Source organism: Hordeum vulgare, chromosome 5H (assembly GCF_904849725.1).
Source record: "Hordeum vulgare subsp. vulgare chromosome 5H, MorexV3_pseudomolecules_assembly, whole genome shotgun sequence".
NCBI lineage: Eukaryota > Viridiplantae > Streptophyta > Magnoliopsida > Poales > Poaceae > Hordeum > Hordeum vulgare.
The window spans coordinates 510,630,161-510,702,249 of NC_058522.1; the positions used below are offsets into that span (position 1 = coordinate 510,630,161).

At 44.8% G+C, this 72,089-nt stretch overlaps 2 pseudogenes; both read left to right on the forward strand.

Annotated features, from left to right (window-relative positions):
• The first annotated feature begins 3,037 nt into the window (after nucleotides 1–3,037).
• Nucleotides 3,038–6,468, forward strand: LOC123397079 (annotated as a pseudogene).
• Nucleotides 6,469–11,703: 5,235 nt separating this feature from the next.
• LOC123400048 lies at nucleotides 11,704–57,928 on the forward strand (annotated as a pseudogene).
• The last annotated feature ends 14,161 nt before the right edge of the window (nucleotides 57,929–72,089 follow it).

The following is a 72,089-nucleotide window of genomic DNA, read 5'->3' on the forward strand; positions in this document are numbered from 1 at the left end:
GGCCTGCGCACCACCGTCGAAGATCATGTTCTGCATGTAGTCGCCGTCACCGACGGCCGGCATTCCGTCGATCAGGTTGCGCGTGCCCGGCAGCTGGTCGGCTGGCGTCTGCCTTGCACATTTCCTCGCGCCTCCGGATGAACAGCCACCGGCCACCGGTGTGGCGTTGAGGTCGATGGTCGTGGGTGCAGGCGTGGAAGGCGCGACCACGCTCACCTCGGGCGAGCACTCCCCCAAGAGGCGGGAGGCCTGCGGGTAGACGTAGAAGCCGGGCACCAGGTTGCAAGCCGACGCGGGGGGCGAGTCGGGCAGCAGCGCCCAAGGGAAGGCGGATGAGCCGGTACTGACCGCAGCGGCAACGGCGGTGTTGACGAGGCCGTGCTGGCTAGGGTTTAACCCCAACATGCAGAGCGCCTCCCTCGTTGCCGCCACGACGCGAGCGTTGGTGACCTGCTGCTGCGCTGCGGCCGCCACGATGGCTTCATCCCTCGCGCCTGCCGCGTGCCTCCGGTTCTTCCTCTTGGCCGACTCCTTTGCCCGATGTTCGGCCGTCAGCACCTTCTTCGGCTTCGGTGCGGCAGCCTTCCGGGAGGCGCGGGGCTTGCCTTTGTCGGAGGCGAGGGAGGCCAGGCCGACGGCGGCGTCGAGGTTGCCGTCCATGTCAGTCGCACGGGCGGGAGCGCGCGCGGGCGGGAGGGTTTTTGGGGGGAAATGGGGGAAATGGCGGTGGAAGTCACCGACCGACGGGCCCGAGGAGAGGAGTAGGCGCGTGCGCGTCCGTCTCATGTCCGCGCCGACGCAAATCTGGTCCAAAATTAGGTCGGGAATGGGTCGTCAGGCGAACGCCAAACGAACGCGCGTCCATTTGAGTCGGCGCGTTGGACCGACTTTTGTATCCGCACTGACCCAAACGAACGGCGACGGACGAATTGAGTCGCTCCATTAAAATTGCTCTAAGGGCCCTTAGAAATCAGGCCACAAAAGAACCCTGTGCCTTAAGGGGATTATAGCATTCCAAACATAGCTGCCGTACTGCCAATTGACGCCTCTGAATGTCAATAAGTTGTAGAAGAAGGAGGTGCTAAGGTCTGGACGTTGCATGGATGACAAACGCTTGTCTAGGTTGTCGTTATCCAATTGAATTCCAGTTAAACACGTCATTAGCTTATCAAGTTCATAGCTAGCCAACTGTGATAGATTCGGGTGCAGCTTGAATGCCCACCTGCCTTGCGTGAACTAGGTAGAAACGTTGCAAAGGGGCCTCTAGCAAAAAAGTAGAGGCTAGGAAAGTGATGTGCAATCTACCCATTGACGACCATTGATCGTGATAGAAAGAAATAAGCGAACCATTATCCAAAATGCAACAGGAGGACTATAGGATCAAATGAAAGCAAAATTTGATTGTCTTCTTTTTGAAATATATTGCCCGTCTTTCTCTATAAGTTTAGAATTTATGAGTTCGCTGGAATAGGAATTTAATGAATATCAGAGCGAGAAGGTCTGGAGTTCAAAACACTGCAAATGTAGTATTAAAACAAAAATATTCTGCGGCCTATATCGATCCCACGTATAAGGACTAAATAAGCCTAGATGCGTGGTGGGGTGTTGAAATATATTGCTCATCTTCCTTTATCGGTTCCAATTTTTGGATGAATTGGCTGAAGCAGGAATTCAATACTTTCAAATGACCATGTCACAGCTTGAGCTAGCATACTAAATACTTTGTCGGCAGTACCTTTGCGCAAAACATTAATAGCAGGGGATGTCATTGTCCTGTAAGATTCTTGCAGTGAACTTACAAATCATGACAGTGTTGTGAGCCCGGATATCCCAAATAACCAGTCCGCCACACACCTTGGGTTGATAACCTATTACCATGCCACGAGACAATGTCCCTCATGCTCAGAGTATTTTTTCCTTCCTGGAGAAAAGGTCTCAGCAGGCGTTCCAGTTTCTCCAACGATTCCTTAGGCCATACAAAACATGTCATGTACTCCATCCGTTCTTAAATATAAGACCTTTTAGAGATTTCGCTAGGAGACTACATACAGAGTAAAATAAATGAATCTACATTCTAAAATATGTCTATGTACATCTGTATGTAGTTTAAAGTGCAATCTCTAAAATGTCTTATATTTAGAAACGGAGGGAGTAGTAATTTGGAATAGAAGCTAGTACAACATTGATCAAGGTCAAACGCCCTCCCCATGAAAGCAGAGTAGCTAGCCATCCTGATAATATTTTATCAACTTGCTAAATAACCGGCATTAGAAGCCCATGAGTGATTTTGTAGATTGATAGAGGCAAGCCAAGATAGGTACAATGAAAAGTGGAAAGGGAGCAGCCCAAGGTATTAGCAACTAGTGTTGCATCTTCTTGTGTCATGCTGATAGGAACCATGGTACTCTTGTTGAAATTGATCCTTAAGCCGATGAAGTCTGAAAAAGTATTAAGAATTTCCTTGATCACATTGGCTTGGTCCAGGTTACCTTTGAAGAGCAAAAAAGTATCATCAATGTACTACAGCACCAGGAAGAAATAATCCACATTTAAAGGATGAGACAAGCAACCATCCTGATGGAAAATTCATTTTGACTCATAGGTGTAGATGCACCTATTGTCTAAAATTTCGAAATGCTAATGAATTGACATGCGAGCTATTAAATGCACTCTTCCCTCCTGATAGGCTTTGCATCAAAGTCTTTGCAGGGCACTCCCTCTCCTCCCCACTCCCTCCCCCTCCCAACCCTAGCCGCCCCACTCCCTCCCCCTCCCTTCCTCACCGCCGCGTGAGGCAGCCGCCGGGCAATCCCGGGGCGCCAAGGATCGTGGCGGCGGGGCCTTGGCTGCCCTGCCTCTGCGTGGGGAACTTCGGATCTGGAGCAGCGGCTCCATGGGCGAGGCACGACAAGCTAGCAGCCGTGCGGGCGGTGGATCTGGCGTCCAGGCCGCACGGGCGGCGGGATCCAATGGTCGTTGACGGCCGGCGGCGGCTTCTGCTGTGGTGTGCGTGCGATCTGGCGCATCCCCTCCTCCCATGTTCGACGTGCGGGCTACCCTGGTCGGGTCGCGCTTCCTTGGGTCGTCGGTTCTGTACAGGAGGCGCTGTTAGTGACGGGGATCTAGTTCGGACGAAATCTCTGGCCGGCCATGGCCGGCCGCGTCGAGGCGAAGCCTGAGGGCGCCGTTCCCCTCCTTGGAGGCGTCGCAATGGACTGATCCCCTCACTTCCCCTTCCCCTATGTCTCTCGGGCGAAAGCCCTAACTTTGTTGGGCGGCGGCGCTCACGGCGTCGTTCCCTTCTTGAAGGCGTCGCTTTCGGAACCTTTGGGCTGGGTGGCGCTTGTGGGTGGTGGGCGACGACGGTGGTGCGGCCCTATCCTAGCATGGATCTACGACCGCTACTTGGATATGGACTCGCGTAGGTGGAGGTCGTCGTTTGGCGTCATGGTGGCGTCGATGACGGAGGCACCTGCCAAGGCTGGCACCTCAATCTGCTTTGAAGATGAACCGGTGGAAGATGGTGGCGGCGACACATGTGAGTGCCTCAGACCGGTTTGTGCCCCTAACCCGGTATGTGGCTCGGTCGGGGCCTCCGGCTTTAGATGTTAGGCTTAGGTGAGAGGTCTGGGTATTTTGCTCAGCTTGCACCCCTTCATCATATGAACAGGAGTAGCGACAAATGTTGTTAAGATGGTGGATTCACGCATATTGTTGTACTACTTTGTAAGGTCCTCGGAAATAATCAATAAAATGATCGCATGCATCTCCCAGATGCAGAGACCGGGGGTCATCCTCCTTTTCTAAAAAAAGTCTTTGCAGGGCATTGTTACTAAGATGAAGAGATGGGGATAGAGGGTCCCCATGCTGTAGATCCTTCTTTGACTGAAAGGATTCACCCACTACACCATTGACTTGATAATAACTTGGGCAGAGCTAGTGGTGAGTAAAGTATAAATCCACTTGACCCATGTGGTGCAATGCCCTTGGCCTGCAAGATCTGAAACAAAGCCGGCCAACTAACATTGTCGAAGGCTTTCTGAAATCTAGTTCGAGGGCCATCATCGGCAACTTCCTCTTGTGTGCGCATTGTACCAACTCCGATGCAAGCGCAAAATTTTACACGATGGACCGTTTCGGTAGGAAACCGGATTGCAGAGGATGCACCAATTCTCCGATTATTCGTTGAACCCCGTTGGCTAGCACCTTCGTGGCAAGCATATGACGAGAGTGGACAAGGGATATTGGACTGAAATCTGATACTTCCAGCGGCGTGTATTTTTTTGGCAGCAAGGTGATCATGGCAGTATTAACCCTCTTGAGGTCAACACTGTTATCGTGGAAATCCATGAATTTAATCGTCCATTGTACCTCGAGAGTGAAGTTGAATTCTAAGTCCTCGAAATTATGATACCATTTGGTTATTTTGAAATCAACAACTAGGTGTTTAATTTTTCATGAGAATTTATTTTTAAAAAGTCAATATTGAGCTTTGAGCAAATAATAGACAGTGGCGGAGCTTCAATAGAATTAAGAGGGGGCAGAATGAATATTTGAGAGAGTTGAGGGGGCTAATTTAGGGTATTATGTCGACTTTGGCCTACAAGTGGTCAGTATGAGAGGTAGTATTCAAAGAAGAAAAATAAAATAGCTGGGGGGCCCATGGCCCATGTTGGCCCTAACTAAGTTCCGCCGCTCATAATAGATATCATAATATCAACAGTTCATGCTGCATGGATTGTCACTATACGGAGGATAAGTGTTCAAAGAGATTTCATTGTAACTTTTAGCAATAGAAGTTATTATATAATTTCTTGGGTCTATGATCCAAAGCACTGCACTTGTAATGGTTTTTGAGTTTGAATAAAATTAGGGCGACTGTAAAAAAATGGATATTATGATCTCTATACTTGATGTAGTTGTTGTCTTTATGTAGGAACATGATTAAATAAACATCCAGTTCTATGAAATGTTATTGAGATTAAGTAATTCCTATTTTTTTATCCACTTACACAAAATGCGTAGTCTTGACAGTGATGATAGAGTTCCTTGTGCATTGGAACAAAAGCCTTACTACTCAAGTGGACAAAGATGGGAGAACAGCGCTTCACTTTGCTTCATCGCTGCTTTTACGGACTGGTTCGTATCTGCAACTTGAGCCCCTCGGCAGACCCCCTTGGCGCCGTTGTGTATGGATTCCCCGGCGATCTACATCGATGCTCGAGATAGTATTCAAAGCAAACCCAGCAGCACTGTATCAAGAAGACAAGAACGGATCATTCCCCATACATTTGGCTGCCTCTGTAGGTGCCAAAGATGCCATCCTGTTTTTCCGTGACAAGTATCCAAATTGTGTTGGATTGCGTGATGCTAAAGGAAGAACATTCCTTCAGGTCGCTGTCGAGAAAGAAATACGGGGCATAGTCTTGTATGTATGTGAAACTCCATCTTTAGCTTGGATTTTGAATATGCAAGACAATGATGGAAGCACGGCACTGCACTTAGCTATCCAAGCTCGAAACTTTAGGATGTTCTGTGCTCTATTTGGGAATCCACAGGTGAATCTGAATATAACAAATTACAAGGGGGAAACTCCCTTGGATCTATCCATTAGTAAGCTTTCATACGGATTGAATTATGTAGAGGTAATACTCTGTTTTACTTTCATGTTCTCCCCCTTGAAAAAAATAATTATGACACATTGCTTCATTGGGTACTCATATAATCCTTCCAATTTTTATTTCAGAACTCTGAGAATAAAATATACCACGCTTTGAGGTCTGTTGGGGCGAACTATGGTGCCATTCGCTGGGATAAGGCTGAGGAACCATTCAGTCGGCCGCCCAAGCCAGAGGAGGAGGACAAAGAATCACGCAGGCTGAAAGATGCAACACAAACCTCTGTCGTTGCTTCAGTCCTAATAGCAACTGTCGCCTTCAGTGCAGCTTTTGCCATCCCTGGAGGTTACAGATCTGATGATCATATAAACGGAGGCACGCCAACATATGCTGGGAGTTATGTTTTTGACGCGTTCATGATGGCCACCACATTATATTAGCGTTCATATGCTCTTCACTAGCTACCGTTGGCTTCACGTTTTCTGCAAGTCCATTTGTTAAGTTGGTCACCCGCGAAGTCTACTTGGTCTTATCCGTGCTTTCCTTCTCGAGTTCATTCGTATGCATGTCTATTGCATTTGCACTGGGTGTGTATATGATGCTAGCTCAGGTTGCTCGTAATACCGCTGTTGCAGTCTGCGTCGTTACTCCTACCGTATGGCTAGGTATAAATGTGGATGGTATTTTTAAGTTGATTATTCTTGCACGACCATTATGTATTAGAAAGGGGTTATTCAAAGGAATGGTACAATTACTAAAGATGTACACGATCATAGTGGTCACTACACTTTGGCCCTTCATAGTTACCTTCGGTTGGGCTGCATTGGCAAGGCCCCACCGTCACCGCTAAATCTTTTTTTTCCTTCAAAAAGGAGGGTACCGCCACTGGTGAGTCGCAAGCATGTGGTGTTATGGAATTATTTTATGTAGGGCATTATTTCTGTAAGATATGTGCCCGCCGATAAGCTTCAGAACCTGGCTTTCTCATCTTTCTTTGTGCAAGACTGATTGAATTTGTAGACGTAATTATTGTCATATTATTTTCCTAAAAATATAGCTCCATGTGCTTTCCAGAATCATCAATCATATTTGTTTCATCTGCCTTTTTCAGAGGAAGCATTTGCATAACTTGCATAACTGTAGCAGTTAGTGCTGAACCATGGCACTTTCCACCTGACATTTGAAAATGCCACTCCTCACCATCAGGATATTCGCTCTGTCCAATATGTATAAAACTGTTCTGGGCCATTAGGGTGCTCTTCCAGCGTTGAATTGGATTTGGCAATCTTGCTGCCAGTGGAAACAAACATTCATTTTCTAGTTCATATTGGTGTTCGCTGAGAGATTACGTTTAACCATGAAAGTCCTATTCTGATCCCGAGCTCATATGCTCCCCTATGAACAGTAAAATGGTAGAAATAGCTAAATATTCAAAATATCTCAGAACTTTTTTATGATAAACTTTGACAAATATTTTGTATGCTTGAAAAAATTCAGCATAAAATGACATTCGTGGGAGACGTGGCAAGAAAAAAACCAGCACTCCAAAATGTATTCAAAAGTAGCATTTTTGGAACATCAATTTTTCTTTCTTTTGCCACGACTTTCACTAATGTCATTTCGTGCTGAAATTTTACAAGCATACAAAACATTTGTGAAAGTTTACCACAAAATAAAATTCAGGATTTTTTGAATTCTTTTACTATTTTTTAGGTGCTACTGTTCATCAGGAAGCATATATATAGTCCACGTCTGTTCAACGACGTACTACTACATAATACCTCTCCATCTAGGGTGCTTGAACACCTTCACGTACGTATTTAGCTTGTGCACCATCGTGTAACGAACGCATGCCATCTGGTGCCACTAAATACACGCTACATCTTTGGCATCACGATTTCATGGTTGCTTTCCTTCGGCATCCTTGTCCATGCGACATCCGTTACCAGTGTGCTTGCGCTCAAAGATTGGTAGTTGTGAACTTGTTCATCATCTTGGTGTAGAAGTCGAGAGAGCAATGAAATCTACCTTGGTTTTACTAAATCTGAGTTACGTAAGATAGGGACTGAGATGACTGGAGTTGGCATCATTTTGGTTATCAAACTTACTATCTTTCCAGTGTGTGACATGATGATCACGAATAGAAAACTCAACAATGTTAGTTTGAACTTGATGGTGTGTTGTTAATTGGATCTCTAGTTACTCATCAGCTTGCCATGATTGCTTTTTTTACTTGAGCAAAAATGGTACAACATCAACTCCAAGCTAACCGCGTTGTGTGCTGCCCCCCGCCCCGCTGCCGCCGAAGGCAGTGTCGACAATTGCTCGAGTTTGAAGGGGAAGGGACTAGACGGCTTCCGAATCGGTCGCTTGAGCCAGGCTAACGATGGTCCGTGGTAACTTAGGCCAGCCAAACAAGAGGGTCACTTCTAACCAAAGAACCCTTCAAGGCGTATTTGGCGGGTATTAATTTGTTGGGATATCCTCTTCACATGGGTTGTGAAGAGATGAAGTTTTAAGCCTTTAGGAAGCTCAAAGGTGTGCAAGTGAACATTACTCTTTAAGGTTATGACCAAGGTCATTTTGGACTTTGCACATGAGAGAAGGAGGATGTTTACCCTTCCATCCAGCAACCACCACCAAGACTGACAAAACTGAGTTCAACTTTCATTGGAGAAGAAAAGGAAAACAAAGAGAAGGAGGAAAATAGAGGAAGATTGAAGGAACTAGCTTGCCACCAAGCAAAGAGAGCGACTGCCGGGAGGAAGGTTGTGGCGTCATGTGTGAACCTTTGCGAAAAAAGAGTTATTCAAATCTCTCCTGACGGCCATGTTTGTATTTAAAAACGCTATATGGCTATGACCCCAGGTCACGAATAACAATTTGGAGTATAGTACGGTACTCATGTAGCCTTGCACATCTCGATGATATCGTAAAGATAAATTAATATTTCCTTCATTCAAAAAGCTTGTCTTAGATTTATCTAAATATAGATGAAATTAACATTAAACATGTCTAGATAAGGATGTATCTGGACAAATTTAAGAAAAAAATTAAGACCAAGGAAGGACAAATGTAGGTTGTGTGTGTGAGCGCGCACGCGCGCGCGCGGGGGTGCGTGAGAGAGTGAGAGAGAGAGTAACTAACTTAAACCAGCACTTAGATAAGCACACATATGAGAGTGCGCCAAGATAGATAGGAACAAGATAGGAGTTGGGAGCACAACCAACCTCATAGACTGTATACAAAAAAACGCTGACGCAAGAATTTTGCAGGGTATGATTGAGCCTTCATTGGGTTGTTACTTTTGAATAAATTATGGTATGTTCTTTTTGAAAGTGCTGTTACTTTTGAATAAATTATGGTTGTGTCTTGTGTGCCCCTTCAATATTGCAAGTGGAGAGCTTGGAGGTGTCCGGAAAAACAAATCACGGTGTGAACGTTTGTAAAAGAGAACGATAGATCTCCACCGACGGCCATGCTTCAAGTTAAAGAGGTTATATATAAACCCGGATAGACATTGAAAATTTGGAGGGTAGCAGCGTGTTCATGTGGCCTTAATTACACATCTCGAGGACATCGTGAAGATAGATTACAGGGAGTAGGTTTGGAGCCCCAATGTTCACGTCACTTTGCACGTCTCCAGGTTATCATATAGACTAATACAAGACCAGGATTAGAGCATCTTCAACAACATGTCTAAATTTAGATATCTATATATATATATATATAGACAATTATATATATAATAGTCTATAAAGATTCTTTGGTATACACGTTCAATTTTACAAGAGAACGTCTATATTATTTCTTGTTTATTTTATGATTATTTTGTAACTATCAATTCAACTACCATCTCAATAGTAATTGAAACAATTTATAATTGCACTGGTTCAGCAACACTTGTATCACTGAACACATTTAGTAGTACCAGCAGAGTAACTAAACAACATTTTCAGTTCAGTAGCACTAAACATGTTCAGTTAACCTGCACAACACGGCCACATATTCAGTTAACCTGCACTCAACATATTCAGTTCACAGCCCATCCGCTTGCTCCTGCTTCATCCCCTTGCAATCCCAGCGCCGTGAGAAATGCCCCCGTTCCTCCCCGGCGCCCCCCCCCCCCAAGCGCAGCGTCTGCGGTGTCCGCCCTCCCCTCCCACGAGTGTGGCGGCGGCAGCGGCCCTCCCTCCCCCCCCCCTTCTCCCGAGCACGGCGGCGGCGGCATCTCAATCCAGCTCGACTACAGCGGGTGGATCCACCCGGTGGTGCGGCACAACGACGTCCTCGCGATGGTGGCGCGCCTCTTCCTCCTCTTGGCGCGAAGGAGAAACTTGGCCTTCGGTTGGGCTGTGGACGACGGGTTCAATCGTCCAAGGCTGGACGTCGTCGAGTTCGATTTGGACGATGTGCAAATTTGCATGTCCGTTTAAACGAGCTGTTGGACGGCATTTTTTTGCGTCATATCGTGTAAAATGGGTATACATGTTCGTTTAGACATGCTGTTGGAGATGTTCTTAGAGCATCTCCAACAGCCGCCTCAAAAGGCGCGCAAGCGGTAAACCGAGTTTTTTACGCGTGCGGGGCGTTTCGGCGCGCTCCGGCGGTGACGGGAAACTCGCGCGCGGGAATCGTTTGCGCGCGCCGGGAAAAGGCGGCAGCTCGCGCACTATTTTTGGCGCACCGCTTCCAGCGCCTTTAAATTGCGGCGCTCGCCACACGCCTATTCCACACACTTCTCTTCCTCTGCCACGCGCGCCTCCACCGCTTCCTCATTGCTTCCGCTGCCACGCGCGCCCCGCCACCGACGCGCCACCATGCCGCCGCGCCGCCGAGGAGCGTCGGGCTACCGCGGCGTCCGCCAGCGCCCCAACGGCGGTTTCTACTCCGAGATACGGTCCGGCGAACTTCGGCTCGGCCTTAGCACCTTCAGGACGGCGCGCGAGGCCGCCCACGCGTACGACGCGGCGGCGTGGCGCCTAGGAAGGCCGCGCGCGCAGATGAACTTTCAGGACGTCTACTCGCTCCAGCAGGCGCTGGACCGTGCCCCGCCGCCTCGTCAACACGGCAGAAGACCGTGCGGAGCACGCCGAGAGGCAGCGCCGCCTCCTCGTCGCCCAGGAGGACGAGCGGGTCATGGTGGAGTGGTGCCGGTGCCACCCGAAGGACGTCACCTATGAGAAAACCTATTGGGCAAGGCGCCGCGAGGAGGAGGCGCAAAGGCGCCACGACCGGCGGTTGGACAGACGTCGGCGGAAGGCCCTGGCGATATCGCAGTGCGAAATCGTTGAGAATGGTGGGCAGTCGATCTTTACGTCGCACGATGATCGTTGGACGGACATATGGCTCGATACCTCGGACGAGACCAACGAGGATGGTGACGATGATGATGATGCCGACGACTGGGAGTAGGTTGTAGTTGCACTATCTTGTAGTTTTATCTATCTATGTATCGTTTTTTTATCTATGTAAGCTATGGAACTATGTAAAATATCTATGTATCTTTTTTTATCTATGAATTTTATTTTAGTTATTAAAAAAATGTAAGCAATGTATAGCGCGCTGCCTTTTTGCACCTCCGCTGGAGCTACGTGCGCGCTCAATTTTCACGCCGCTGCTGGAGCCAACGCTGACGGCCGCGCAAAACCAAGCGAAGCGCGCGCGGCAAACAAGTTTTTAGCGCGCGGTTGGAGATGCTCTTAGAGCCGGTATTCGTGTGGCATTGCACATCTCGATCTAGGTCATTGTAAGACAAGATTAATACAAGATTGATAATACCATAGAAGAATAGGAGACCCAGGTTATTCCTCCTTTTCAAAAGGTAAACAAGAGTAGGTTTAATTTAAAGCCCATAGACAGCTATCTGCACCGGAAGAACCTCCACCAGGTCGTTATCATGGCAGAAACAAATAAGATTAAGAATTGTGTGGGAGAAAGTACCTAATTGAAAAATACGACTTGGTTAAACGGAGAAGAGAGAAGACCTCGAACTTGCATTACGATTTAAGAGTGCACCGAGATAGGAATTGGGAACACAACCAACCTCATACACGCCATCCAACTATCAAACCACACAGCTGCCATGGACTCCAAACTGATGGTGGCTACAGACCAGTGTTTTAAATTGCCGGCTATTATCAGCTATAGCTGCCGCTATTGCTGTTTCTGCAGTGTGCAGCTATTTTGCTTTCCTTCACAATCTTACCGCTATAGCCCGCTATAGCCTCAAATAGCCCAGCTATAGCCCCAAATAGCTCAACGAAAAAGCCAGACGCTAAATTCAATAGCCGGCAATTTAAAACCTTGCTACAGACCCTGGTGATGTCAAGAAGTTGAAGGATGTTCTGAGCAGGGAGGATGCCGTGGCGATGATCGTGGTGACGGCAACGAGCAAGAAGACTTCCGATGAGGACCAATCCACCGCTGGTAACATGAACCCCCTACAGCCCTACTGCTTTCATCTGCGCGCAGGGGTTTTTTGGGGGCGTTGAATGTCCTCCTGGAGATGGAAGGTGCAGGAAGTCCACCAATCATGATTCCTACTCAAGGATTTTTTGAGCTGGCAACGAGAGGCGGTAGCGCCCAGCGAAGAATTGCAGTGTCTGCTGCTCGTGATGTAGAAAACGGCGTCGGCCACCAGCCCATTGCCTCGCTTGCACCTGGGGCACTCCTCAAAGGCGTCACTCCTGATGGGGATACTCCACTTCATGTGGTCGCTGGCAATGGGGATGATAAGAATTTCTTAGATTATGCCGGCATCATCTACGAGAGAGACAGGGGCCTCCTGTTTGCCAAGAATCTTAAGGGTAGCACACCCCTGCATTGTGCCGCCCGAGCTGGAAACTCCAAAATGGCTTCTCATCTCATTGACCTAGCTGGTCGTGAGGGTGCCGACACAAAGCTGAAGCTCTTGAGAATGCAAAATAAGCTTCACGAGACGGCCCTGCATGAGGCTGTCCGGTTTGAAGACGGCAGAATTCTGGGTCAGAAGAGAGAGCGTTGCTTACTGCTGCTGACCCCGCTGGAGAAGAAGAGAATAAGGATGATGCTGACGGCGTGCTAGAAGAAAGAAATAAGGATGCCGCTGGCCTCGCCAAAGAAGAAAAGAGTATAGTCAAGTTGCTAATGCGCGCTGATCCCGAATTGGCTAATTATCCTGCAGACGGCATTTCACCCTTGTATCTAGCCATCTTACTGGAGAAGAGCACCATCGTACTGACTCTCCATGACATGAGTGGTGGCAATCTCTCCTATTCCGGAGCAGAGGGACAAAATGTCTTGCATATTAGCGTTCTTCGAGACACAGGTACCCACTAAATGCATCTACTTTTAGGACTTGCCTGCTTATTATTTTTCATAAACTGTATTTATTTATACTCTAGACAAATAAATTGTCATGGCCCATGGCTGAGAATTCACTAAGTACACCATCACGAGCGTCTATTGTTAGAGATATATTTGGTAGTTAGAGATTGCACAGGATTAGATAGAGATTATTTTCATCTTACCACTCGGAGAGGCCTTGCGCTTCAAGTTTTATACTTCAATATATACTCGTCCTCGAGGCTCAGTAATACACACTCCGCATTAAGCTAATTCTTCCCTCTTTAATCCTCTTACATGGTACTAGAGTGGTCGACTTCTTTTAAAACTGTGAGCGGGTTGACTTCGTTTAAAACTGCTTTACGATTGATTTTGTTGTTATCTTATATATACAGCTAAGATGCATCAACTAACATGAACGCAGACACATAAATACATACCGGCAAATAACAAAATCATAAAAAGACAAAAGTTATGTCTTGGGGATAAAAAGAGAAAACCCCGAATCGATAAATCCACGATCGACAAACTACAACCATGATGATATCCGCATCAACCATCTCATAATACCATAAGGATAGTGAGATTCTTCAACATCAACGCCTTCAGGAAGGGAGAGACGCTCAACCACCATTGTCACCGGATCCAACCATCAAATATCAGATTCTATGTTTTCACCAGAAGAACCAATCCGAGTACATCCGGAAACTGCCCTCGATATTGTAATAACGCAAAAGCATCATCGTTGCTAGGTGTAACCAAGTCGGATTAGACCTAGGTTTTCACATTGGAAATCGAGACTGGGTCCACGAGTAGCACCACCCTTGAAATCAATCATGACTTGTCACCATCACTTTGTCGTGATCCCAACATCTACATGTGATGGCCTGCCGCGCTAACCAACTATACCCTCTGTGTCAAGCCGTTGACCATATATTGTATCTCACCGTCGAAGGCAAAGCAACAGATTAGGTAGATGGCCCTTTATGTTTAATACGATCATAGAGAGTCTGAATCTACGGAAGATTGAACTCTCCGGTAGGAAATATACTTGGGCCAATTCTCTACATAACCAGACTTTCGAAAAATTGGATAGAGTACTAACTAGTGTTGACTGGGAGCAGAAGTTCCCTTTAGTCACAGTTTGTGCTATGCAGAGGGCTATATCTGACCATACTCCACTATTGTTAGACTCTGGAAATGCCACTCACAAAGGAAAAAAAGATGCCTTCTCCTTTGAGGCCAGTTGGTTCACCCGTGAGGGATTTTTAGACATTATTGCTAGAGAATGGAGCAAACATACGGATGGGACATCTAGTGTCGACATCTGTCAAAGCAAAATCCGACACCTTAGACAATTCTTGAGAGGTTGGGCTAAGAATGTGTCCGGACAGTATAAAGATGAGCAAGACCGACTGCTTCACTTTATAGATGCCCTGGATCCTAAGGCTGAGACCGGCATGTTGGATGAACATGAAAGGTCGTCAAAATATGAGGCCGAACAGAGGGTGCGTGTTCTCCTCAGGGAAGAGGAAATGAAATGGGCTGTCAGAGCCAAGGTTAGGGCAATTGTCCAGGGGGACAACAACACAAAGTTTTTCCACTTGATTGCAAATGGCAAACATAGGAAAAAGAAAATCGTACAACTGAAGCAAGACGAGGGTACCATAGTAGGGCATGAGAACCTTAAACTTTATATCACAAATTACTATAAACGGTTGTTTAGTGCTCCAGAACATAGCTTTGTGTCTATGGACGAGCATCAGACTGCGGACATTCCTCAAGTTGGACAAGCCGACAATGAGAGTCTCTCCGCACCATTTCTAGAGAAAGAGGTGTTACAGTCAATTGAGGGTATGAAAAATGGTAAAGCTCCTGGTCCAGACGGGTTTCCAGCTGAGTTTTATAAACGTTGTTGGCATATTATTAAGGCGGATCTTATGTCTATGTTCCATGATCTGTATTCTGGTCACCTTCAACTCTTTCATCTTAATTTCGGTACGATTACACTATTACCGAAAAAAGAGGGTGCCTCCAGAATTGAACAATTTCGTCCTATATGTCTGCTCAATGTCAGCTTTAAAATTTTCACAAAGGTGGGAACGGATAGGCTAACTAAGATGGCACATACGGTCGTGCAATCTTCGCAGACAGCTTTTATGCCTGGTAGGAATATTCTTGAAGGGGTTGTCGTACTGCATGAGATCCTTCATGAACTACACTCCAAGAAACTCAATGGAGTTTTATTTAAGGTTGATTTCGAAAAGGCATACGACAAAGTTAAATGATCTTTCCTGCAACAAACTCTACGTATGAAAGGGTTTGGCGACATTTGGCGAAAGCATGTAGATTGTTTTATAAAAAAAGGAAGTGTCGGTGTTAAAGTAAATGGTGACGTCGGTCATTTCTTTCAGACGCTTAAGGGACTTAGGCAAGGAGATCCTATGTCACCTATTTTATTTAACATTGTTGCGGATATGTTGGCGCTAATGATCAGGAGGGCTAATGACAAAGACTTAGTAGGGGGACTAGTATCCGATCTAGTTGTTGGGGGTGTCTGGATCCTACAATATGCGGACGACACGATCCTTTTCATGGAACATGATCTCAAAAAGGCCAGAAACTTGAAACTCATATTATGCTTATTGGAAGAGCTATCTGGGTTGAAGATTAATTTTCAAAAGAGTGAGCTTTTCTGCTTTGGGGATGCACAAGCTGAACAACTCACGTATTATCAACTTTTTGGTTGTGAGGGTGGTAGGTTACCGTTCTCATATTTAGGAATCCCCATTCATCACCGAAAGTTGACCATCAAGGAGTGAAGATGTATCGAGGATCGTTTTGAGAAAAAACTAAGCTGCTGGAAGGGCAAGCTATTATCCTACGGAGGACGATTAGTTCTTGTCAACTCGGTGTTGACAAGTATGCCAATGTTTCTCCTATTCTTTTTCCAAGTGCCTGTTGGGTGCGGAAAAGGTTGGATTTCTATCGATCTCGATTTTTCTGGCAGAGCGACGAGGTCAAGACTAAATATAGACTTGCTAGATGGGACATTATTTGTAGACCCAAGGATCAGGGAGGTTTGGGAATTGAAAATCTAGAGGTCAAGAACAGATGTCTGCTTAGAAAGTGGTTATTCAGATTGTCTGTCGAATCGCAAGGGATGTGGGTACAAATTCTAAAGAACAAGTATCTACAGCACAAAACCTTAGCCCAGGTCACTGCGCGACAGGGTGATTCCCCTTTTTGGAAGGGTCTAATGAGGACAAAGGCCGCTTTCTTTAATAGAACTAGATTCGTCATTGGAAATGGTGAAAATACTAGATTCTAGGAAGATACTTGGTTAGGAGCGCAACCTTTGGCTCTACAGTATCCGCAACTCTATAATATTGCACAACGAAAACAGACTTCCGTTGCGGCAGTGTTACGACAGACTCCTCTTAACATTCAATTTCGCAAGCCTTGATCGGAAATAGATGGGTTAGTTGGTTACATCTAGTCAGAAGACTAATGGATATTTCCCTGTCTGACTTTCCAGATAGTATTCGTTGGAGGTTGACCACCAATGGTACTTTCTCAGTGAAATCGATGTACGACCATAGTATTGATACGTCGCCTATTCCAAAGTCCATGCATATTTGGAAGGTCAAGGTTCCCCTTAAGATATAAATCTTCATGTGGTTTGTTCACAAAAGAGTTGTTTTAACTAAGGATAACTTGGCTAAAAAACACTGGAAAGGAAATAAAAGATGTAGCTTCTGTCAGACGCATGAGACGATTAAACACCTCTTTCTGGACTGCCCTATGGCTAAATTATTATGGCGCTCAATACAAATTTCATTCAACATTACCACGCCTACTAGCATTCACATGTTATTTGGGACATGGCTAAACGGGGTTAATGTACTTTACGCCAAACTAATTCGGGTTGGAACTTGTGCCATGTTGTGGGCGATATGAAACTTCAGAAATGATCTAGTTTTTAACAGAATGCATTAGATTAACTTTTTGCAGGTCATCTTCAGGGCTACCGCCTTGATCCGCACGTGGTCCTTACTCACTCATGTGGAAACCAGGGAGCCTTTGGTTACTGGGTGTGTCCGATGGGAGATGGTAGGTCAGGTTATCTTCAACCGATATGGATGGCGGCATGCTAATAGGATTGGACCTTAGTCCAGTATATCCGAGGGTTATAGTCGGTTTTGGGCGGTCTGATCGCCGTGTAACTCTTTTTCTTGTTTTTTGAATTCTCGAACTCCTGTATTTTATTCAGACTATTTCGTTCGTAATAAAATAGCTGTATGCATCACTCGATGCAGAGGCCGGGGCAACGCCTCCTTTTCGGAAAAAAAAGGAGGGAGGAACTCTCATGAAGGCATTTTGATGGTTACCGCAATCCATAGCGAGACTGTGTCGTGGAATGGAATGGTCACCACGTGAAGCAACAATGACGCCTAGGCACACCACTACTGATCGCCATCACGCCGATGAGAGCCCCGGCGAGGCCGCTCGACCTTGGGGCCAACATGGCTAGATCTAGGAGCACGAAAGGTGGATCTATCTGGTGGCCAAGAAGCAAGGCACCACAACCCTCCTGGCCATAGCACCCATCACCCCATCCCCACCACACCATCGGCACCAGCAAGGGCACCCGGTCAACAAACAGGGATCCACAACCCTCTTTGGATTGGACAGGGTGGCGCCTCACACCGAGGGACGAATCACGACAGGCGGCGTTTGATCCGAATCCAAGGCGAACACCACCACACAGCTGGAGGATGATCTCCTGCGAACGCACGCAAGGAGCATGAGACAGTGCGCGCCCCGGGGGAGCACGGACCACTCACTACTTGTGCAGCCCAGCGTTCGTTCAGCAAGGGTACCGCCGGAGTCAGTGACGATTCCATTAGGGGGGCTTCAATAGGCTGAAGCCTACCCTCTAGAATTCCTATTTCAGCTAAATATACTACTTAACAATTATACCGAGGTGTTTAACATGTTGATTACAATGCATTTGCTAATTAGGGTTCGAAATTTGACGTTTTGAGCCTACCCTTCAGTCCCGTGGTAGATTCGCCACTGGCCGGAGTGACACGGACCGATCTGTTGGTATGATTAAATATAGAATGCTGTTGAGTGTAAAATGAGTCCTTCATGTTTCGACACACGCATTGCATGCCTTTTTTGATTCACTAACATAAAATCGTATTTTCGCAGTGATGGTAGATTTCCTAGTGCAATGGAATAAGAGCCTTACTACACAAACAGACAATGACGGGAGTACACCGCTTCACTTTGCTTCATCACTTTGCCAAGAGAAAGTATTCAGAGCGAACCCGGCAGCACTGTATCAAGCAGACAAGAACGGATCCTTCCCAATACATGTTGCTGCCTCTGTGGATGCCATAAAGTTTTACCACTACGAGTGTCCGGATAGTGTCGGATTGTGTGACGCTAAAGGAAGGACGTTACTTCATGTTGCTGTGAAGAAAAGCAGAATGTCCATTGTGTCCTATATATGTCGAACTTCATCTCTAGCTTGGATTCTGAATATGCAAGACAATGAGGGGAACACCGCACTGCACTTAGCTATCCAGGCTGGAAGCTTAAGAATGTTTTGTTCTTTATTTGGGAATATTGGTGTGAATCTGAATATAACAAATGACCACGGGAAAACTCCCTTTGATCTATCCAGAAATAAGATTCCACGTGGATTGAGTTATGCAGAGGTAATATACACTGTTTTACTTTCATGTTCGTATGTTGAGTAAAATAAATCGTTCATGACACACACTTCATTTGGTACTCATATATTCAGCTTGATTTTATTTCAGAACTCCGAGAGAAAAATAAACTTGGCCTTGTCATCTGCTGGGGCGAAGTACGGTGCCCTTCACAGGGATAAGCGTCAAGAAACCTACATACGTTTAAAGCCAAAGGACGAGGACAAAGAATCAGAGATTCTGAAAAATGCAGCACAAGCGCTTTTAGTTGCTTCAGTCCTAATAGCAACTGTGGCCTTTAGTGCAACGTTTGCCCTTCCTGGAGGTTACAGAGCTGATGATCATACTACCGCACTATAGGAAAATCACGTTTTACCGTGTGGCAAGCTATAAGTCGTGTTCATACTCTCGGCTTATAGTTTTCACACGGTATATATGAAGAAAGCATTCGGTTTATAGCGTGTCACCCGGTAAAGGTACCTGCCACGTGTCTACAACAGCGGTGTATGACGGCGCCGTCACGGCTTGAGCTATAAGCCGTGTGTTTGACAAGTACACACGGCTTAGACACACTATAAGCCGTGTGCTTGACAAGAACACACGGCTTACACATAGTATACGCCGTGTGCTTGGTAAGTAGACACGGCTTACACACTATATGCCGTGTGTTTTGCAAAAGCACTCGGTTTATATTTTATAGATTTTCAAATTCAAAAAAGTTCTAAAGTGATTTCCCTTGCATTTATCTTTAATCCCTGAATGTTATTTATTTATTCATTTTACCACAGGAATGTCTCTCATGTCGGCTATAGACCGTGTGAGGGGGGTAGAAAGATCACCAAAACCCTAGAAATGCAATAAATGTCTCAAATAGTTGTGGGCCCACCCGGAACGTGCCCAAACTTTTACGACACCCTACAAGGGGCATGTGATGACGTCGTGCCTGATCCTGAGGATTTCTGGCATCGTATCATTTTCCGAGGCTTCAAACGGTTTGATGAGGCATGTCACCCAAGTGATTTCGTACCCCCGATGGCTGGGGCTGCCCCTCCCATGCCTGCACAAGGCATATCCATGTCACAAATACATCACATAGGATTTTCCATGCTTCTTCTGGGCATGATTTCATGTGTCGCCTTGCAGATCTGCAATATCCGACACTAAAACCCTAGAATTGCAAGAAATGTCTCAAATATTGTAGGCGGGTCAGAAAAATGCGGGGCCTGACACGTGTCATTTGATGGCCTTCTCTGAGAGCACGAGGAGTTTCGATGCCAGCGGAGCAACATGACCGACACTTCCTTCACAAACGTGACACGTTCCCTCTCGATACCAAGAGACTACCTCGAACATGGTGCAGTTTACAAACGGCCTCGGGTAAGCCCCACCCAGACCCCGTCCAAACTTTTACGACACTCTACAAGGGGCATGTGATGACGTCGTGCCTGATCCTAAGGATTTATGGCATCCTACCCTTTTCCGAGGCTTCAAACGGTTTGATGAGGCATGTCACCCAAGTGATTTCGTACCCCCGATGGCTGGGGCTGCCCCTCCCACGCCTGCACAAGGCATGCCCATGTCACAAATACATCACATAGGATTTTCCATGCTTCTTCTGGGCATGATTTCATGTGTCGCCTTGCAGATCTGCAATTTCCGACACTGAAACCCTAGAATTGCAATAAATGTCTCAAATATTGTAGTCGGGTCAGAAAAATGCACGGGCCTGACACGTGTCATTCGATGGCCTCCTCTGAGAGCACGAGGAGTTTCGATGCCAACGGAGCAACATGACCAACACTTCCTTCACAAACGTGACACGTTCCCTCTAGATACCAAGAGACTACCTCGAAGATGGTGCAGTTTACAAGCGGCCTCGGGTAAGCCCCACCGAGACCGCGTCCAAACTTTTACGACACCGTACAAGGGGCATGTGATGATGTCGTGCCTGATCCTAAAGATGTCTGGTATCGTACCATTTTCCGAGGCTTCAAACGGTTTGATGGGGCATGTCACCAAAGTGATTTTGTACCCCCGATGGCTGGGGCTGCCCCTCCCACGCCTGCACAAGGCATACCCATTCACAAATACATCACATAGGATTTTCCATGCTTCTTCTGGGCATGATTTCATGTGTCGCCTTGCAGATCTGCAATTTCCGACACTGAAACCCTAGAATTGCAATAAATGTCTCAAATATTGTAGTCGGGTCAGAAAAATGCACGGGCCTGACACGTGTCATTCGATGGCCTCCTCTGAGAGCACGAGGAGTTTCGATGCCAACGGAGCAACATGACCAACACTTCCTTCACAAACGTGACACGTTCCCTCTCGATACCAAGAGACTACCTCGAAGATGGTGCAGTTTACAAGCGGCCTCGGGTAAGCCCCACCCAGACCGCGTCCAAACTTTTACGACACCGTACAAGGGGCATGTGATGATGTCGTGCCTGATCCTAAAGATGTCTGGCATCGTACCATTTTCCGAGGCTTCAAACGGTTTGATGAGGCATGTCACCAAAGTGATTTCGTACCCCCGATGGCTGGGGCTGCCCCTCCCACGCCTGCACAAGGCATACCCATTCACAAATACATCACATAGGATTTTCCATGCTTCTTCTGGGCATGATTTCATGTGTCGCCTTGCAGATCTGCAATTTCCGACACTGAAACCCTAGAATTGCAATAAATGTCTCAAATATTGTAGTCGGGTCAGAAAAATGCACGGGCCTGACACGTGTCATTCGATGGCCTCCTCTGAGAGCACGAGGAGTTTCGATGCCAACGGAGCAACATGACCAACACTTCCTTCACAAATGTGACACGTTCCCTCTCGATACCAAGAGAATACCTCGAAGATGGTGCAGTTTACAAGCGGCCTTGCGTAAGCCCCACCCAGACCGCGTCCAAACTTTTACGACACCGTACAAGGGGCATGTGATGATGTCTGGCATCGTACCATTTTCCGAGGCTTCAAACGGTTTGATGAGGCATGTCACCCAAGTGATTTCGTACCCCCGATGGCTAGGGCTGCACGTCCCACGACTGCACAAGGCATACCCATGTCATAAATACATCACATAGGATTTTCCATGCTTCTTCTGGGCATGATTTCATGTGTCGCCTTGCAGATCTGCAATTTCCGACACTGAAACCCTAGAATTGCAATAATGTCTCAAATATTGTAGGCGGGTCAGAAAAATGCGGGGGCCTGGCACGTGTTATTTGATGGCCTCCTCTGAGAGCACGAGGAGTTTCGATGCCAACGGAGCAACATGATCGACACTTCCTTCACAAACGTGACACGTTCCCTCTCGATACCAAGAGACTACCTCGAAGATGGTGCAATTTACAAACGGCCTCGGGTAAGGCCCACCCAGACCGCGTCCAAACTTTTACAACACCCTACAAGGGGCATGTGATGACGTCGTGCCTGATCCTGAGGACTGGGGCTGCCCCTCCCACGACTGCACAAGGCATACCCATGTCACAAATACATCACATAGGACATCATATGGTTCAGAGCCATAAAGAAACCGATTTTATTCCTGCCAAAGTTTCAAGATTAGATTTAGTGCAACCAACATTTTTATTTTCTCAAAGTATGTAAAAGAAATAAAATTTGGCACTATACGATAATGCCTTAATAGTAATCTAAAAACCTTACAGTATTGCTCTAGGTATTTCTTCGTCATGTCAATAAAAAAACTATGATGTGAATTTGAAGTAATTAAATACCATAACAGATGAATGTCATGGATGTTAAACACGGATATTCAAAATAGAAGTTAAACACGAATTTGCACACACATGAATATATTTTCATGTGTAAGCCGTGTGTACTTGTCATAGGGCACTCGTCTTACATTTTTGCTCCCGGCTTACTCCATATACAGAAAACGCGGGAGTTAGCCAAATATCACGCACGCTTTCTCCAAAGTAGACCGCACTTTCTGTTTTTTTTTTCAAATCCTGCGCTCACTCACCTCTCCCCTCCACCTCGCGCAGCAGATCCCAGCACTTCTGCCCGTGCACCGGAGCTCCCCACCCCAACTACCTCCACCACACCAGCCCCCTCCACCAGCCCTCCACCGCCGGCCCTCCATCGCCCCTGCGCCGGCCCTCCACCGCCCCCTCCACCAGCCCTTCACCGCCCCTGCGCCGGCCCTCCACCGCCCCCTCCACCAGCCCTCCACCGCCGGCCCTCCACCGCCCCTGCGCCGGCCCTCCACCGCCGGCCCCCTCCACCAGCCCTCCACCGCCGGCCCTCCATCGCCCCTCCACCGGCCCCCTCCACCGCCCCCTCCACCGGCCGCCTCCACGGGCCCCTCCACCGCCCCCTCCACCAGCCCCCTCCACCGGCCCCTCCACCGGCCCCTCCACCAGCCCCCTCCAGCCCCCTCCACCGGCCCCTGCACTGGTAAGTCTCTCTCTCTCCCTATATCTCTCTCTCTTATCTCTCTGACTGGGTGTTTCTGTTTTTGCAGATAGACTAGGCTCCTCCAGCAGCAAGGTGCTCACAGACTAGGCTCCTCCAGCAGCAAGGTGCTAGAAGATTTTCCTCCAGCAGCAAGGTGCTCCTCCTAGCATTATTTGAGGTGGAAGGTTCATTTTCGGTGGTGCATGTATCTATGTAGCTAAGGTGGATATGCAAATATGCTATGAAGTGGTGTCAAGTTTTAGGTGATTTAAAATCAGAGATTCATTTGTTTGTTGGTGGTGCAACAGAAAACAACCTGAAATGTTTGAAAGGTTGTAGATTCTTACATTATAGTTTGAGAAAGGTGTTTGAAAGGTGGTGCAACAGAAAACAACAGAAAATCTGATTTGTTTGAGAATTACATCAAATAAAGCCATTTGGAATTTGGTCTTGCTAATAATTTCTTGGGTTAGTTTAATTTTGAAGTAATAGTAACTATGGATGATATAACACGAGGAACATGGATAATTATCAAACATGTCGGGTGGCAAATAAACGAAGAACGACTTATTAAGGTGTTGGAAATATGCCCTAGAGGCAATAATAAATTAGTTATTATTATATTTCTTTGTTCATGATAATCGTTTATTATCCATGCTATAATTGTATTGATTGGAAACACAATACTTGTGTGGATACATAGACAAAACACTGTCCCTAGTAAGCCTCTAGTTGACTAGCTCGTTGATCAAAGATGGCCAAGGTTTCCTCGCCATAGGCAAGTGTTGTTACTTGATAACGGGATCACATCATTAGGAGAATCATGTGATGGACTAGACCCAAACTAATAGACGTAGCATGTTGATCGTGTCATTTTGTTGCTACTGTTTTCTGTGTGTCAAGTATTTGTTCCTATGACCATGAGATCATATAACTCACTGACACCGGAGGAATGCTTTGTGTGTATCAAACGTCGCAACGTAACTGGGTGACTATAAAGATGCTCTACAGGTATCTCCGAAGGTGTTAGTTGAGTTAGTATGGATCGAGACTGGGATTTGTCACTCCGTGTGACGGAGAGGTATCTCGGGGCCCACTCGGTAATACAACATCACACACAAGCCTTGCAAGCAATGTGACTTAGTGTAAGTTGCGGGATCTTGTATTACGGAACGAGTAAAGAGACTTGCCGGTAAACGAGATTGAAATAGGTATGCGGATACTGACGATCGAATCTCGGGCAAGTAACATACCGAAGGACAAATGGAATGACATACGGGATTATATGAATCCTTCGCACTGAGGTTCAAACGATAAGATCTTCGTAGAATATGTAGGATCCAATATGGGCATCCAGGTCCCGCTATTGGATATTGACCGAGGAGTCTCTCGGGTCATGTCTACATAGTTCTCGAACCCGCAGGGTCTGCACACTAGGTTCGACGTTGTTTTATGTGTATTTGAGTTATATGGTTGGTTACCGAATGTTGTTCGGAGTCCCGGATGAGATCACGGACGTCACGAGGGTTTTCGCAATGGTCCGGAAACGAAGATTGATATGTAGGATGACCTCATTTGATTACCGGAAGGTTTTCGGAGTTACCGGGAATGTACCGGGAATGACGAATGGGTTCCGGGTGTTCACCGGGGGGGAGGGCAACCCACTCCGGGGAAGCCCATAGGCCTTGGGGGTGGCGCACCAGCCCTTAGTGGGCTGGTGGGACAGCCCAAGAAGGCCCTATGCGCCATAGGAAGAAAATCAAAGAGAAAAGAAAAAAAAGGAGGAGGTGGGAAAGGAAAGAAGGACTCCACCCACCAAACCAAGTAGGACTCGGTTTGGGGGGGGGGGGAGACCTTCCCCCCTTGGCTCGGCCGACCCCCTTGGGGCCCCTTGAGCCCCATGGCAAGGCTCCCCCTCTCCCACCTATATATACGGAGGTTTTAGGGCTGATTTGAGACGACTTTTCCACGGCAGCCCGACCACATACCTCCACGGTTTTTCCTCTAGATCGCGTCTCTGCGGAGCTCGGGCGGAGCCCTGCTGAGACAAGATCATCACCAACCTCCGGAGCGCCGTCACGCTGCCGGAGAACTCTTCTACCTCTCCGTCTCTCTTGCTGGATCAAGAAGGCCGAGATCATTGTCGAGTTGTACGTGTGCTGAACGCGGAGGTGCCGTCCGTTCAGCACTAGATGGTGGGACTGATCGCGGGGCGGATCGAGGGACGTGAGGACGTTCCACTACATCAACCGCGTTCACTAACGCTTCTGCTGTACGGTCTACAAGGGTACGTAGATCACTCATCCCCTCTCGTAGATGGACATCACCATGATAGGTGTACGCGTAGGAAATTTTTTGTTTCCCATGCGACGTTCCCCAACAGTGGTATCAGAGCTAGGTTCATGCGTAGATGTCTTCTCGAGTAGAACACAAAAGTATTTGTGGGCGGTGATGTGCGTTTTGCTGCCCTCCTTAGTCTTTTCTTGATTTCGTGGTATTGTTGGATCGAAGCGGCTCAGACCGGCATTACTCGTACGCTTACGAGAGACTGGTTTCATCGCTACGAGTAACTCCGTTGCTCAAAGATGACTGGCGGGTGTCAGTTTCTCCAACTTTAGTTGAATCAGAATTGACCGAGGAGGTCCTTGGATGAGGTTAAATAGCAATTCATATATCTCCGTTGTGGTGTTTACGTAAGTAAGATGCGATCCTACTAGATACCCATGGTCACCACGTAAAACATGCAACAACAAAAATTAGAGGACGTCTAACTTGTTTTTGCAGGGTATGCTTGTGATGTGATATGGCCAACGATGTGATGTGATATATTGGATGTATGAGTTGATCATGTTGTAATAGTTAATATCGACTTGCACGTCGATGGTACGGCAACCGGCAGGAGCCATAGGGTTGTCTTTAAACTAACGTTTGTGCTTGCAGATGCGTTTACTATATTGCTAGGACGTAGCTTTAGTAGTAATAGCATGAGTAGCACGACAACCCCGATGGCGACACGTTGATGGAGATCATGGTGTGGCGCCGGTGACAAGAAGATCGTGCCGGTGCTTTGGTGATGGAGATCAAGAAGCACGTGATGATGGCCATATCATGTCACTTATGAATTGCATGTGATCTTAATCCTTTTTGCACCTTATCTTGCTTAGAACGACGGTAGCATTATGAGGTGATCTCTCACTAAAATTTCAAGACGAAATTGTGTTCTCCCCGACTATGCACCGTTACGACAGTTCTTCGTTTCGAGACACCACGTGATGATCGGGTGTGATAGACTCAATGTTCACATACAACGGGTGCAAAACAGTTGCACACGCAGAACACTCGGGTTAAGCTTGACGAGCCTAGCATGTGCAGACATGGCCTCGAAACACATGAGACCGAAAGGTCGAGCATGAATCGTATAGTTGATATGATTAGCATAGAGATGCTTACCACTGAAACAATTCTCGACTCACGTGATGATCGGACTTGAGATAGTGGATTTGGATCATGTACCACTCAAATGACTAGAGAGATGTACTTTTTGAGTGGGAGTTCTTAAGTAATATGATTAATTGAACTAATTGTCATGAACATAGTCTAATAGTCTTTGCGAATTACGATGTAGCTTGCGCTATAGCTCTACTATTTTTATATGTTCCTAGAGAAAATTTAGTTGAAAGTTGATAGTGGCAAACTTTGAAGAGGATTGTCCTCGTTGCTGCGCAGAAGGCTTATGTCCTTAATGCACCACTCGGTGTGCTGCACCTCGAGCGTCGTCTGTGGATGCTGTGAACATCCGACATACACGTTTCTGATGACTACACGATAGTTGAGTGCAAAATACTTAATGGCTTAGAAGCAAGGCACCGAAGACGTTTTGAAACGTCGCGGAACATAAGTGATGTTCTAAAGAGATGAAATTGTGATTTCATGCTTGTGCCCTTGTTAAGAGGTGCAAGACCTCCGACAAGATTCTTTGTCCACAAAGTAAAGGAGAAAAGCTCAATCGTTGAGCGTGTGCTCAGATTGTCTGAGTACGACAATCACTTGAATCAAGTGGGAGTTAATCTTCCAGATGAGATAGTGATGGTTCTCCAAAGTCACTGCCACCAAGCTGTGAGAGCTTCGTGATGAACTATAACATATCAAGGATATATACAATGATCCTTGAGCGATTCGCGATGTTTGACACTGCGAAAGTAGAAATCAAGAAGGAGCATCAATAGTTGATGGTTTGTAAAACCACTAAGTTTCAAGAAAGGCAAGGGCTAGAAGGGATACTTCGTGAAACGGCAAAACAGTTGTTGCACTAATGAAGAGACCCAACATTAAACCCAAACCCGAGACTAAGTGCTTCTATAATGAGGGGAACAGTCACTGAGGCGGAGCAACTCTAGATACTTGGTAGATAAGAAGGCTGGCAAAAGTCAAAAGAAGTATATTTGATATACATGATGTTGATGTGTACTTTACTAGTACTCCTAGTAGCATGAGGGTATTGGATACCGGTTCGGTTGCTAAGTGATTAGTAACACGAAATGAAAGCTACGGCATAAACGGAGACTAGCTAAAGGCGAGGTGACGATACGTGTTGGAAGTGTTTCCAAGGTTGATATGATCAAACGTCGCACGCTCCCTCTACCATCGGGATTGGTGTTAAACCTAAATAATTGTTATTTGGTGCTTGCGTTAAGCATGAACATGATTGGATCGTGTTTATTGCAATACGATTATTCATTTAAAGAGAATAATGGTTACTCTATTTTCTTGAATAATCACCTTCAATGGTTTATTGAATCTCGATCGTAGTGTTACACATGTTCATGATATTGGTGCCAAAAGATACGAGGTAATGATGATAGTACCACTTACTTGTGGCACTGCCGCTTGAGTCATGTTGGTATAAATTGCATGAAGAGGCTCCATGCTGATGGATCTTTATACTCACTTGATTTTGAATCACTAGTGACATGCAAATCATACCACATGAGCAAGGCCTTGTTTTCATTGAGATGAAATAAGATAGTAACTTGTTGGAAGTGATACATTTTGATGTATGCATTCCAATGGGTGCTAAGGCACGCAGTGGATATCATTATGTTCTTACTTCAATGACGATTTGAGTAGATACTAGAGTATTTGCTTAATGAATCACAAGTCTGAAATATTGAAAAGTTCAATTCTGTTTCGGAGTGAAGTTCGTCGTAACAAGAGGATAAACTGTCTACGATATGATCATAGAAATGAATATCTGAGTTACGAGTTTTGGTACGCAGTTAAGACAATGTGGAAATTGTTTCGCAGTTCATGCCACCTAGAACATCATAGTGTGATGATGTGTCTAAACGTCATAGCCACACACTATTTGGTATGGTGCATGCTATGATGTCTCTTATCGAATTACCACTATCGTTTATGGGTTAAGCATTAGAGACAACCGCATTCACTTTAAATAGGGCACCACGTATTTCCGTTGAGATGACACAGTATAGACTGAGGTTTAGAGAAATCTAAACTGTCGTTTGTTGAAAGTTTGGGGTTTCGACACTTATGTAAAAAAGTTTCAGTCTGATAAGCTCGAACCCAAAGCGGATAAATGCATCTTCATAGGATATCCAAAACAGTTGGGTACATCTCCTATCTCAGATCCGAAAGCAAAGTGTTTGTTTCTAGAAACGGATCCTTTCTCGAGGAAAGGTTTCTCTCGAAAGAATTGAGTGGGAGGGTGGTAGAACTTGATGAGGTTATTGAACCATCACTTCGACCAGTGTGTAGCAGGGCGCAGGAAGTAGTTCCTGTGGCGCCTAGACCAATTGAAGTGAAAGCTGATGATGGTGATCATCGAGCATCGGATCAAGTTACTACAAGCCTCGTAGGTTGACAAGGTCGCGTACTACTACAGAGTGGTACGGTAACCCTGTCTTGGAGGTCATGTTGTTGAGCAACAGTGAACCTACGAGTTATGGAGAAAGCAATGGTGGGCCCAGATTCCGACAAATGGCTGGAAGCCATGAAATCCGAGAGACGATCCATGTATGAAAACAAAGTGTAGACTTTGGAAGAACTACTTGATGGTCATAGGACTATTGAGTAAAGATGGATCTTTAAAAGGAAGACAGACGATGATAGTGATAAGTCACTATTAAGAAAAGCTCGACTTGTCGCAAAGATGTTTCCGACAAGATCAAACAGTTGACTATGATGAGACTTTCTCACTCGTAGCGATGCTAAAAGTCTGTTAGAATTATGTTAGTAGTTGCTGCATTATTTATGAAATATTGCATGTAGGATGTCAAAACATTGTTTCCTCGATGGTTTCCTTGAGCAAACATTGTATGAGATACAACCATGAGGTTTTGTCGATCCTAAAGATACTAGCAAGTATGCAAGCTCCAGCGATCCTTAAATGGACTGGTGCAAGCATCTCGGAGTTGGAATATACACTTTGATGAGATGATCAAGGATTTTGGGTTTGTACAAGGTTTATGAGAAACTTGTATTTCCAAAGAAGTGAGTGGGAGCACTATAGAATTTCTGATAAGTATATGTGGTTGACATATTGTGGATCAGAAGTAATGTAGAATTTCTGTAAAGCATACAAGGTTGTTTGAAAGGAGTTTTCAAAGGAATACCTGGATTGAGCTACTTGAACGTTGAGCATCAAAGATCTATGGAGATAGATCGAAAGCGCTTAATGGAAGTTTCAACAAGATGCATGCCTTGACAAGTTTTGAAGGAGTTCAAAATAGACCAGCAAAGAAGGAGTTCTTGGTTGCGTTGTAAGGTGTGAATTTGAGTAAGACTCAAAACCCGACCCCGGTAGAATAAAGAGAATATCCGAATGTCGTCTTCTATGCCTTAGCCGTAGACTCTAAAGTATGCCATGCTGATTACCGCACCTGATGTGTGCCTTGCGGCAAGTCAGTTAAAGAGGTACACAAAGTGATCCAGGATTGAATCACTGATCAGCAGTCAAAATTTATCCTTAGTAACTGATGGACTAAGGAATTTTTCTCGATTATGGAGGTGGTTAAAGAGTTCGTCGTAAAGGGTTACGTCGATGTAAGCTTTGACACTAATCCGAATAACTATGAGTAGTGATACGGATTCATATAGTAGAGTAGATATTTGGAGTATTTCCGAATAGCACATAGTAGCAGCATCTATAAGATGACATAAAGATTTGTAAAGAACACACGGATCTGAAAATTTCAGAACCGTTGACTAAAACCTCTCTCATGAGCAAGATGTGATCAGACCCCATAACTATATGGGTGTTGGATTCGTTGGAATCACATGGTGATGTGAACTAGATTATTGACTCTAGTGCAAGTGGGAGACTGTTGGAAATATGCCCTAGAGGCAATAATAAATTAGTTATTATTATATTTCTTTGTTCATGATAATCGTTTATTATCCATGCTATAATTGTATTGATTGGGAACACAATACTTGTGTGGATACATAGACAAAACACTGTCCCTAGTAAGCCTCTAGTTGACTAGCTCGTTGATCAAAGATGGCCAAGGTTTCCTCGCCATAGGCAAGTGTTGTTACTTGATAACGGGATCACATCATTAGGAGAATCATGTGATGGACTAGACCCAAACTAATAGACGTAGCATGTTGATCGTGTCATTTTGTTGCTACTGTTTTCTGTGTGCCAAGTATTTGTTCCTATGACCATGAGATCATATAACTCACTGACACCGGAGGAATGCTTTGTGTGTATCAAACGTCGCAACGTAACTGGGTGACTATAAAGATGCTCTACAGGTATCTCCGAAGGTGTTAGTTGAGTTAGTATGGATCGAGACTGGGATTTGTCACTCCGTGTGATGGAGAGGTATCTCGGGGCCCACTCGGTAATACAACATCACACACAAGCCTTGCAAGCAATGTGACTTAGTGTAAGTTGCGGGATCTTGTATTACGGAACGAGTAAAGAGACTTGCTGGTAAACGAGATTGAAATAGGTATGCGGATACTGACGATGGAATCTCGGGCAAGTAACATACCGAAGGACAAAGGGAATGACATACGGGATTATATGAATCCTTGGCACTGAGGTTCAAACGATAAGATCTTCGTAGAATATGTAGGATCCAATATGGGTATCCAGGTCCCGCTATTGGATATTTACCGAGGAGTCTCTCGGGTCATGTCTACATAGTTCTCGAACCCGCAGGGTCTGCACACTTAAGGTTCGACGTTGTTTTATGTGTATTTGAGTTATATGGTTGGTTACCGAATATTGTTCGGAGTCCCGGATGAGATCATGGACGTCACGAGGGTTTCCGGAATGGTCTGGAAACGAAGATTGATATATAGGATGACCTCATTTGATTACCGGAAGCTTTTCGGAGTTACCGGGAATGTACCGGGAATGACGAATGGGTTCCGGGTGTTCACAGGGGGGGGGCAACCCAATCCGGGGAAGCCCATAGGCCTTGGGGGTGGCGCACCAGCCCTTAGTGGGCTGGTGGGACAGCCCAAGAAGGCCCTATGCGCCATAGGAAGAAAATCAAAGAGAAAAGAAAAAAAAGGAGAAGGTGGGAAAGGAAAGAAGGACTCCACCCACCAAACCAAGTAGGACTCGGTTTGGGGGGGGAGACCTTCCCCCCTTGGCTCGGCCGACCCCCTTGGGGCCCCTTGAGCCCCAAGGCAAGGCTCCCCCTCTCCCACCTATATATACGGAGGTTTTAGGGCTGATTTGAGACGACTTTTCCACGGCAGCCCGACCACATACCTCCACGGTTTTTCCTCTAGATCGCGTTTCTGCGGAGCTCGGGCGGAGCCCTGCTAAGACAAGATCATCACCAACCTCCGGAGCGCCGTCACGCTGCCGGAGAACTCTTCTACCTCTCCGTCTCTCGTGCTGGATCAAGAAGGCCTAGATCATCGTCGAGCTGTACGTGTGTTGAACGCGGAGGTGCCGTCCGTTCGGCACTAGATCATGGGACTGATCGCGGGACGGTTCGCGGGGCGGATCGAGGGACGTGAGGACGTTCCACTACATCAACCGCGTTCACTAACGCTTCTGCTGTATGGTCTACAAGGGTACATAGATCACTCATCCTCTCTCGTAGATGGACATCACCATGATAGGTCTTCGTATGCGTAGGAAATTTTTTGTTTCCCATGCGACGTTCCCCAACATAAGGAACTGTAGAATATGTTGTGTTTTGGTTTGTGCATGTGAATTATGTTTGATTCTAGTTTTCACTTTATTGTAGGACACACATCAATTTGACATTGGAAGGGTCGTGGCAAGGCTTTTTGCTGGAGGGACAACCATTGCCGAGCACACTTCGAGGGTAAGACTAATTTGCCTCAAAGGATTTATATATATGTAAATCATGTAGCTAGCTAGTCGCGTTACCTATGCGTCTCCTGTTCAAAAAAGTTACATTATTTATAAATATGAAACTCTTTGCATATTTATAACCGTAATTCTTTCGAATTGTCCAGCGTTTTCCAGGGACGGCCCGAGGATGTGTAGGCTGGCTTCGCTTTCATGCACTACTCCGATCCGACACAGAATTTTGGCAGCGTCTCCCCGTTGTTCTCCGGATACACATTCTCTCTGCTTATGTCGAGACGTGTATTTGGAGAACAGCGGGGAGGTGCTGCCAAAATTCTGTGTCGGATCGGAGTAGGGAATGAAAGCGAAGCCAACCTACACATCCTCGGGTGGGATTAGGACCCATCCTTACCTATTAGGTAGTTTTGAGTTCATGCCGTAAAAACTGAATAGTTGTAATTAATTGAACTAATATTGGTTGAAACTACTTGGTCAATGAAAAACACATCAGATGGAGGATCATGAGTGGATGTATAGTGGACGACTGGGTGGAGGGGATGTGCTTCCAGAATGGATTACAAAGACAAATCAGTTCTTGGAAGTAGCATTTGCCAGGCACACAGGACATGGTGGAGTTTGGTGCCCTTGCACCAGTTGTGTGAACAACAAGGAAAAAACTAAGGATGAAATGGGTTGGCACCTTCTTAAGAATGGGTTTATGCCAAACTACCATCGGTGGGTCGCGCATGGTGAGTTTGAGCCCCAGCGTGCGAGAGAGTCGGTGGTACGACAACGCACAGACTCACCCGAATATGTTACTCATGTTGAATTCATGCTAGATGACCTAGAAAATGCTGCAGCGCCCGAAAATCCTGCCGTAGGTGAAGAGGGGCTGGGGGAGGAGGATGAGGAGCAAATGACGAGTAAGTTCTATGAAACTTTGAATGGGGCACAGAGACCCTTACACGGGCATACAGAGGTCACTCAACTGGATGGCATGGCACGCCTGCTTGCTGTGAAGGCCCAGTTTGGCTGGACTAGATCTTCCTTTGATACACTTCTGATCGTTGTTCGCACTCTTTTGCCAAAAGACAACATTTTGCCAAAGAACATGTATGAGTCAAACAAAATCTTCAGTGAACTTAAGTTGCCATATGAGCGGATACATGTTTGTCCAAACAAATGTATCTTATTTAGGAAAGAACACGCGAATAATAATTACTGCCCAAAGTGCCAATCCTCTAGGTATATTGAGGTTGACGGTGATGATGGTCACAAGAGGCAGCTCAAGATCCCACACAAGGTCCTTCGGTATCTTGATCCCATACGAAGGATCCAACGTCTCTTTATGTCCGCGGAGTCTACCCAAAACATGAAGTGGGCGGGAGAAGGGACTAGATACCGGCCTTGTGTCGTGATACATCCGTCTGATGTTGAAGCATGGAAGGATTTTGTTAAGCGATACCCAAACAAAGCTAGTAAACAGGACAGTGTAGCTATTGCGATAACACTTGATGGGTTCAATCCATTTGGTATGACTAATGCCACATACAGCTGTTGGCCTGTGTTTCTTATTCCGATGAATCTCCCCCTGGCTTCTGCATGAAACGACAATACATGTTTCTGTCACTGGTAATTCCAGGTCCTGAATATCCAGGCAAGAAGATGAGTTTGTACTTGGAGCCGCTTGTGGATGACTTGATGGTCGCTTGGGATAAAGGGATACGGACATACAACGCCCTAACAAAGAAACACTTTGATATGTATGTTTGGTACTTCACATCCCTGCATGACCTACCAGCACGTGCAATCTTCTGCTGTCGGTGCGTACATGGGAAGTGGCCTTGCCCGGTGTGTATGCAGAATCTAATGTTCTATTGGCTGAAGAAAGGTGGGAAGTATACCTGCTCTGACAAGCATCGTCAGTTCCTTCATCCTGATCATCCATTCAGACAAGACCAAAAAAACTTCGAGAAAGGTAAAGTTATTGATGCTCCACCACCACCTGTGATGACCGGTCACATGATCAAGGCTCAGTTAGATGGTCTCCAGCCCAATGCCAATGGGTCAGGTTTTGTGGGATATGGAGAGACACATAACTGGACTCACATACCATGCCTATGGAGGCTCCCTTACTTTGCGGATCTCCTCCTCCCACATAACATTGACGTAATGCACACTGAAAAGAATATCGCCGAGGCCCTTTTTGGCACAATCTTTGACACCGAGAAGACGAAGGACAATGTCAAGGCCAGACTTGATCAAGAGAAACTCTGTGATAGGCCAGATTTAAAAATGGTCGAACCCGGACCCAAAAGAAAAGGGTGGTGCAAGCCACGAGCCCCGTTCTGCCCTGGAAGGAAGCATAGGAAGGTAATGATGAAGTGGGTCTTGGATAAATTGCGGTTCCCTGATGGGTACGCAGGAAATATAATGAAGGGAGTGAATATGAATACATTGCGAATAGGGGGTCTCAAGAGCCATGATTATCATGTGTGGCTTGAGCGGGTGATGCCGGTGATGATTCGAGGCTTTGTCTCCGAGGAGATTTGGCGAGTGCTGGCGGAGTTAAGCTATTTCTTCCGTCAACTTTGTGCTAAAGAGTTAGACCCAAAAAGTGTTGACAAGCTAGAGAAACAGGCACCAGAGTTGGTGTGCAAGCTAGAGAAGATCTTTCCACCAAGCTTCTTTAATCCGATGCAACATATGATCTTGCATCTTCCGTCTGAGGCGCGTTTGGGGGGGCCTGTGCAGTACCGTTGGATGTATGGACCTGAGAGAGAAAATAAGAATCTTCGTGCCAAATGCACGAATAAGTGTCATATTGAAGCATCTATAGTCGAGGCCTACCTCAATGAGGAGGTGTCAAACAACACAACAAAGTACTATGATGCCAATATTCCCACTCAGCATAATCCAATCCTTCGTTACAATGTCATCACCCCGGACGATCTACCCCGGCTTAGCATCTTCTCAGGGATAGGTGGCAGAGCAAGTGGTAGAAGACCCAGACACATAAAACATCCAGAGTGGATGACTATTATGTCGTACGTGTTGACAAACATGCCTGAAGTACAACCGTACATTGAGTAAGTGCTTCCTATATTTTTAGCAAATAATCACAATTAAGTTTGTGTATGCCTTAACTTCCTTCCAATTGCTACAGAGAATTCACACTTGAATGCTGGAACCTAGAAAGGCCTCCTACTGAAGAGGAGAGGGAACATATCTTTAAAAAAGGCGGTAAAGGAAATGGCGGTTTCATTCCTTCGTTCGCGGCAAAAGTATGCCAATTTGTCCAACTTTCTTCTAGTGTCCACATTTCAAGTTGGTGTCATTTTCAACTCATACGTCAAACTTTTCTTATTGAACTTGTAGGTAAAAAGGGACCCTATGAGAGCCGATTTGAAAGATTTTGCCATAGGCCGTTTGTCCCAGGCGCTGGGGGGTGTAAGCCGTGTGTCCCAGATAATAGCACCCGGCTTATAGGCCGTTTGTCCCAGGCGCTGGGGCTATAAGCCGTGTGCCCCAGACACTACCACCCGGCCTATATATAACCCGTGTGTCAGATTTGGCCCTCGATTTATATGTAAACCGTGCGTGTCACACTGGCCCTCGGTTTATATATAACCCGTGCGCCCGGTCTCGACCCTCGGCTTATATATAAACCGTGTGACTGCAGGCCCTCGGCTTATATATAAACCGTGTGACGGTAGGCCCTCGGCTTATATATAAACCGTGTGACGGTAGGCCCTCGGCTTATATGAACCGTCACGGGGCTTGCCGTTAGAACCATGTTGCCGTTATGTGTAAATCGTGTGTCCGTTGGCACTCGGCTTACATATAAGCCGAGTGTCTTAACTGTTGCTCTCGGCTTACATTGGATAAGTTGGTCCTTAGTAAGGCGTGTGTTATAAGCCGGGGAAAACACCCGGCTTATAAGTTTTTTCCTGTAGTGACGGAGGCACGCCAACACTTGCTGGGATTTATGTTTTTGATGCATTCATGATGGCGACAACATTAGCCTTCATCTGCATGATCTGCTCCTCGGTAGCTACTGTTGGCTTCGTGTTTGCTGCCTCTCCCATGGTGAGCTTGGTATCCCGCAAATTCAACTTTAACTCATCAGTGGCTTTCATGTGGAGTTCAGTCACATGCTTGTCTATTGCCATTGAACTGGGTGTGTATATGGTACTAGCGGGCCAATAGCTCCTGTGTGACGTCTTTCCTAGGAATTGGATGGAATGAGACGTTGTTCGACAGAATGGCTTGGGAGCGACACTTTTGAGCGAGTAAATAGCTTCTGTGCGACATGGCCCTTAAGCTGAACTGATATCCTCATTAGCTGTTATGGGTTGGACCCAAACCGTATCCACGTAAGCGCGGGACACACCACTTGTCCAGTAAGCGCGGGACCTACCTCGTCGCGGCTAGAAGAGATTCCGCCCGTGCCCGTCCGTCCGCCGCCGCCCATTGCTTTCCCCTTTCCCCATTCTTCCTCGGGTCTCCGGCGACCTAGTGCAGATGTCCACCTCCTCCGCCACGCAATCAAACTGGCGTCAATATGGTCCAGTGATGCTCACAATGTTGGAATTATGCCCTAGAGGCAATAATAAATATAGTTATTATTATAATTCTTGTATCAAGATAATCGTTTATTATCCATGCTATAATTGTATTGAATGAAGACTCATTTACATGTGTGGATACATAGACAAAACATTGTCCCTAGCAAGCCTCTAGTTGGCTAGCCAGTTGACCAAAGATAGTCAGTGTCTTCTGATTATGAACAAGGTATTGTTGCTTGATAATTGGATCACGTCATTAGGAGAATCACGTGATGGACTAGACCCAAACTAATAGACGTAGCATGTTGATCGTGTCATTTTGTTGCTAGTGTTTTCTGCGTATCAAGTATTTGTTCCTATGACCATGAGATCATATAACTCACTAACACTGGAGGAATACTTTGTGTGTATCAAACGTCGCAACTTAACTGGGTGACTATAAAGATGCTCTACAGGTATCTCCGAAGGTGTTCGTTGAGTTAGTATGGATCAAGACTGGGATTTGTCACTCCGTGTGACGGAGAGGTATCTCGGGGCCCACTCGGTAATACAACATCACACACAAGCCTTGCAAACAATGTAACTTAGTGTAAGTTGCGGGATCTTGTATTACGGAACGAGTAAAGAGATTTGCGGGTAAACGAGATTGAAATAGGTATGAGGATACTGACGATCGAATCTCGGGCAAGTAACATACCGAAGGACAAAGGGAATGACATACGGGATTATATGAATCCTTGGCACTGAGGTTCAAACGATAATATCTTCGTAGAATATGTAGGATCCAATATGGGCATCCAGGTCCCGCTATTGGATATTGACCGAGGAGTATCTCGGGTCATGTCTACATAGTTCTCGAACCCGCAGGGTCTGCACACTTAAGGTTTGACGTTGTTTTATGCGTATTTGAGTTATATGGTTGGTTACCGAATGTTGTTCGGAGTCCCGGATGAGATCACGGATCTCACGAGGGTTTCCGGAATGGTCTGGAAACGAAGATTGATATATAGGATGACCTCATTTGATTACCGGAAGGTTTTCGGAGTTACCGGGAATGTACCGGGAATGACGAATGGGTTCCGGGAGTTCACCAGGGGGCCAACCCACCCCGGGGAAGCCCATAGGCCTTGGGGGTGGCACGGGACATCCCCAAGAAGGCCCTATGCGCCATAGGAAGAAAATCAAAGAGAAAAGAAAAAAAGAGGAGGAGGTGGGAAAGGAAAGAAGGACTCCACCCACCAAACCAAGTAGGACTCGGTTTGGGGGGGAGACCTTCCCCCCTTGGCTCGGACGACCCCCTTGGGGCTCCTTGAGACCCAAGGCAAGGCTCCCCCTCTCCCGCCTATATATACGGAGGTTTTAGGGCTGATTTGAGACGACTTTTCCACGGCAGCCCGACCACATACCTCCACGGTTTTTCCTCTAGATCGTGTTTCTGCGGAGCTCGGGCGGAGCCCTGCTGAGACAAGATCATCACCAACCTCCGGAGCGCCGTCACACTGCCGGAGAACTCTTCTACCTCTCCGTCTCTCTTGCTGGATCAAGAAGGCCGAGATCATCGTCGAGCTGTACGTGTGCTGAACGGGGAGGTGACGTCCGTTCGGCACTAGATCATGGGACTGATCGCGGGGCGGATCGAGGGACGTGAGGACGTTCCACTACATCAACCGCGTTCACTAACGCTTCTGCTGTACGGTCTACAAGGGTACGTAGATCACACATCCCCTCTCGTAGATGGACATCACCATGATAGGTCTTCGTGCGCGTAGGAAAATTTTTGTTTCCCATGCGACGTTCCCCAACACACAAGGTGCCCTAACTGCCCACGCCCAGAGCCTCTCAAACGGTTGGTCACTAAGACGGATGAGAATGGCAATCTTGGGCGGGAGTTTGTGAAATGCTTGAGCAAACCAATGGCATGAAGGGATGGCAAGGTTAGTTCTTGGTTCTAAGCCCGTTCTTTCGCTGTTGTTTGCTCTGATTTCTCCATATTTTGTTATTTCTCCTCGAATTTGAGATTTAGGGTTTATTTTATGGTTTTCAGATCCTGAAGAAATGCACACATTTTGAGTGGATTGATGAATACGTTAAGAGGATTAAATCTGAGGGCTACATTGATTCTAGCGTGGCCGCAACCTCGGAGCTCAATTTGGGCGGGGTGCCGCAGATGGAGAATTGGGGGAGCTCGGACAGAGGGGCGGACAGAGTTGTGCCGGTGGCGAGGTACTTGGAGTCTGAACTGACCGATGAACTGAAGAAGATCAAGAAAAATCAAAGGGAGATGATCGATTTGCAGAAGCAAGCAAATATCATGGCAGTGTTTTTTTACTGATGTGTCATTGCTCTGTTTATGTTTTACTTGCTATTCATCGTCATTAGAGGGGGCATTTAGGTCTGTCCAGGGTAGATGATGTGATCTATGCGCCATGACAGGTTCATGTATCTTAAATGAATCAGCAATTTGGAACACAAATTATTCAGTGTTTATGTTGTGTTTCCTCTGTTTTTGTTCTTCAGTTAATAGAGTACACACCCAAATTCAGTTTCTAGTAAAAAAACAAAATTGGGTTGTCGAGTGCGAGACCAAACAAAGTTCAGTTTCAGTAGAAAATTTTTATTCGTGGGCTGGCGAATAGATGTTGGGCCATGACGCTGAAGTAGAGGAATAACCAGAACCAAAGGTGTAATTTACAGAGCTAGTACTGATTTCTATACAGAGCTAGTACTGATTTACACAGATGTTTGGGCCGCTTGGAATCGGTATATTCTGTTGGAATTATGCCCTAGAGGCAATAATAAATGTATAGTTATTATTATAATTCCTGTATCAAGATAATAGTTTATTATCCATGCTATAATTGTATTGAATGAAGACTCATTTACATGTGTGGATACATAGACAAAACACCGTCCCTAGCATGCCTCTAGTTGGCTAGCCAGTTGATCAATGATAGTCAGTGTCTTCTGATTATGAACAAGGTGTTGTTGCTTGATAACTGGATCACGTCATTGGGAGAATCACGTGATGGACTAGACCCAAACTGATAGACATAGCATGTTGATCGTGTCATTTTGTTGCTACTGTTTTCTGCGTGTCAAGTATTTATTCCTATGACCATGAGATCATATAACTCACTGACACCGGAGGAATGCTTTGTGTGTATCAAACGTCGCAACGTAACTGGGTGACTATAAAGATGCTCTACAGGTATCTCCAAAGGTGTTAGTTGAGTTAGTATGGATCAAGACTGGGATTTGTCACTCCGTGTGACGGAGAGGTATCTCGGGGCCCACTCGGTAATACAACATCACACATAAGCCTTGCAAGCAATGTAACTTAGTGTAAGTTGCGGGATCTTGTATTACGGAACGAGTAAAGAGACTTGCCGGTAAACGAGGTTGAAATAGGTATACGGATACTGACGATCGAATCTCGGGCAAGTAACATACCGAAGGACAAAGGGAATGACATACGGGATTATACGAATCCTTGGCACTGAGGTTCAAACGATAAGATCTTCGTAGAATATGTAGGATCCAATATGGGCATCCAGGTCCCGCTGTTGGATATTGACCGAGGAGTCTCTCGGGTCATGTCTACATAGTTCTCGAACCCGCAGGGTCTGCACACTTAAGGTTCGACGTTGTTTTATGCGTATTTGAGTTATATGGTTGGTTACCGAATGTTGTTCGGAGTCCTGGATGAGATCACGGACGTCACGAGGGTTTCCGGAATAGTCCGGAAACGAAGATTGATATATAGGATGACCTCATTTGATTACCGGAAGGTTTTCGGAGTTACCGGGAATGTACCGGGAATAACGAATGGGTTCCAGGAGTTCACCGGAGGGGGGCAACCCACTCCGGGGAAGCCCATAGGCATTTGGGGGGGTCACACCAGCCCTTAGTGGGCTGGTGGGACAGCCACCAATCCCCTATACGCCAAGAGAGAAAAAATCAAAGGAAAGAAAAAAAAGGAAGAAGTGGGAAGGGGGAAGGACTCCCTCCCACCAAACCAAGTAGGACTCGGTTTGGGGGGGAGAGTCCTCCCCCTGGCTCGGCCGACCCCTTGGGGATCCCTTGGACCCCAAGGCAAGGTCCCCCTCCCTCCTCCTATATATATAGGGCTTTTAGGGCAGATTTGAGACGACTTTCTCACGGCTGCCCGACCACATACCTCCATAGTTTTTCCTCTAGATCGTGTTTCTGCGGAGCTCGGGCGGAGCCCTGCTGAGACAAGATCATCACCAACCTCCGGAGCGCCGTCACGCTGCCGGAGAACTCTTCTACCTCTCTGTCTCTCTTGCTGGATCAAGAAGGCCGAGATCATCGTCGAGCTGTACGTGTGCTGAACGCGGAGGTGCCGTCCGTTCGGTACTAGTTCGTGGGACTGATCGCGGGATTGTTCACGGGGCGGATCGAGGGACGTGAGGACGTTCCACTACATAAACCGCGTTCTCTAACGCTTCTGCTGTGCGATCTACAAGGGTACGTAGATCACTCATCCCCTCTCGTAGATGGACATCACCATGATAGGTCTTCGTGCGCGTAGGAAATTTTTTTGTTTCCCATGCGACGTTCCCCAACAGTGGCATCATGAGCTAGGTTCATGCGTAGATGTCTTCTCGAGTAGAACACAAAAGGTTTTGTGGGCGGTGATGTGCGTTTTTCTGCCCTCCTTAGTCTTTTCTTGATTCCGCGGTATTGTTGGATTGAAGCGGCTTGGACCGACATTACTCGTACGCTTACGAGAGACTGGTTTCATCGTTACGAGTAACCCCCTTTGCTCAAAGATGATTGGCAAGTGACGGTTTCTCCAACTTTAGTTGAATCGGATTTGACCGAGGAGGTCCTTGGATGAGGTTAAATAGCAACTCATATATCTCCGTTGTGGTGTTTGCGTAAGTAAGATGCGATCCTACTAGATACCCTTGGTCACCACGTAAAACATGCAACAACAAAATAGAGGACGTCTAACTTGTTTTTGCAGGGTATGATTGTGATGTGGTATGGCCAACGATGTGAGTTGATATATTGGATGTATGAGATGATCATGTTGTAATAGAAATATCGACTTGCACGTCGATGGTACGGCAACCGGCAGGAGCCATAGGGTTGTCTTTATACTAACATATGTGCTTGCAGATGCGTTTACTATTTTGCTAGGATGTAGCTTTAGTAGTAATAGCATAAGTAGCACGACAACCCCGATGGCAACACGTTGATGGATGATCATGGTGTGGCGCCAGTGACAAGAAGATCGTGCCGGTGCTTTGGCGATGGAGATCAAGAAGCACGAGATGATGGCCATATCATGTCACTTATGAATTGCATGTGATGTTAATCCTGTTATGCACCTTATTTTGCTTAGAACGACGGTAGCATTATGAGGTGATCTCTCACTAAAATTTCAAGACGAAATTGTGTTCTCCCCGACTGTGCACCGTTGCTACAGTTCGTCGTTTCGAGACACCACGTGATGATCGGGTGTGATAGACTCAACGTTCACATACAACGGGTGCAAAACAGTTGCGCACGCGGAACACTCGGGTTAAGCTTGACGAGCCTAGCATGTGCAGACATGGCCTCGGAACACATGAGACCGAAAGGTCGATCATGAATCATATAGTTGATATGATTAGCATAGGGATGCTTACCACTGAAACTACTCTCGACTCACGTGATGATCGGACTTGGGATAGTGTAAGTGGATCATGAACCACTCAAATGACTAGAGAGATGTACTTTTTGAGTGGGAGTTTAGCATATAATTTGATTAAGTTGAACTCTAATTATCTTGAACATAGTCTAAGTCCACTTTGTATGTATTTGTGTTGTAGATCATGGCTCACGCAAGTGTCATCCTGAATTTTAATACGTTCCTAGAGAAAGCTAAGTTGAAAGATGATGGAAGCAACTTTGTAGACTGGGCTCGTAATCTTAAGCTAATCTTACAAGCTGGAAAGAAGGATTATGTCCTTAATGCTGCGCTAGGAGATGAACCACCCGCTACGGCTGATCAGGATGTTAAGAACGCTTGGTTAGCACGTAAGGAGGACTACTCAATAGTTCAATGTGCAGTCTTGTATGGCTTGGAACCGGGACTTCAACGTCGCTTTGAGCGTCATGGAGCATTTGAGATGTTCCAGGAGTTGAAGTTTATCTTTCAGAAGAACGCCCGGATCGAGAGGTATGAGACCTCCGATAAATTCTATGCTTGCAAGATGGAGGAAAACTCATCTGTCAGTGAACATGTGCTCAAAATGTCTGGGTACTCAAACCGTCTAGCTGAACTGGGGATTGAACTCCCGCAAGAAGCTATCACTGACAGAATCCTTCAATCACTGCCGCCAAGCTATAAAGGCTTTGTGTTGAACTACAACATGCAAGGGATGAACAAGTCTCCCGGCGAGTTGTTTGCGATGCTGAAAGTCGCAGAGTCTGAACTCCGTAAAGAGCATCAAGTGTTGATGGTGAGCAAGACCACTAGTTTCAAGAGAAACGGCAAAGGCAAGAAGGGCAATTCGAAGAAGAGCGGCAAGCCTGTTGCCAATCCACCGAAGAAACCCAAGGCTGGACCTAAGCCTGAAACAGAGTGCTTCTATTGCAAGGGTATGGGTCACTGGAAGCGCAATTGCCCCAAGTATCTGGCAGATAAGAAGGCGGGTAAAGAAAAATCAGGTATATTTGATATACATGTTATTGATGTGTACTTAACCGGCTCTCGTAGTAGTGCCTGGGTATTTGATACCGGTTCTGTTGCTCACATTTGCAACTCGAAGCAGGAACTGCGGAATAGACGAAGGCTGGCGAAAGACGAAGTGACGATGCGCGTAGGAAACGGTTCCAAGGTTGATGCAATCGCCGTCGGCACAGTGTCACTTCAGCTACCATCGGGATTAGTGATGAACTTAAATCATTGTTATTTAGTGCCTGCGTTGAGCATGAACATTATATCTGGATCTTGTTTATTGCGAGACGGTTACTCTTTTAAGTTTGAGAATAATGGTTGTTCTATTTCTATGAGTAACATCTTTTATGGTCATGCACCGAATGTGAGAGGATTGTTCATATTGAATCTTGATAGCGATACGCATATACATAACATTGAGACCAAAAGAGTTAGAGTTAACAATGATAGCGCCATATTTTTATGGCACTGCCATTTAGGTCATATTGGTGTAAAGCGCATGAAGAAACTCCATGCTGATGGACTTTTGGAGTCACTTGACTTTGATTCACTTGACACGTGCGAACCATGCCTCATGGGCAAGATGACTAAGACTCCGTTCTCCGGAACAATGGAGCGTGCAAGTGACTTGTCGGAAATCATACATACCGATGTGTGTGGCCCAATGAGCGTGGAGGCACGCGGCGGATATCGTTATTTCCTCACCTTCACTGACGATTTAAGTAGATATGGTTATGTCTACTTGATGAAGCACAAGTCTGAAACATTTGAAAAGTTCAAGCAATTTCAGAGTGAAGTGGAAAATCATCGTAACAAGAAGATCAAATTCCTACGGTCTGATCGTGGGGGTGAATATCTGAGTTTCGAGTTTGGTGCTCACTTAAGACAATGTGGAATTGTTTCACAGTTGACACCGCCTGGAACACCACAGCGTAATGGTGTGTCCGAACGTCGTAATCGTACTTTGTTAGAGATGGTGCGATCTATGATGTCTCTTACTGATTTGCCGTTATCGTTTTGGGGTTATGCATTAGAAACAGCTGCATTCACTTTAAATAGGGCACCATCAAAATCCGTTGAGACGACACCATACGAACTGTGGTATGGCAAGAGGCCAAAGTTGTCGTTTCTTAAAGTTTGGGGATGTGATGCTTATGTCAAAAAGCTTCAGCCTGAAAAACTGGAACCCAAAGCGGAAAGGTGCGTCTTCATAGGTTACCCAAAAGAGACAGTTGGGTACACCTTCTATCTCAAATCCGAGGGCAAAGTGTTTGTTGCTAAGAACGGAACTTTTCTCGAGAAGGAGTTCCTCTCGAGAGAATTGAGTGGGAGGAAGATAGAACTTGACGAGGTTGTCGAACCTCTCATCCCTCTGCATGGTGGCGCAGGGCAAGGGGAAACCTCTGTCGTTGCAACGCCGGTTGAGGAGGAAGTTAATGATGATGATCATGAAACTCCAGTTCAAGTTTCTGTTGAACCACGCAGGTCGACGAGATCACGCGCTGCTCCAGAGTGGTACGGTAATCCCATCTTATCAATCATGTTTTAGACAACAATGAACCTGCAAATTATGAAGAAGCAATGGTGGGCCCAGATTCCAACAAATGGCTAGAAGCCATGAAATCCGAGATAGGATCCATGTATGAGAACAAAGTGTGGACTTTGGAGATACTGCCTGAGGGCCGCAAGGCTATTCAGAACAAATGGATCTTTAAGAAGAAGACGGACGCTGACGGTAATGTGACCGCTTATAAAGCTCGACTTGTGGCAAAGGGTTTTTCACAAGTTCCAGGAATTGACTACGATGAGACTTTCTCTCCCGTAGCGATGCTTAAGTCCGTCAGAATCATGTTAGCAATAGCTGCATTTTTCGATTATGAAATCTGGCAGATGGATATCAAAACGGCGTTCCTTAACGGTTTCCTTAAGGAAGAGTTGTATATGATGCAACCCGAAGGTTTTGTCGATCCTAAAAATGCTGACAAGGTGTGCAAGCTCTAGCGATCCATTTATGGACTGGTGCAAGCATCTCGGAGTTGGAACAAACGCTTTGATGAGGTGATCAAAGCATTTGGGTTTATACAAGTGGTTGGAGAATCTTGTATTTGCAAGAAAGTGAGTGGGAGCTCTGTGGCGTTTCTAATATTATATGTGGATGACATATTACTGATTGGAAACAACGTAGAGCTTTTGGAGAGCATAAAAGGTTACTTGAATAAAAGTTTCTCTATGAAGGACCTAGGAGAAGCTGCTTACATTCTAGGCATTAAGATCTATAGGGATAGATCAAAACGCCTGATAGGACTTTCACAAAGCACATACCTTGATAAAGTTTTGAAGAGATTCAAAATGGAACAGTCCAAGAAAGGGTTCTTGCCAGTGTTACAAGGTACGAGATTGAGTAAGACTCAGTGCCCAGCAACTGATGAAGATAGAGAGCATATGCGCTCCGTCCCCTATGCTTCAGCCATAGGTTCTATCATGTATGCGATGCTGTGCACTAGACCGGATGTTAGCCTGGCCATAAGTATGGCAGGCAGGTTCCAGAGTAATCCACGAGTGGATCACTGGACAGCGGTCAAGAATATCCTAAAGTACCTGAAAAGGACTAAGGAGATGTTTCTCGTGTATGGAGGTGACGAAGAGCTCGCCGTAAAGGGTTACGTTGATGCAAGCTTTGACACAGATCCGGACGACTCTAAGTCAAAAACCGGATACGTATTTATTCTTAATGGGGGTGCAGTAAGCTGGTGCAGTTCCAAGCAAAGCGTCGTAGCAGATTCTACATGTGAAGCGGAGTACATGGCTGCCTCGGAGGCAGCTAAGGAGGGTGTCTGGATGAAGCAGTTCATGACGGATCTTGGAGTGGTGCCAAGTGCACTGGATCCAATAACCTTGTTCTGTGACAACACAGGTGTCATTGCCCTGGCAAAGGAACCAAGGTTTCAGAAGAAGACCAGACACATCAAACGACGCTTCAACCTCATCCGCGACTACGTCGAGGAGGAGGACGTAAATATATGCAAGGTGCACACGGATCTGAATGTAGCAGACCCGCTGACTAAACCTCTTCCACGGCCAAAACATGATCGACACCAGAACTGTATGGGTGTTAGATTTATTACAATGTAATTCACATGGTGATGTGAGGGCTAGATTATTGACTCTAGTGCAAGTGGGAGACTGTTGGAATTATGCCCTAGAGGCAATAATAAATGTATAGTTATTATTATAATTCCTGTATCAAGATAATAGTTTATTATCCATGCTATAATTGTATTGAATGAAGACTCATTTACATGTGTGGATACATAGACAAAACACCGTCCCTAGCATGCCTCTAGTTGGCTAGCCAGTTGATCAATGATAGTCAGTGTCTTCTGATTATGAACAAGGTGTTGTTGCTTGATAACTGGATCACGTCATTGGGAGAATCACGTGATGGACTAGACCCAAACTGATAGACATAGCATGTTGATCGTGTCATTTTGTTGCTACTGTTTTCTGCGTGTCAAGTATTTATTCCTATGACCATGAGATCATATAACTCACTGACACCGGAGGAATGCTTTGTGTGTATCAAACGTCGCAACGTAACTGGGTGACTATAAAGATGCTCTACAGGTATCTCCAAAGGTGTTAGTTGAGTTAGTATGGATCAAGACTGGGATTTGTCACTCCGTGTGACGGAGAGGTATCTCGGGGCCCACTCGGTAATACAACATCACACATAAGCCTTGCAAGCAATGTAACTTAGTGTAAGTTGCGGGATCTTGTATTACGGAACGAGTAAAGAGACTTGCCGGTAAACGAGGTTGAAATAGGTATACGGATACTGACGATCGAATCTCGGGCAAGTAACATACCGAAGGACAAAGGGAATGACATACGGGATTATACGAATCCTTGGCACTGAGGTTCAAACGATAAGATCTTCGTAGAATATGTAGGATCCAATATGGGCATCCAGGTCCCGCTGTTGGATATTGACCGAGGAGTCTCTCGGGTCATGTCTACATAGTTCTCGAACCCGCAGGGTCTGCACACTTAAGGTTCGACGTTGTTTTATGCGTATTTGAGTTATATGGTTGGTTACCGAATGTTGTTCGAAGTCCTGGATGAGGTCACGGACGTCACGAGGGTTTCCGGAATAGTCCGGAAACGAAGATTGATATATAGGATGACCTCATTTGATTACCGGAAGGTTTTCGGAGTTACCGGGAATGTACTGGGAATAACGAATGGGTTCCGGGAGTTCACCGGAGGGGGGCAACCCACTCCGGGGAAGCCCATAGGCATTTGGGGGGGGGGTCACACCAGCCCTTAGTGGGCTGGTGGGACAGCCACCAATCCCCTATACGCCAAGAGAGAAAAAATCAAAGGAAAGAAAAAAAAAGGAAGAAGTGGGAAGGGGGAAGGACTCCCTCCCACCAAACCAAGTAGGACTCGGTTTGGGGGTGGAGAGTCCTCCCCCCTGGCTCGGCCGACCCCTTGGGGATCCCTTGGACCCCAAGGCAAGGTCCCCCTCCCTCCTCCTATATATATGGGGCTTTTAGGGCAGATTTGAGACGACTTTCTCACGGCTGCCCGACCACATACCTCCATAGTTTTTCCTCTAGATCGTGTTTCTGCGGAGCTCGGGCGGAGCCCTGCTGAGACAAGATCATCACCAACCTCCGGAGCGCCGTCACGCTGCCGGAGAACTCTTCTACCTCTCCGTCTCTCTTGCTGGATCAAGAAGGCCGAGATCATCGTCGAGCTGTACGTGTGCTGAACGCGGAGGTGCCGTCCGTTCGGTACTAGATCGTGGGACTGATCGCGGGATTGTTCGCGGGGCGGATCGAGGGACGTGAGGACGTTCCACTACATCAACCGCGTTCTCTAACGCTTCTGCTGTGCGATCTACAAGGGTACGTAGATCACTCATCCCCTCTCGTAGATGGACATCACCATGATAGGTCTTCGTGCGCGTAGGAAATTTTTTTGTTTCCCATGCGACGTTCCCCAACATATTCTAATACACCCGTATTAGTTTTACAAGTGTATTTTACTGGTCATGTATGATTTTCAATAGGAAATAAAAACGACGGATTATGGTCTGTATATTTTACACGTGTAACAGGGTTGAAAACGACAATCCAATCGCTGTCGAGGAAACACAACATCATCTACGACAATCCAAGTTCATGTATCTTAAGAGGGTTGAACATCTAATCTGATCTGTATTATTTACAAACATGGCCTAAGCGGCCTGCAAGATACAAGTGTAAAATAAACACCTATTTATTTAATTACAACCATTCCAAACACGGCCTAAGGCCTTCTTTGGTTAGGATACAATCCACATGGATCACAGCCCGATCAACGTGGTCAATTTGTTTCTATGCAGAAGATCTGTATTATTTACAAGTGTATTATCTACGGGCCCATTATCTACAGAGCTAGTACTACACGCGAGGAACGTCTTCTGACTGCTCCTTTTCTGCCCCTTAGTCGCTGCAGAATTGCCTGTGATGCGTGGAACATGGGCTGGAACAGATCCACACGAGGAACGTCTTCTGACTGCTTGTTTTCTGCCCCTTAGTCGTTGCGGCTGCGCCTCTCCATTGGCCCCTCCATTGCTGCTCCTGGGTCAACCAAACGAGAGCTTAAAGGGAGATTAGTTCCTTTAATCATAATCACTAGTGGGGACAGGGCCTATAGTCCCGGCCCGTAAGGGGCTTTAGTCCCGGTTCACCATCCGGGACCAAAGAGGCGGGACTAAAGGCCTAACCTTTAGTCCCGGCCCTGTTCCAAGCCGGGACCAAAGGTGCTCCACGTGGGTGCCTCGGAGGGAGTACCTTTAGTCCCGGTTCAACTTACGAACCGGGAATAAAGGATCCGTCTGTTTATTTTGTTTGTTTGACCCGAAAAGGTAGATTTTTTTTTCAAATTTTTTTGAATATTTTTATGTTTTATTCCAATTTACAAATCTTTGAATTATTTGACAATTTAATCTCTAATCACCCATCCTCACTGCTCTAGCGTGGATCACTCATTTCAAATCGTCTAACTTCCCGGCCGATCACCCATCCTTTCACTGCTTCAGCCCGAGCACGCTTAACTTTCTGGTTCTATCGCCCCTAGTTGCCAAGTGTGCACTTGTTGTTTTCCTGACAATAGTAAGCTATCAATTCTAAACAACTTGGGTCTTGATGTCATGTCACATGATTTATTTTTTTGAATTACAAACAATTATTAAAATAAACTTAATTGGTAACAATAATAGTCAATTTCAATGAAAACAACCTAATATTTTTAAATAAAATTATTTTTCTTTTTTTTTGGAAAAAAGTTCTTTTTGAAATAACTTTTTTTCCATTTGGAATTTTGAGCATGTGGGAAAACTTCATCGGGCAAGCTCGGGTGAAATCGAGTACCAATTTTTCTAGTTTTTTTTGATATATTAAATTTTTTTTGGACGTCGTATGCAAAAGTTATGGCCGTTTATTTTTTTTTCTTTTTTTTGCAAAAATGGTCAAAATTCATATCTCAAAATTTCTATACCGACTAGACACTAAAACCTACCAACATCTCAAAGGATTTTATTTTTTAAAGATTTTATCATTTTTGTTTATTATTTTAAGATTTTATCATTTTTGTTTATTTTCTACAAAACTCAAAGTAACAAGGTTTCAGACGAAAACCCATCTGCTACAAAGGCATTTTTTTTAAATTAATTGAACTGTAGATTTTTTTGTGTATTAAATATGCACCATACTACAACATGTTAAAATCTACAGAAAGAACTAACTAAAAATAATAAAAAATAACAATTAAATGACTAAAACAACTATATAAGCAAAATAATATTTCTTTAATTAAAATCCTAATTTAAATTATTTTAAAAATAACCAAATAAATCTTACTCTGACAACAATCTAACACATGAGTGGGAGCAAAAAGAATTAAATTAAAAACAATTTGTAAACTCAAGTTATTCAAAAACTGGGTTTGAAGCAAATTTAAACAAATTCAAATTTAAACCATTCAAATTTGAAAACTAATGGCACAAACAGAAACTAGACAAAATTTTGAATCTAATGCAAAAAGAATCAATCAAAAACATCAAATATCCTAAAAGATATAAGCAATTTAAAACAGAAACTACAAACAAGAATTTAAAAACAGAAAAAAAATTGTGAACACCTTTAGTCCCGGTTCGTGTCACGAACCGGGACTAAAGGTCTACCCTTTAGTCCCGGTTCAAGACACGAACCGGGACTGAAGCCTCCAAACCCTTTAGTCCCGGTTCGAGAGACGAACCGGGACTAAAGGTCCCATTTGAACCGGGACTAATGCCCGACCGGGGCCTTTGCCGGTCGAACCAGGACTAATGTGTTTTTCGAGCTGGGACGAAAGCCCTTATTTCTACTAGTGAATGTAGAATAGAACCATGAATGGTGACAAGAAGGGATCAATCACCTGGTGCACTGCGTCACTGATAAATAGATAAACTCGCAGATAAACACATAGATACGTAGTAGTAGCGGGCACAACATTACGATTAGATGTGCACAACATAGATAAACACATCACATAAACTAACGAATAGTACGTAGTAGTAGCGGACACAACATTACGATTACAATAAACTGATACGATAGTGTTTAACCTTACAGATACGATAGATAAGAAACTATGATAAACCCGACATGGAGACGCGCGTCTTCACTCCTCGGGCGCCCTCACTCCTCATCGTCGTCGGCCGGCAGGTTGTAGGGGAGGGTGTGCATGGCGTGCTCGTTGGGCCATATGCTATCGAGGTCGGTGAAGATGTTGTACGTGGTGAAGCAGATGAACTCGCACCCCCCCCCCAAACAAGACATGGCCGAGGGAGGTGATACGCTTCGTAGGGGTTGCGGAAGTGCATGATCATGCCAGTTCCTCCCATGCGAGACTCGTCGATGGTGAACATATGGGGAGTTCCCACAGGGAGGTGGCGATACAGGGCGCGAAGGAAGAGCCCCGCGAACTCCCGTCCACCCCACCAGCGGGACATGGCCCAGACCCGGAGCTGGTTCTCCACGACGACCCCAGCGGGGTACATCCTTTCCGGCACGGTGCCGGGCGCTTGGAACGTCGGGCCGTGGAACTCCATGCCGGTTGCCTTGCGGGCTTGCGGTTGCTTGGATGTGATGCGAGGGGCTGGGGAGAAGGAGGAAGATGAAGGTTAGATGTGCACGAGAGGAGGGTTAAATAGCAGGCTTTGGGTTGCGTCGCTTCGTCGATTCAGTGGCCGCAATTAATGGATGCCGCCCAATTGCGTTTGCCTATTGGATCAAAGGGCGCGTCGTCGATTCACACACTGCGCGAGCACGCCCCCGCCCTTCAGACTTTCTTCGATGCACCGCGTCGAGCACGCCCCTCATATTCAGAGCCCATTCAGACTGCGGTCCTCGATGCACTGCTAATGGCTCTGATGCGACACGTGCATGCATGCAAAAACACGGACGCGTGTCATGCAACAAAGAAGCACACGAAGTCAGAGGCGCATACGCCAGATCCATGCACCGCATCATTTCCAATCGTCGGATCTTCACCGAACTGACTAGATCCAACGGACAGGCCCTCGATCGGGCCCTCGATCCAAACCCCCGCTCGCCAGCCAATCAGCACACGCGGATCGACGTCAGATCCAACCGCTCACTCAGCAATGATCGACGGCTATAAACATGGCGGGGTTTCGGATGGGGTTTCCGGGGTTATGGGGTTTTCGGGGTTTAGGGTTGCAGTGAGCTAGGCTTGAGCACAAAAAATTCAAAAAAATTCAAAAAAATATGAAACTTTCGCTCACTGTCTACTCATGCAACTACGTTTCTATAAAAAAATTGATTTTTGTTATATCCACGTTTCAGTGAAAAAGATTCACACAATTCACGTAATTGATGGAATGAGCTAGGGCAGAGCATAAGTAATTCAAAAAAATCAAAAAATACAAAACCAGCGCACATTGTGTACTTATTCAAATGAATTGCTGTAAAAAAAGCAAATTTGTTATATGCACAGTTTAAAACCAAAATTCACACGTTCACGATGTCGACGAAATGAGCTAGGGTTGAACAAAATTAATTCAAAAAAAATCAAAAAAATATAAAACCAGCGCACATTGTCATTTTACATCACATACTTAGCAAACAAAGATATAAACTTTCATTTTGAGTCGGTCAACGTTTTTGTAAAAGAGTTGACAATTCTTCAAATGAGCACAAATAATTCAAAAAAATCAAAAAAATCAAAACTTGTGACCATAGTCGTATTATGTTGCATAGCAATCAAAAAAATATATAAACATGGTTTATATACAATTGCAGGAAAATGCCTTCAAGAAGATGGGATTTTGTTACAATGTACAATGTACTATGGCGGGGTTTCGGATGGGGTTTCCGGGGTTAAGGGTTGCAGTGAGCTAGAGTTGAGCATAAAAAATTCAAAAAAATATGAAACTTTCTCTCACTGTCTACTGATGCAACTACGTTGCTATAAAAAATTGATTCTTGTTATATCTATGTTTCAATGAAAAAGATTCACACAATTCACGGTATTGATGGAATGAGCTAGGGTAGAGCATAAGTAATTCAAAAAAATTAAAAAAATACAAACCAGCGCACATTGTCTACTTATTCAACTGAATTGCTATAAAAAAATGCAAACTTGTTATATGCACAGTTTAAAACCAAAATTCACACGTTCACGATATCAATGAAATGAGCTAGGGTTGAACATAAATAATTCAAAAAAATCTAAAAAATATAAAACCAGCACACATTGTCATTTTACATCACATACTTATCAAAACCAAAAATATAAACTTTGATTTTGAGTCGGTCACACATTTTTCAAAAAACATAAATATAAATGACAATTTTTCAAATGAGCACAAATAATTCAAAAAAAATCAAAAAAAAAGAAAATTTTATGCCATAGTCATATTATGTTGCATAGAAACCAAAAATATATATAAACATGGTTTATATACAATTGCAGGAAAATGTCTTTAAGAAGATGGCGTTTACCCTACCTTATGAGATCGTTTGTCACACATTTTTCATGACTATGAGTCTAACTTAACAAAAGAGCTCAGAATGATGACATAACAACTATATTTGAGTTGCTCTGGTAGCATTGAAACATCATACCCGAGTCAAAAGTTCAACTTAGTCCAAATTTGAATTTAAACCAAAATTTTTATTTTTCATCAAATTTGAAATTCAATTTGAAAACAATAATAATCAAACAAGTTTTGATGGAAACATGTGGGTACATAGTGCCCAACAAATTTTATTACATGCCATAAATTTCAAATGATCAACAGTTCTATCTCTTCCGACCACGCCGTGTACCCTTCTTCGCCTTAGCATTTCTTTTTTTTTTGTACTGCACACACAAGTTCACTGATCATCTTGGTTTTCTTCACTGGACTCGATGCTATCACCTCATGAAACTCGATAGCAGATTCAGTTTGATCAGCTTCAGTTTCGACAGTGTGCATAGCTTCAGTTTCGACAGTGTGCACAGCTTCAGTTTCAGTTTCGACAGTGTGCACAACTTCAGTTTCGACAGTGTGCACAGCTTCAGTTTCGACAGTTTCGACAGTGTGCACAGCTTCAGTTTCGACAGTGTGCACAACTTCAATTTCTTCACTTGGAGCACCAAACTGTTCCATCCACTGACTTGTTTTCCTTCTGCTGCCACTCACTCTTGCTCTTTTTATTGGCCAAGACTGTTCAACAACAATAGGCTAACTTGGAAGCTTCCTCCTGAAAACAACAAAGCATGCCACATATTTATAATTTAAACAAAACCAAAATATGAACAAACACAAATAAACAAGCACATACTTTTTCGGATTAGGAGGAGAGAAAATGCATAGTCTGGATCCCTCTCTGTGCCCAAGTATTTGGCACCTCTTGCATCTGTTTTTGTTACCCTTTTGAGCCCTTTTTGGCTTTGCATCTTTCTTGTCCTTCTTGCCCTTCTTACTACTCCCACCTTTTTCAAACCATGCTTTGAATCTACTCTGTTTAGGTCTGCCTTTCTTTTTGTTAGAGGAGGACACATGGAATATTCAAGCGGCACTTCTGGCCACTGTTCCTGATCTGTAAGAGGTGGAATTGGAGTTGCATATGCAGCTCTGAATTTTGCTACCAAATAATACTCATGCAGATATGGATGCATATTTATGTTTGGTTGACCGGCTAAGAATAGAATGGCATGATCACATGGTTTACCAGTGGCCTGCCATTCGAGGCAACTGCAATCATGCAATTCAGTGTTAAGAACATGCCTCCTTCCAGTCTTGTTATCTCTAACTTCAGCACCCCACAGTGATGATTTTTCAACAAACAAATGTGTAAGACATCTGCTTCTGTTGACCACCTGTTGCACCACTGTTGGAAGTTTATCACCTTGCAGACAATCAGCAATCTTTTTTCTCAATTCCCACAGCCGCATGAGCATGATCCTAATTTGATCAACCATGTCATGCACAGGCAAATCTTTTAGCTGCTTCACCTTGTTGTTGAAACTTTCTGCCAAATTGTTGTTGATATGGTCACACTTGATGGCAGTGTTGAATCCTGACCTGTACCATAATAAAGAATTGTAGGTGTTCAACCATCTACCAAACTCCTCACATGTTGTCATTACCTTACTAAGATGATATGAATGTATCTGTTTAGTGTAAGATCTTGTTGCTGGCCACATTCTCCCAAATTCATCCCCTCTGAATTTTTTGATCAAATTCATCCACAAATGGCTGAAGCACTCCCTTTGCTCAGCATGTGGGAACACATTTTAACTGCATTTTCCAGACCTTTGCATGCATCTGTGTGTATTGTCAAAGGTGACACTGGCCCTAAGCATCTTTTCAACTGCATCACGAACCATGTCCATGAAGCCTCTGTCTCTGACTGAAACAAGCCAATAGCAACTCGAAACATCCAGTTATGTCCATCTAGAGCATTACATGCTACCAACTGACCATTCCACTTGCCTGTCAAAAATGATGAGCCTATGCTCAAGTATGGACGACATCCTGCTTTGAAGCCATCGATGCAAGGCTTTAAAGCCATAAAGAATTTGGAGAAATAAACCTTGCCATCCTCCGATACCTCAGTATCTATCTCGACAACACTGCCAGGTGACCTTTTCTCCACCTCTGCTTTGAAATTGAAAAGCAGCCTAAATGTGTTTGCCCAATCACCATACAAATTCTTCATTTCCCTTTGTTTAGCCTTCCACACTGTGGTATAATGCAGTTTAATGGGGTACAACTTTTCCAAGTCTACTTGGAGACTTTTTTGCAGTAGTGTTGGGTGTTTTGGCCAAAATTGGAGTTATCTTTTCTGCAACCCAAATCTGTGATGTCATGCTTGATTTTTTCTGTGAACTTGTGAGACAAGTATGTTTATTAGGGATTTGGTTAACCCTGACAGTACTTCCATCAGGCTGCAGTCTAGCAGATATGTACCACTTGCAAGCCCTCCTACCACTACCATCAAAACCTCTACACTTAGCATAAAACTTCTTTCCATCAGTCCAAACTGTCTTGGCATCAAAGTGATGTCTGACTGCATAAGTCTTGAAAGACAACCTGAACTCATCCATGTTTGGCCACAACTTCCCCACTCGAATGACAGGGTTTTCCTTGTCATACACATGCACCAGCTCTTCATCATGTGCATCATCTACATCATCTCCAGCATCTTTCATCAACTGTTCATCTACATCACTTAATTCTCTGTCATCATTATCACTTGTATTAGCTTCATCCCTCTCCTCCTCATCTCTGTCATCGACTGGAATGCCAAATAGTTTGGCCATCTCAGTGTTAGCAATTGGTGCAATGACCAAATCAGTAAGCTCCTCCAACTCAACTGCATTCCAATCAACAACATTAACATTTCCCTCTTCTGCATGTGCATTAGCCCCATCGGCTATTACTGTTAGATCCGTAATAATGGGAACGATATGCCTCTGCGAAGCCCAATCATCGTCTGCCTTCTGCATAGCCAAGTGTGATGGCACATAACCTACCTTCGAGTCAATATTCAGATCATAGAGCTCAGCAAAAAATTCAGCCCTGAGGCTTGCCCAGCCCTCTTTCCTATCGATTTCATCAACAATATCTTCACCATCTTCAATTCTGACATACTCTCCTTTGAAATCATCATACCGCAATAGTGAAACCTCTTGCTCTGGACCCCAAAGCATAGTTTCCCCAATTTTCTCCACCAATTTCCTCACTGCCTTCTCTTCCATCGACTATAGCTCATTGGTTTCAATTTCTGCACAATCAACCTCCCATTTCACAATTGTGTCTCTCTGGATGTTCTGAATGCTACCATCAACTAATTTTGCCGTCGATGGAAAGAAATTGATTGCAAATTCAAAGGTTTCAGTAGCATCCGCTCTGTTATAGGCGGGCGGGCAGCGTGAGACACAGCAAAGATTGCCTTCAATCGCACTCACAAATGGGCGGAAGGGAGGCGCATTACCTGTTCAAAGCTGAATCTGGCGGCTCCTTCTCGACCTCACCATGGGCTCCTCTCACCGCGCCGCCCCCTCTCACCTTCTATCGATTTCACCAAGCAAAACAGAGAGCTCAGATCTACAAGGCGGAGGGGATTGGGACTAGAGTATCGAATTCACTCACCACCATGGCCGCCGCCGCCGCCGAAAGGGGGCTCCTCCGCTGCCGAGAAAGAGGGCTCCTCCACCGTAGCCGCCGCCGGAGCTGAAGATGTCGGGCAGTTTCGGACAGTTCTAGTCGGGCAGTTTCACGAGATGCAGTGCTAATTAATTTGGGCCCAAATTAGGTAAGACATGACTTAATGTAAATTGGACTAGTTGACTAAGGTTTTATCGCATGTGTGGCTGTGAGCTATTTTCTCCCTTCAAACCGTCGCACGAGATCTATTTCATCGAAAGATGTCGCACTGCTTCCAATTCCCAGGAAAGACGTCGCAGAGGAGCTATTAGCCCGGTGCTAGCTCCAGTTACTCTTAGTACCGCTGTTGCGGTTTGTGTTATTACTCCTGCCGTGTTGCTAAGCACAAATATGGAGGTTATTTATAAACTTTGTATTCTTGCACCACCATTATGTGCTAGGATAGGGGTATTCCCAGGAATGGTACGGCTACTAAGGATGTACGTGTTCTTAGTGGTTATTGCCCTTTGGCCCATCATAATCATCTTTGGTTGGGCCGTGTTGGCAAGGATCCGCCGCCACCGCTAAATCATAAGCGTGAGCTTGTCCACAACTGGTATTTATGGAAGTGTATTTGATTTGTACTCTGCTGGCTTGTAAGCTTTCTTTCCGTAAGACTGATTGAATGAATATATCTAAGCAACGATCATTTTTACAATATTTTCTTATACACATGAGTCCATGTGGTCTTGTAAAACTGATTGAATACATGCAAGACATAATCATTGCCAAAAATGCAGAGAAGTTCTGCATTATTTCTCTCATGTCCCCGAAACGGAGACACGAGCTTTGCTGCTTCTCAGGCTGGTCATAATAGTGAGCAATTTAGCCTACTAACATGCAAATGTTACTAGCCCGTGTTACTGGTTTCATAGTGGACAATGTCATATATGTGATAATATAGAAAACTTCATTAATTGATTACATTGTAGCATCGTTTTTTATGGAAAGCACTATGTGATGGTATCCTCTTTACTAGTCACGTCATATTTTTGGCCTATGTGACATGCATGTTACTACTTATATTACTTCCACTATATATAGTCCCAGGTGTGGATCATTGTCATATGATCAAGAAGGGAAAATTTTAACTACGCAAGGTTGAATGTCATATGTCCACTTAGACCTGACCAATAACTTGTTTTCGCGCATACGCAATGCTTGTGTATCTTTCATTGATAGAAGAAGTTGAAATGATCACAAAAGGGGGGTACATCGCATGTCACAACCGCAAGAAGGCGTAAATCTGGTGTCTGGAGCAGAGAGGAATTGGGATACAGGTCTCAAATCGAACCTACATCACAACGCGAAACTACACTAGCAAGAACAACCTAAACATAAGCGATATACAAAATCTCGAAATCCATTGCCGGGCACTCCACGGCAATCAAGACGATGCCTTCATGAAGGGAAATGATGTCATCACGTCGTTGTCGTCGGATCAAGGAACCGGACCTGGGGTTCACCCCCGTACTCAAACAGGGTCACAAAGAAAGATCGTGGCAGTGCCTCTAGGAAGGGGCCGACACCCGCATGTATCGCCGCTGCTAGCATCAGCATGCCGAGCAGGGATTTCATGATGGCCTATGTCTGAACAATCAGAAAGCGGCTTGTGGCAGGATCTAAAGACGGGGAACATGTCACAAGTTGAGGCCTCCATTGCCGAAATGGAAGCTAGACCCTTCGCGGAGGGGTGACAATGGGCATCGCCGGGACACGCGAGCATTGGACGTAGGGAAGGAGTGACAATGGTAGGGATGGCGATCGTGGTTTGGGAGGCGACGGTGTGGCGTAGAGAGCAAGCACACATGATGCGATGGCGCGGCGTCGTGATCCTCGAATGTTTAGCAGTTTCTGCTCAGTGCTGCAATGCGAGCAAGCTTCATGCCGCCAACGCCGGTGCGTCTCCCTAAATAAAAGGGTGGCGGTGTGATATACCTTGTTGTCATTCCAGTTCCGGCAGCACGGTATGTAGTGACGATGGACCTACGCGGGACAAGTTTAATAGCTCGTGATGCAGTAATGCTACACGTATGCAAGTTTACATGAGTTCTACAGGTAAGTGGATTTTAATTGGAGATTAAGAGGAATAGGGCCCATCCCCTTTAAAAATCAGGGGGGAGAGGTTAGTTAGGAAGAAAAAATCCTAGTCATCGTGTAACCTTTCGTAAGTCTTTGTATGTTTAGCAATTTTCCTCGCGATGGCCCTACCACGTTCAATGGTCATCGTCGATCCACCTTAATTTGCTCACGCAGAGGACGTTGGTATAGCGGCCCATGGTTCGCGTATGTGTAGAGTGGCTGCAAGCGCACATTCTCATGTCGTTATATATACTAGCACGAATGCCCGTGCGTTGCAACGGGAAGAACAATATTTGTTTTTTCATGCGTAAAATACAATTATTTTATAGGCAAGACTCTTCGCATTTTAGTATGAATTTTGAACAAACAACTTCAAATTTGAACATTAAACTGTGCAACTAAAGCTTATTTTTGTCTTTGTGTGGCCGAAACACCCACCTCTCACACGTGATGATCTTAGATCGAGGTATAGTAGTATCTTAATGGATCCGCCCATGCATAACATTTCTGCCCAACACCTACGAAAAATAGTAGGCATGATAGAAAAAAACATATTAAAAGAAAATATGAGAAAAATTGATGGTGCAAAAGCAAGATCAAGAAAAGCATGGAGATAAGGATCATAAAATCACAAGCTTAATCACTTGTACCCAGAAATCCATCTTCACATGACTAATCATGTGATAAACAAGCAATAGGCCAGTAGCCACAAATCCATGAGACATGCGTAATCATTAGGAGGCACAAAATCCACTTGTGCATGCAAAAAATCTCAGCTCAAAATGAACCATATATTGTATACGCATCAGAAAGAATATAATAGGAAATCTAGAGCACATCACGCAGTCAATTGTGCTACACACCGCACGCCCCTTCATGGGACCCATATTTGTTTTGGTTTGATGCTAAGATAGATAGGCTATCGACGGTTGGTTGTCTGCCGTTATTCTCTTTCCAGCGATTTTGTCCATGCATCGTCTCTCTAAGTCTCCATCTCTCTCTTTCCACGCAAAGTCCCTTCCTACCTTAGATCTGTGTCGCTTGGAGGCACTCGAGGTTACTGCTCAAGTGCGGCGGCCGGCGACCGGCAACCAGTGCAGCCAAGGTAGCGACGCAAGCTCCTGCCTCTCCAGGAGCTTGATTTCGATGAGACTCACAGGCGAGGGAGCGGAGGAGATCTCGATCCTCCGCGCGCGACCTCGGTGGCGTGGAGTCGCACCAATGATCTTTTTTTTAAGATTTCAGGACTGCCTAACCTTTAGCCGATGGGGAGGAAGATGAGCACGGCTGAACGCGCAGTTGCGTGGGCAGCGACAGGCGATTTCGGTAGCGAGGAGTTTCGAGGCTTGATATATTGACTGGTGTTAATTTATATAGTCATGGATCGAGCCGTGATGCTTCAAGGCTCCTGCAGAGTCCTTGTCCGAAACTGGTCAAGCGAGGCGAGATCATGCGGAGAACGACGCTCGTTTTCAATTATTATTAGGTGCGCTTGGGTCGGCCGCGCTTGGGTCGTTCATGAACAAAACGGTTTTGAACTGCGGGTTGAATAACAAAAATTACAGGTTTTTTTTATAAAAATGTGGTGATGGGTTTTCCGACGGAACCAATAGCCTCTTTATTATTATAGCAAAATGGTCCGTGCGTTGCAACGGAAGAAAAAAAAATATAATCTTCAATGATAATGACCACATTATGTTCACACATCATCGCTTGATTTTGAAAATTTGTATACAAATGCAAGAAAATGTTTATTCTTTTAAATTTATTCACAAGTTGAAGCAATCTTTACATTTTCAAAAAAAATATCATGATTGTCAAAAATCTTGGTAACTCAAAGAATTATTCTTAACTTCAAGATTTTTTTTACAAAACATACAATATAATCCGATCCATCCAATAGTTAAATTCTTCAAAAATCACACGGGTATATTTTCACAAAGACTTGGAAGCATTAATGTTTAACTACATACATTAGATCTTTCATGAACAATTTTACAAATATGAGAACAATTTTAAAATCGAGAACATTTTTTTCAATTTACAAACATTTACTAAAAATCGTGAATATTTTTTATATTTCAAACGGGTTTAAATATTTTCTTTTGAATTGGCGACCAATTTTAGAAAAGACGAACATAATTTTTGATGTTGGAGGATTTTACTTTAAATTCACAAACATTATTGAAACGCATGAAGTTTTTCTGAATAAACAAACATTTTTATAAGTCAGTAATATATTTATTAAATTCACGGACATTGTTTCGGAATTTGCAAAAAAAAAAAAAAAAATCCGACGCCTTTTTTGAATCCAGAAACATTTTTTGTTTTCGTCAACATTTTAATTCAAAATTCCTATTTTTTAATATGCAAATGCTTTTGTAATTCTAAATTATTTAAATTAGAAGTAAACAAAAATGGAACGGAAAAATTAAATAAAAAAGAAACTATCAAAACAGGCATTAGCTATTTTTAAAATTTTAGGACATTTTTGAAATGCATTAACATATTTTGAATTAGAAAGCATTTTGTTAAATGCTTTTAATAATTTTCAATACATGGAGTTTGATTTGAAATCATGGACTTTTCTTATTTCACACAAACTTGCAAACATTTTATTATATATGCGAGCATTTTTTACAAAAACTCCGAGCAGTTTTTGACGTCACAAACATTTTATTTTTTAAAATATGTTGATTTAAAATTTTAATTTTATTAAAAGTTTAAAGGTTATTTGAAGTTCTAAATTAATTAAAATAGAAAAATAAAATGGAACTGAAGCTAAATAAATAAACGGAACTAAAAAATTGGCGCTTGTGCATCGGCCGGCCCGTACGGTGTGCTGGATATTCTCCGAGGGTGCAGAGCGTAATATAGGAGCTTTTTACATGGGCCGGCCTTGTCCGAGATTTTTCGCTTTGTGAAACGTTTTCTATTACTTACCGGTGGCATGGTGGGTAATTTATGCAAACTTCAGGGGTAAGTTTTATGACGTACCACAGAAGCAATAGGTGCTTTATTAATATAGCAAAAGGCCCGTGCGGTGCGACGGATTTTTTTTATAATTTCCAATGAAGATGACCATATTTTACTGCATCACTGAGATACACTATCACTCTTAATTTCATGAAATCATGAATAATTTAGAAATCATAACATTTTTTAAAAATCATGAACATATTTAAAATCATGAATATTTTTTTATCACTTATAGATTATATTGACAACGGGTTAAGGTGATAATGAAGCGACAATTTTGCGAGATGGCCTTTGTGAAAAAATAACATGTCAAAGGTTTGAAAGATATGAATATTTTTAATAATACTTTAATTTATAAAATATTTAAGGTTTGAGAAAAGGCTGCATGCGCCCTGGTAACATGCTTTAGTGCATCATCCTTGATAGAACCTTCCTTGTTCACTACAAGATCACTCGTTTCCTTAATTTTAGGTGTTGAAAGCAAATTCAGACACCGTACACCCTGGTCAAATGATTCATTCTCCTCCAACACTATGTTAGCAAAATCCTCTTCCAGTTCCTCATCACCTGCAACTTCGAGCTCCGAATCATCAGATTCATCCACATCTAGAGCCTACATGTCACCCTCAATCTCTCCTTCCTCAACCACGCCACCATCAACTGAGTGCTGATCTGAATCACCCACGGGCCTGTCTTCTTCAGTTCCAGCTCCCAATTCTTTCACCGCCTCAACTATGTTGCCATCATAGTGTGGTTCACCTCCAGAAACCCCATAGTTCAGCATTGACGTTGTGCCGCCACTGGCATCAGCAATCAACCCTGAGAAGTTGGTCATCATAAAAAAATAACATTTTGCGAGATGGCCTTTGTGAAAAAATAACATGTTAAAGGTTTGAAAGATGGTGTTGGGAAGATGTTCGACCCATCCACTAGAATCGTTCCGACCTAGCCTTTTAGATTATGATTGGAACACTACTTCATGCTAAATACAAACTTTTATTTGTAACGACGAACTTGAGTCGTGACATTGTTGATGCGTTGTTTCATTGCTGATGTGTTGGTCATCGGCGGTTGACCTACGTGTTGGGGCTCGACAGCATCAATGAGCTGTATAAGTTCACCTACACGACAAATATGCACAGTACACAGTCCCCATCATTTTTGTGCTGAACTTTAAGGACAGCTTCAACCAACAAGTAAGCAGCGAAATAACACAAACAACATGCACATGTGACACATGATTTAACGTAGAAAAAACCTCCTCAAGTTGAGGAGTAAAAGACCACGGCTGTGGACCGACCGGTCCACACAACTTCACTATAAGAATGATGAGTACAAAGTCTTCTCTAGAACCTCCAGAGAGATTTACAACACACTCTCTACATTACCAACCGACAACAGCAACAACAACCACAAGAGGCAAGATTTCAGCAAAGCGGAGTACACACAACTTCTGTCACCTTCACTATATTGAAAACTGCTCTTAAACTGCTGAACCAAATATCACCAAATTTATGAGACAAGTAGACACACGAGTTCCTGAGATCACCTCAAAATTTCAGCTCAGTCGGACACTGTTTGCCTACCCAAGCTGTTCGTATCCCAAAACTACTCTGTTCTGAAACTGCAACAGTCAGAGTTGACAAAACCACTCTCAAATCTAATGCTCCACTGATTCAATCCTTAAACCAATTAACCACATCGAAGTACTCAAAGTAAGGAACGACCTCACCAAGTTTGGGGTCGATCAAAGCATGTTTGAGCCTCCAATCACTAGCTTGAAAACTGTCTAGTTAGATGCATTAAATCTGGACAGAACCTCCACTTCTTCTCCTTCCTCTCTCAAACAGGTTGCATTTTCTCTTGTGTGCTCTTTCTCACTCTAAGAATGGCAGCCACAAAAGGCTGATGTTGGGCTGCCAACACACCTCCATGTGGAGGGACTTAGCCCAACAAACTCCCCCTCCCGACATCATGGAGGGTCTCACTGTATTCCGGCAGCCATGCCAGCGAGCCGGCGGCATACTTCGAGCTTCTTCCTAGTCATCACTTTAGTCAACATATCAGCCCCATTCTCATCGGTGTGAACCTTCTCAAGTTGCATTTTCTTGGAATACAACACATCTCGAATCCAATGATAGCGTACTTCTCTATGCTTAGACCTTGAATGAAAACTTGCATTCTTACTCAAGTGGATAGCACTTTGGTTGGCACAAAACAACCCATACTTGTCTTGCTTAAAACCAAGATCACAAGCCAACCATTTCAGCCAATGTTGCTCTTTGCTCGCCTCTGTTACTGCGATGAATTCAGCTTCGGTTGTATTCAGTGCCACACACTTTTGCAGCCTGCTTTGCCATGACAGGGCTCCCCCTGCATAGGTAACCAAGTAACCTGAAGTGGACTTCCTTCTGTCAACATCTCTAGCCATGTCTAAATCTGAAAAAGCAATCACCTTGGCCTCACCACTACCAAAGCAAAGCTTTAGATTTGTGCTGCCCCGGAGATATATCAAACTCCACTTCAGGGCTTCCCAAAGAGGTCTTCCTGGGTTAGACATAAATCTGCTCACAGTACTAACCGCATGAGCAATGTTAGGCCTTGTACACACCATAGCATACATCAAACTCCCAACCGCTGAAGCATAAGGAATATTTTGCATTTCCTTTTTCTTCTCACCATTGTTAGGACATTCCTTTTGCCTAACTTGAAATGGGTTGCTAGTGGACAACTCACAACCTTAGCATTCTGGATCCTGAACTTCTGAAGTACCTTCTCAATATAGTTCTCTTGAGACAAGTACAACTTGTTGGAATTTATGTCTCGCTCAATTCTCATTCGGAGAATGTTCTTTGCTGGACCTAATTATTTCATGGCAAAACATTTGCTCAACTCCTTCTTCAACTTATCAATCCTAGAGATATTCTTGCCAACAAAGAGGATATCATCAACATAGAGCAATAATATGATAAAATCACCACCTGAGAACCTATGAATAAACACACAATGGTTTGAGCTACACTTCTTGTAGCCTTGCTCTCCCCATGACAATTTCAAACTTCATGTACCATTGTCTTGGTGCTTGTTTCAGGCCATGTAGACTTATCTTCAGCTTGCACACATAGTCTTCTTTGCCTTTCACAAGAAATGCCTCACGGTGTTCCATGTATATTTCTTCCTCCAACTCACCATGAAGGAATGCAGTCTTCAACTCCATTTGCTCATCCTCCAAGTTGAGGCTTGCTACCATGCCAAGAATTACTCTAATGGATGTCATCTTCACAACTGGAGAAAAAATCTCATCATAGGCAATGCCTTTTCTCTGGCCGAATCCTTTTACAACTAGCCTGGCCTTTTACCTTGGATGTGGTGTGTGCTCTTCTTGCTTGATTCTATAGACCCACTTGTTCTTCAAAATTTTCTTGCCTTTGGGGAACTTCACCAACTCATAAGTATGATTCTTATGCAAGGAATCCATCTCTTCTTGCATAGAATTTTTCCAATCCTCCTTGTGCTCATCTTCCATTGTGTATGAAAGCATTCAAGTTCTGAACCGTCAGATAATAACACCACGTATTGATCTGAGGGATGCCTGTTGGAAGGAATTCGACCCCTGTTGGATCTTCTGAGTGGAGCGGCTGGTGGACTTTGTGATGCCGGTGCTTCCTGCTGATCTGGATCATCAACTTCAGCATCATACTGTTTCTACTGTTGGGGAGCATCTTCTTCACGTACACCACCATGTACATCATCTTGTACATCTTCTGCATCTGCTTCAATTTGCGCAGGAGTTGTAGCTGCAGGAACTGGGTCAGAATCAATCATGTCTTGCTGCTGCTAAGAAGGAACCTGCCCTTTTATCTTCACAATATCCTCAATTGTTTGGTCTTCTACAAACACAACATCACGGCTTCTCACAACTTTCCTTGCTATAGGGTCAAACATCTTGTAGCCAAACTCATCACCTCCATAGCCAAGAAAGACGCATTGTCGTGTCTTCGAATCAAGCTTTGACCTTTCATCTTGAGGAATATGAACAAAGGCCTTGCACCCAAAAACTTTTAGGTGGTCGTATGAGATGTCCTTGTCACACCAAACCCTGTTAGGAACATCTCCCTCCAAAGGATAACTTGATGAGAGATTAATAAGATAAACTGCAGTCATCAAAGCCTCACCCTAAAGGTGTTTACATAGCTTTGCACTTGACAACAAACATATAAATCTCTCCACAATTGTCCTATTCATCCTCTCAGCAAGACCATTCAGTTGTGGTGTCTTCGAGGGAGTAAATTGATGCCTAATACCTTGTTGCTTGCAATATGCATCAAATGGCCCAATATACTCCCGTCCATTACCAGTGTGAATGCACTTGATCTTCTTCTCAGTTTCTCTCTCAACTGAGGCTTGGAATTGCTTGAATACACCTAGTACTTGATCTTTGGTCCTCAAAGTGAAGGCCCAAAGTTTCCTGGAAAAGTCATCAATAAAAGTCACAAAGTACTTTGCACCACCAAGAGATCTTACCGACATTTTACAAACATGAGAATGTATCAAGTCCAGCTTCTCAGGTTTCTTGTGAGGGGGTAGAGTCTTGTAGGCAACTCTTTGTTGCTTCCGTGCTAGACAATATGAACATTTTTTGATGTGAACTCCTTTGATACCCTTCAACAAATTTTTCTTCACTAGCACTGTCATCAACTTCTCACTCATGTGCCCAAGTCTCTTGTGCCGTAGAGCAAAATGATCATCCTTCTCTAGTGCATTGACAGAAGCACTAAAGAGCTTAGTATGAGCATAATACAAAACTGAGACCATTTTACCTCTTGCAACAATCATGTTGCCTTTGGTGAGCTTGTACTGCCCTTTTGCAAAACTGCTCAAGTAATCATCTCCTTCAAGCAAACCAACTGAGATAATATTGAGACGAAGTGTCTCAACATGCCTCACAGACTTGAGGACTAACCTTGCACCATTTGCGATCTCCAAATGACATATAGTTTTCCAATGATGGCTGCCCTATAATTGTTCCCCATCTTCACAACACCAAAATCACTGGATATATAGTTTGTGAATAGCTCTCTTCGAGATGTAGCATGAACGGTAGCACTGGTGTCTGATATCCAAATCATCTCGTCACCATCCACAAGGTTGACGGTTTCATGAGAAACAATAGTGATCCTCTCCTCAACAATGGAACCAAATCTTCCATCGTTTTCTTCATGCATCACAAGCATGATATCCTCTTCTACTGCAGTAACTCGATTGCCCTCTGTGTCACTATCACTATCAGCTTGCTTCTGATATTGCTTCTTCTTTTTCTTTTTGTCTGTCTTCCTCTTGTCACATTGCCACTTAATGTGGCCCTTTTGATGGCAGTGATGTTGAAAATATGCCCTAGAGGCAATGATAAAATAGTTATTATTATATTTCTTGTTTCAAGATAATCGTTTATTATCCATGCTATAATTGTATTGAATGAAAGCATAGATAGATGTGTGGATATATAGGCAAAACAATGTCCCTAGCAAGCCTCTAGTTGGCTAGCCAGTTGATCAAGGATGGTTAATGTTTTCTGACCATATGCAAGTGTTGTCACTTGATAACTAGATCACATCATTAGGAGAATCATGTGATGGACTGGACCCAAACAATGAACGTAGCATGTGATCGTGTCATTTTGTTGCTATTGTTTTCTGCGTATCAAGCATTCATTCCTATGACCATGAGATCATGTAACTCACTGATACCGGAGGAATATCTTGTGTGTACCAAACGTCACAACGTTACTGGGTGACTATAAAGGTGCTCTACAGGAATCTCCGAAGGTGTCCGTTGAGTTAGCATGGATCAAGACTCGGATTTGTCACTCCGTGTGACACAGAGGTATCTCGGGGCCCACTCGATAATACAACATCACAAATAAGCCTTGCAAGCAATGTCACTCAAGTGTAAGTCACGGGATCTTGTATTACGGAACGAGTAAAGAGACTTGTCGATAACGAGATGGAAATAGGTATAGGGATACCAACGATCAAATGTCGGGAAAGTAAACATACCGAAGGACAAAGGGAATGATATACGGGATTATATGAATCCTTGGCACAGAGGTTCAATCGATAAGATCTTCGTAGAATATGTAGGATCGAATATGGACATCCAGGTCCCGCTATTGAATATTGACCGAGGAGTGTCTCGGGTCATGTCTACATAGTTCTCGAACCCGCAGGGTCTGCACTCTTAAGCTTCGATGATGTTTTAGTATAGTTGAGTTATATGTGTTGGTGACCGAAGGTTGTTCGGAGTCCCCGATGAGAGCACGGACGTCACGAGGGTTTCCGGAATGGTCCGGAAATGAAGATTGATATATATGATGGTTTTATTTGGTCACCCGAAAGTTTTCAGGCATTACCGAGAGTGACGAATGGGTTCCGGGTATTCACCTGGAGGGGCCCACCCACCCGGGAGTGAGCCGAGTAACCCTAGGGTGGCGCACCAGCCCTTAGTCGGATGGTGAGGCCGGCCCAAGAGGGCTATGGCGTCACAAGTGGAAAAAACCAAAGGAAAAGAAAAAACAAGGAAAGAGGGAGGTGGGAAGGAAGGAGTCCAGTGGATTCCTTCCCCCAAACCGAATTGGGGTGGGAGTCCACCTCCTCCCTTCGGTCGGCCCCCTTGGGGCTCCCTTGAGCCCCAAGGCTAGCCCCTCCCTCCTCCTATATATATTGGTGGTTTTAGGGCTTTTGAGACACAACTTTGCCACGTGCAACTCAAACCTATACCACGTAGTTCTTCCTCTAGATCGGATTTCTGCGGAGCTCAGGCGAAGCCCTGCAGGAGTAGATCTTCACCACCACCGACGCGCTGTTATGCTGCCGGAGAACTCGTCTACTTCTCCGTCTCTCTTGCTGGATCAAGAAAGCTGAGATCGTCATTGAGCTGTACGTGTGCTGAACGCGGAGGTGCCGTTCGTTCGGTGCTAGATCGGAACGGATCGTGGGACGAATCATGGGACGATGGTGATTTGAATCACGAAGCTGTACCACTACATCAACCGCGTTTCTTAGCATTTCCCGCTTTAGCGATCTACAAGGGTATGTGGATCTAATCTCCTCTCGTAGATGAACATCACCATGATAGGTCTTCGTGTGCGTAGGAAATTTTTTGTTTCCCATGCAACGTTCCCCAACAAGTGATGGCACTCATAATCAGCATACTTTCCTTTGATTTGCTCCTACCTCTTTCTGCCCCTTTACCTGGACCTCTGCCCTTGCTTCTCCCCCTGGACTGAGTGACCAACACCTCTGAATGTGAGGAAGAACTAGCTTAAACCACCTTTCTGGATTCTTCATCAAGTACCCTGGTTTTCACAAGATTCCAGGTGACAAGTCCATTATGTGTTGCAAACCGTGACCTTAAAGGTCTCTGAGCTATCCGGTAATGAGCCTAGTAGCAACAAGGCTCTTACTTGATCTTCAAATGTTATTCCCATTGAAGAAGGTTGTTTTATAATGCCTTTGGATGTATTCACATGATCTACAATTAGAGTGTCCTCTTTGTACCTCAAACACATCAATTGTTTGATCAAGAACATCTTGCTTGTACCTTCTTTTCGGGCAAACAACTCTTCCAATTTCTGCAATAAGGTGCATGCATGTGTCTAATCAATGATATGGTTCAAAACATTGTCATCGACCCATTGTCGAATAAGCCCACAAACTTGAAGATGAAGTACCTTCCACTGAACTTCCTCAATGCCCTCTGGCATCTCAGTGGAGAACACTGGCTTCCAGTATTCTTTCACATATAACAAGTCCTCCATCTTGCCCTTCCATGCTTTGTAATTTGTACCATTCAAAGATATTATCCTGCTGGTATTCACTTCCATCTTTCACCACAAGAAATTCAGCAATTTGCACAAGCAAATCAAGGCTCTGATGCCACTTTCTTGAGGCTGGACAGCGACAATGAGCTGCACAAATTCACCTACACAGCAAATATGCACACTACACAGCCCCCTTCTCTTGTGATGAACGTTGAGGACAACTTCAACCAACAAGTAAGTAGCGGAATAACACAAACAACATGCACATGTGAAACAGGATTTAACGTGGCAAAACCTCCACAAGTTGAGGAGTTAAAAATCACGGCTGTGGACTGACCAGTCCACACAACTTCTATTGGGCTAAGTCCCTCCACATGGAGGTGTGTTGGGAGCCCAACATCAGCCCATAAGTCCAACACATGCGAGCCGTTGATCCTCGATGCATTCAACGGTTGAGAGTGATTTCAAGGGAAGGGAAGCAAGAAGAAAACCCTAGCCACTCCACCCCTGCCCGTAGTGGCTGCCATTCTAAGATTGGGAGAAAGCACACAAGAGAAAACACAACCTGTTTGAGAGAGGAAGGAGAATAAGTGGATGTTCTGTCAAGATTTGGTGCATCTGACTAGACAATGTTCAAGCTAGTGATTGGAGGCTCAAACGGGCTTGGATCGACCCCAAACTTGGTGAGCTCGTTCCTTACTCTGAGTACTTCGATCTGGTTAGCTGGTTTGAGGATTGGTATAGTGGAGTATCAGATTTAAGAGTAGTTTTGTCAGCTCTGACTGCTGCAGTTTCAGAACATAGTAGTTTTGGGAGACGAACAACATGGGTAGGAAAACGGTGTCCGATTGAGCTGAAATTTTGAGAGGACCTCAGAAACTCGTGTGTCTACTTGTTTGCCAAATTTAGTGCTATTTGGTTGCGCGGTTTAAGAGTAGTTTGCAATATAGTGAAGGGGGCTGTGTAGTGTGCATATTTGCCATGTAGGTGAATTTGTGCAGCTCATTGTTGTTGTCCAGCCCCAACACTTGGCTACTGCTGCGGCAACAAAAGTCCTTCCTTGGCGCTAGGAATTCTTCTTGTTACTTATCTGGTTTGCATCGGTTTTTCCGTTGAAGAGGAAAGGGTGATGTAGCACAGGAGCAGTAAGTATTTCCCTCAGTTTGAGAACCAAGGTATCGACCCAGAAGGAGGGCCTCGTCAAGTCTAGAGTACTTGCGCAAACACAAACAAGCTTGCACCCAACGCTTCGAAGGGGTTGTCAATCCCTTCAAGATTGTTTGCAAAGTGAGATCTGAAGGCGGAAAGTACAACAAAGTAAAAAGTGTAAGGCTGAAAATATGGTGTGGAGTAGACCCTGGGGGCCATAGTGTTCACTAGAGGCTTCTCTCATAATAGCAAATATCATGGTGGGTGAACAAATTACTGTCGAGCAATTGATAGAACCGCGCAAAGTCATGACGATATCTAAGGCAATGATCATACATATAGGCATCACGTTCGAGACAAGTAAACCGATACTTTCTGCATCTACTACTATTACTCCACACATCGACCACTATCCAGCATGCATCTAGTGTACTGAGTTCATGACGAACAGAGTAACGCCTTAAGCAAGATGACATGATATAGAGGGATAATCTCAAACCAATGATGAAAACCCCATCTTTTTACCCTTGATGGCAACAACACGATGCGTGCCTCGCTACCCCTTCTGTCACTGGGTGATGTCACCGCACGGTATGAACCCAAAACCAAGCACTTCTCCCATTGCAAGAATCATAGATCTAGTTGGCTAGACAAAACCCA